The sequence below is a fragment of the Copadichromis virginalis genome, linkage group LG2, assembly GCF_057382275.1.
Source record: "Copadichromis virginalis isolate Kocher_CV1m ecotype Utaka linkage group LG2, C_Virginalis_male_GT1.1, whole genome shotgun sequence".
Lineage (NCBI taxonomy): Eukaryota > Metazoa > Chordata > Actinopteri > Cichliformes > Cichlidae > Copadichromis > Copadichromis virginalis.
In genome coordinates this window covers 12,259,819-12,331,907 of record NC_140619.1, presented here as the reverse complement: position 1 = coordinate 12,331,907, position 72,089 = coordinate 12,259,819, and the positions used below count along the sequence as shown (strand labels likewise).

Here is a 72,089-nt window from a genome sequence, read left to right as displayed (position 1 = left end):
ACAGCCTCGTACTTCCGGCCTTCTCGGTCTTCGAAGGACCCGGCCCACGTAGACCGCGAAGGTCTTCTCCGAAGGTTGCAGCCAACGTTTTGGGACACAGCTATCTTATTTTATTTGATTGCGTCAGGTTGAGTCTCACTACATAATCCCTTAGATTTTTGTTATGGTGATATCACACTGTGGTTGCCAATTGTCCCTTGTTGCCCAATTATCTGTTCGAAATTTGTCTTTAATCGTTTCTGTATTCTTAAACCAGCTGTAGAAAATGTAGATATCAAGGGGATAATGTCCCTCTGGTCCTCAGGTTGGGCACTTGGAATGTTCTCCGACATCTCCTCAAATAGGTGCGGGAGTATCCCCTGCTTTAAAGAGAACTTTGACCGCCTCTGAAAAATCCCTGGTACATATCCTTCGGAATCAAATCATCTGACATTTAATTAACTCTTGGTAGGTATGTTTTGGGTGAGAGCTAGTCTAATAGAGTAGTGCGTGTGTGTCCGTTTTTTTAAAGAAAATCTTTATGTTCAATTTTTTTGTAGATGGGAAGTCCCTACCTTTGTAAATTGTAGTGTCCAAAAAAATCAATGCTGTTTTCCGTATCAATTTGATGGATGGGTCATGTGTGTTCAGAATCTGTACGAAGTCCTCTAAGTGTCTTGTCATCCGGATACCGGAGATAGTGCAAAGACTTGATCGGGCATTTGGCCAATGCCTATTTCTCCCAGTCTGCCATAAATATATTGGCATATGATGGAGCAAATCTTTCCTCCATCGCTGTCCCCTTAATTTGTAAATAGCACTCCCCAAATAAATTCGAAATCTTTACATTTCAAATTTATTTCCAATAGTTTTAATATTTCTTTGTCTGGTCTCTTCCTGTCTGGGAATTTTTGGAAAAATCTCCTCACTGTTGCTAAACCTGCTGGAATGTCAATATTTGTATAAAGACTCTCCACATCTATCGTGAAGAACAATGATTCCAATAGAACAGACAGATCTTTATCCAATTCAATGAAGTGATGCGTGGCCTTGATATACCCTGGATGTTTAATAAACAGAGGGTACAAATAGTGATCAATATATTCCGCTGTGGCATACGTTTCTCTTCCACAATCGGACACAATTGGCCGTCCTGTGGGAATCTCCCACGGAACCATCCAGGTCCCGGGATCTTTATGTATTTTAGGAAGAATGTAGAATCGACGACGTCTCGGTTCAGACTGACCTATAATGTATGTCCTATGTTTGGCATTAATGAATTTTGTCCTATGTAATCGGTCTGCAATTTGTTTCACTGTTGGGATTGATTGCGTCAATATTGGTATGCCTAAGTTTTTGTAATGAATTTGATCATTGAAGTTGTCAAGTCACTTCAAAAATATATTGATCTCTGCTTAATATAACAATTGTGCTCCCTTCGTCTGCTGGCTTAATAACGGTTCAATGGTTTTATAGGGCAGAGGATAGCTCAGTAGGTAGAGTGGTGGCCCCATGATCGGAAGGTCGGGGGTTCGATTCCCCTGAACAGCTACCCTGAGGTACCCCTGAGCAAGGTACCGTCCCTACACACTGCTCCCCGGGCGCCCAATGGCTGCCCACTGCTTCACTGAGTGAATGGGTTAAATGCAGACAGGGATTTTCCCCACGGGGACCAATAAAGTACACTTTCTTTCTTTATTGTGCATTAATTCCAGGAGTGCTTTCACTTCTTCCTGTTTAAAATTGTGTTTTTCTCTACATGGTCTATACATGTTTTTAAAATCAGTTGTGTCTTGTCCCACCAGTCTGTGTATCTGTGGGGGTGAAGAACTGGGTGGTGGTTGCCAAGTTGAGGCTGCTGTAAAAGATTTGGACTCCCATTTTGTTGTGTTTTTAAAATATTACATTTATAAAAAAAATTTGAATATCAAATGTTTTTTATATATATATATATATATATATATATATATATATATATATATATATATATAGTAGGTATGAACATCAAACCTTTTTGTAATAGACTCCTAGGCTGCAGAAAGCTTAAAAATGCTTAAAATGCGTGGCCAAAATCACCACATTTTTTAAAAACCAAGGGCTGTGACCCTTTATTTTAGGCTCAAGCCTAAAAACAAGCTCCAATGTTTCAACATGGCCTTAACAGTTTCACATGTCCAATGGATCATGTCTGCCTTTGTATGGAAAAGATCCCTAGGAAATTCGGGGGATGTACGGCATATTTCATCTGATACGACCCTTAATTAACTGCAGAGTGTTCTGCTCCTCCGTGGGCGAAAGGTTGGAATAATTGATAAGGGGGATCCAAATTTCCAAATGCAGGAACTGTTTCTTTGCTTCCCTCACTGCTGACTGTAGTTGTTTAATAGCAGTTTCTTTTGCTCTTTGTGCCCTACAATTTATCCCAAATGCCAACACCACCTTCTCCACTTGGTTGTCAATGATTGCTTTGGAAAGTATTCCTTGGGCATGGTGAAAGTTAGTACCGGAGTAACTATCAATTTAGAGGTCTTGGTCTGAGTTGGTCGGGAACCTCGCCGCAGTCAAATCACCTAACACTACCATTTTCTGGTCACGGTCACATACCGATCCACTAATTTCCTGAGGGCAGAGATGTGGTTTTTTGGCCTGATGGTTGGCTGAGGTGGGGGCCAGATCTAGGTTCTCCATAGAGTTTTCCTCAAGTTGTGAGAAACCCCAAATTGGGGATGAGTCCTCCCTGTGGAGCACTTGGGCAGTGACAAGTCACATAAGTCACAACTTATTCTGTGAGCTAGGGGAGGGGCTGAACCTTCCTCTAAATAGCTCACAGACCTTTATCATAAAGCCACACAACTATTCAATCCCCCATGCTGCCTCATGCAAGGTTGTGGAATCTCCGTCGCAGGTTCTTCTGGATATTCAGGTCCCTGATCTCTCTCACACTCAACCGCTGACTTGAGGTTTATATCTGTCATGGTGGCTATTGTTGCCGTGTTTGGTTTTTGATGTGCGGCTCTCAAGTCCGTCCGAGCTGTGCCCTTGTTTAGTGGATTGAACGGCATGAGTGCGTTGTACTGTCTGCGTCTGTTGAAATTGTGTGTGTCATGATGATGATTATGTTTCAGGGTGTATATGTGGAGGTCGTGGTGTGGGTTCATTTTAATGCCCGTGCTTATCCTCCTCTGTCACTACCTGGTCCCCAGGTCCCTCTTCACAGGATGCAGTGAGTGCCTCTGTATTCTCTTTTTTTTTTTTTTTTTTTTTTTGGCCTGTCCCGTTTGGCTCTTTTGCCCTCAGAATTGTTGTCTAAAGGCAAAGAAAGATGCCCAACGGATTTACTTTACCAAACTGACCATCCCAGCCTTGCCGTAATGGTCCATTTGATTCACCTTTTATTGTTTATTTTATTTTCACTTACTGAATACGGGACAGACTTGACTGGGGGAAAGAAGGGGAGAAAGAAAGAGGGGAAGAGAAACAGCTGAGAAGAGGGACGGGGGAGAAGGGCAAAAGACAAAAACCAACAGAACGGGCAGAGAAAAAAAAAATGCATATATCAATCACCTGGATCACCTGCTGAGAAAGAAAAAAGAAAGCAAGCAGAAGAGAACAAGAGTAATAGAATAAACAACATCACAATGATATATGGGAATATGACAGTAAATACTAAATGTTAAACATTATTGTGCAGCACATAAGATCAACAGAACACAGTGTGCTTTGAGGTAGGAGCCAAAAAGGGTGTAGTTTGTGGGTGTGATCACCCGTGTGTACACCTGTGAGCATGGACGCGCTTGTTTTTTGTTTTTTTAAAAGGTTCCTTCATGTAATAATCTGCTAGAGGGTGTGGGGGGGCCACAGCCCCGTCCTCCAGGGCTTGAAGCAGGTGTGGAGGAGATCAAAACTCCAGACATCCAGAGGCCCCCAGAACACAAGAGACCAAGGAAGACCAACAGAGGGGCAGCTGCGCCACTGTCCCGGAAAGAGCTGAGGAGAGTCCCAGATGAGGGCTCACTCAGCAGCCGCGGAGCAGAAGCCAGGGGGAGTTGCAGTGACGCGCCCGTGAGCTCCGCCGGCAGCCAGCTGCGCCTGAGTGACCGAGCCCCAGGCCGAGAGGCCGGGGGCACCCCACCTCCGAAGTGGCCCGAGCGAGCCCCAGGCTCCAGGCCCCGATAAGCGGCCGCCAAGGAGTGAGCCGGTGTGTACCTGGACGCCCATCCCCGGACACAAAGAACCACCAACGCACCGATGTCTGAGGGGGTCCGCCACTGGCAGGGGAAGTGGTGGTAGGGGGAGATAGGCCTCCAAACCTTGGAGGGCCTGAGATGTCCCCAGAGAGGTGGCGCCTGACACCCAACCTGACATATAGACACAGACATACAGGCACACACAGATACAAACATCCATTCCCACCCTCATGCTCTCATATGCACTTACTCCACACTCAACCAACGTGGAGACAGACATAAAGAGACGTTGTACACACGATCACACTCCCCAAGCGTACTCTACAAACCGGGTCTAGGTGCCCCCGCCCCTGGAGGGGGGAACTGCACCCAGACCCAGGTGGTGTTTCCCTTTTCCCTGCGGTGGGGGGAGGCAGACCGCCCCGACTCCGTAGCAGCAGGAAGGCTCCACACTCCAGACCGCAGTCGGACGGCCAACTCCTCCTCCTAGCCCCCCTGCTCCAGCAGGTCGCAGAGAACGGGGGTGAGAGAAGACTCCAAACCTCCCTCCACCCGCTCATTGTAATGTTGATGCATGTGTGTTCTAAGGTGCATTTAAAACCCAGGAGGGCATGGAGCTACCTGCCAGAGAGCAGCAGGTAAGCGCATGGTCCCTCCTGCTAGCCCTCAATGTCTACGTGTATTTAAAATTGAGAGGTGGGCAACGATGCCACGGGTGGGGTGTACACCCTGATGGTACTTTGGACTCCGTGTATCGTGCCCACCCCCAAGATCCTATATGTATGTGTAATGAGAGTGTGAGTAATGTGAATGTCTAAGTTGTGGGATAAAATTGAGGCAGAGGCAGCCAGAAGGGGACAGAGGGGGGGGGTACCCTCCTCTGCACCCTGGTGACATACCCCTACTCCAAGGCCCTGCATGTGTGGGTGGTTGTGGTGGAGCGGGAAGAGGGAGGCAGCTGGAGCTGGAGTGCCTCTGTATTCTCAATGACATCCTCTATCATGCATGAGAAGTTTTGGTAAGCCCACCTTGTGGCCACTACAAAAGCTTCCACTCCTGGGGCAGCTCTCTAAACAGTTCGTATAAAATGTTCTGTAGAGTTGTGGTGTAGTGATCTTCTAAGATGAGCAATGTGTTGTATCCCCAAAAATTGGGGATACAACACATTGTATTGTGTACATCTTTCATACCAGCTCTCTTACTTGCGATTGCGGATCTGCTGCTTTTTGTTGCCCCTGGAAAGGTTTCAAATTCAAATTATATTTGTCACGTACACAGTCATACACAGTACGATATGCAGTGAAATGCTTGGACAACTGCTCGTGACCTAAAGAAAACAAAAAAGGAAAAGGCTATGAATAGATAGGAAATAAATATGAAAAATTAAAAGGGTAAATTTTACTAGGAAGGAATAAAATATAAATTAAGGTTAAAAAGGAAATAACTGTACAACACACAGCATTTTTCTGATATTTTTTGGTTAAATATTCAAATAAGGCGTTATCTAGCTATTTTGCATATGCTACTACCAGAACAGGATTTGAATAAATGAATACATTTTTAAAAATGGAAGGTTTATTTTATTGCTTCATAAATCTACAATTTTCTGTAAATCACATTCTAAATGGTATTTTAATAAAAACCTTCAGAATATAGACAGGCATAAAACTGTGAGTGAACGTTAATGCAAAATAGCCTGAAAGGTTAAAACTGACATGTTCACATATGATGTATTTTTTAACTGAATCGACCACATGTAAAGAGATGTGCTTTGTAGCATATTTAACTGCCATCTGCACTTCCTGGGAAAGATACAATATACTAAAGTGTAACTGGACTTTTGTTTATTTGCAGAAAACAGTACATAAGCAGCAGATGGTCATTTCCTCCTGTTAGTCACATATGATTTGTCATGATGGCGAATGTCTTCATCGAGGAGGTTTGTTTATTTGTAACCTTATTAGCAGTTTTCACTTGTTTCCTCCCCTCCTGCTCTTTGTTAGCACTCGGCCGTTTTCATCATCACACGGACACTGTGAGAGGTCTTAAAATAGACGTATATAAAACGTCTTTAAAGGCTACAGAGCTGATTTGCATGATGGCCGTCGTTTGATGAGCAGTGTCGAAAGAACATTTGGCTGTCACGTTTGTAGCTGCTTCAGCCAAAAACAGAGAGCAACATTTCACTCCACCCTGTGGACCAGAAGATAAAAAAAGTTCCTGTTTCTAGAGACGCTTTAACTTCAATCCTGACACGCTTTTGGCTTTTGCACACTTCTGTCATCCTTTTTGTTATCATCGCCAAATCCAAGATGTCGCCCTCAAGTTTAGCAGTGGAGCCTCAGAAGCTGCAGCCGCCACAAGCAAGCCGCCACAACCCCTTCCTTTTTTCCCTCGCTGTGTGATGACGGAGCAGTGCGAGAGAGTGAGGGATGGAGCGAGGAGGAAAGTATGTTCCTAGATGTGGAAGGCAGTTGTGGGAGGGCTGTGATGAAAAAATAATGATGCTAGTTACATTCTATTACACAAAATGTAGAATATGGCAATGAAGTCCCCCCACAACATTTCCTCCTTAATATCGCCATCATCATCAGCCGCTGCTGCCGCTGCCGCGAGGAATTGTGGGACATCACACAGCGAGGAGCTGTGGTGGATGTGCTTTTTCACACATACACGCTTCTCTTTGTGTCTTCATTTATTCAGCTTTTAATGTATTTTTCATATCATACTTCACCTCATTATGGGTTTTATTTCTCAGTTCTTGGGCTGTAACTCATTAACATGGTGTTAATGTGGGGTTTTTCGTGGTTGCCATAGCATCACTGTTATATATGCACACATGCATATTATGCTACACACTAACATACTGTGTATTGTGAAGAGTTTTTTTTACAATGAAATTCACAGTGAACTGTTGTGATCTACAGAGGGTGAATTCTGAGGACGTCCGTGAGATGCCACCTCTGTCTTGCTTTTACACATAAGGTGTCATTGACCTGAGGTCTCTGTCCCCTTTGTGTTTTGTACTGGTTTGCATTTACTCGATCGATGACATGCTGGAGAGGTTATATCTCTCGACTGGCCTGGGATCATCTTGACGTTCTCCCAGAAAAGCTGAAGGAGATGGCTGGAGAGAGGGTGGTCTGGGTTTATGCGGGGCCCCTGCAATGACGCAGGATGCATGGTTAGGTGTCACACAACAACTTTCTGCAAAGTCTAAAAAGAGTTTGTTTTTTTATATATATAATTGCAAAAAACAGAAGGGAAAAATATTTCATATTTAAAACAGTCATACTTTGCAAATAATGTGTAATTTGTGGATACAGGCAGCTCATCCCCACATGTTTTCTTTCTGCGGGCTTCTGCTTTAGTGCTCTGGAATCTAATTTAATCCAGTTCAGACATCTAGTCCCTTTTTTAACAGGATTTATTTTCACAGAAAATGATCGGCTCTGTTTTCTTTTTAAAGGAAGGGGAAATCACAACGTAATTTAATATGCAACACAAAGCTCAACATTTAGCATTGAAAGTGCGAATTGGGTGGAAAGACCTGCTGCACAGGTGCACCAACAACAAATATTTTCTTCAAAAAGGTCAAAGTCAGATCTTTGAAAAAAGTCCATCAGTCTTAATATCAAAGCAGCAGGATCACAGCGCCAAACTCAATTTAAAATCTGCACTAAATAAAGCAACGAGAGCTCCTCACTGAGTGTGACACAATTTCATCAGGTTCAGATTAGATGAAAATTTATTGATCCCCGCAGGGAGATGGTGTCACTGCAGCAGGAAAATAATAAAAGGCTAAAATTGAATATAATTAGAAATATGGTAAATGAGGGGCAATACACAAGACAATACAACCACAAAATCCACTGTGTCCAGGACAAAAGAAGATGAAATGAACAAGAGAAAGAGATGAAAACATACAAAGAAGAGGCAATAAAAAAACCTCCCAGTGCTCATTCCATCAGCAGGACACGGTAACTTTATTTACACAGCACATTTCATACACGCTTTAATTCAAACTGCTTCACAAAAGATATTGAGACTTAAACAAAGAAATGTCAGAGAAAAAAGAAGAAGCAATAAATAATAAAGAGAAAAATATGATGGTACAGAGATGAGAGCGAAAAATGATTGTGGCGATACAAAGAAGGGGGAATTCCTTAATTATAGTATAAAAAAATGTTTTCCACACGTAGAGCCGATGCAGATGAAAATTTTACCAACCTTTTAAAAAAATCCCTTCGAGAGGGAATAATAAATTATAAAAGTATATAAAATACACTTCAAGTCTGAATGAAGATCGATGCCCTGGATCATTGAGCTCAGTTTTGCAAATCAGTAAGCAGGACTGTTGTATGGTAACAATAATGGTTTGCATTATAAAAGGAGCTAAATGAAAAACATTTGATCCGAGCTTCTGAAAACGCACCTATATCGAACATGGCCTGAGTTTCTAATAATAATATCATTGTAAGTTATCCCGTGATCCATTAGGCCAGACTTCAGACTAAAACACTTTCCAGCTACTCTTGGTCATGTCATGGAGATGGGACATCCTTAATGTGATCATGTGATCATCTCAGACATGCCTCCAACCTGCTGTTCAAGCCTTCTGTTTACAAGGGACAAGTAAGGGTCAGTTGAATTAAAACAGCTTGTTTCAGACAGAAGATGATCTAAGGCCCAATGAATTGTGCAAAACTACTCTAAAGAAATTTTATGTGTAGCTAGCATGGTTTAGCATACAAGCTATGTTGTACTTTAAATGAATTCCCCATTGATGCAATTATTAAAAAGATTGCTTTGTGCATAATAAATGATTACTTTTAATATTTCCTTATGCTTTAGAGTTATTAGCCTCACTATACTGGTATGAAACTGACTCACAGCAGAGCAGACAGCTCTGCAGTGTGTTAAATGATATTAATCATATTTTTGTCTTTAAACAGACTTATTAGTTTGCCTATCACTGTTGCTATTGTGCATCAGTGACAGTGTTAAAACTAAATAGCTCCACCCACAAGTCCAGATGAGCCACCTCGCCACCAGAGATGGGCAGTAACGCGTTACTTGTAACGCGTTACTGTAATCTGATTACTTTTTTCAAGTAACGAGTAAAGTAAGGGATTACTATTGCAAAATCGGTAATTAGATTACCGTTACTTTCCCGTAGGAACGCTGCGTTACTGCGTTACTAAAACCGTGATTTTTTTTGCGAGAATGTGTCATGACAGTGACGTAAGCAAGTGCGACGTTGGTGACAGCAGCTGTGTGCAGATCAACAATGGATAATATATCGAGTGCGGGAGAGAGTATGAGCGTGCAGCGTTTAAAGCGTGGAAGTACTGACCTTACTTTGAGTTTGATTCCATAAAAAGTGACAAAAACATTAGTGTCCGTTGTGTGTGGGAAGAAAACTTCTTTTTACAGCGAAAAAAACCCCTAAACTTCCGAGCAAGCACCGAGTAGCTACGACGTGATGGGAAACTCACAGAGACACTCGCGCGGTTTCTTCAACTGACCGCAGCACACCTGCACCAGGGTAACCCTCCGCCTACCCTGCTCCTGCTTTACAGGTGAAAATAGAGCAAAAGGACCGCTGAGTCTTTGACTTTATTTATTTTCTGCTGTGTTTTACTTGCATCTGTTTGAAAGAGTGAGTGAAAACACAAAAAATATTTTATTTTATGAGCTGGAATGTGCAGAAAATAGGTTTAAATGTTAAACTAATTTATTCAACTCAGAGAATGTTGCATATAATTAAATGTTTTGCTTGATGCATAAAGTTAAAAGATTAAAACTGATAAAACAAGTTAAAAAAGAGACTTTTCCATTTGATTACATTTTGTATGATGGATTATGTAGAAAAAGTAGAATTGGGCTGAAAGATCTATCACTTTATCACCTCTTCAGGTTGTAAATCGTGTTTTTAAAAAGTAACTAAGTAACTAAGTAACTAAGTAATTAATTACTTTTGAAAATAAGTAATCAGTAAAGTAACGGGATTACTTTTTGGGGGGAGTAATCAGTAATTAGTTACTGATTACTTTTTTCAAGTAACTTGACCAACACTGCTCGCCACTCCTCCAGGAGCTCATCTTTGAGATGTGGAACATGGCAGGGCTGAAAGGGTTTTCTCCATCTCGCAAACTGTTCTCCCTTTTTCTTCTTTTCGTCTATTTTTTCCTCACTCCCTCCACCTCCCTCTTCAGGCCCACCCTGCATCTTTTGCTGAATAGGCAGATCATGAATCGAGCTCTGTTATAGAGCCTGTTTCCTCAGCGCGCTTTATCAAAGTCAACCCTGTGTATTAAACACAGTGCTGAGGCCATGAGGAGAAGAGAGGATGAAGAAAAAAGCATTCAGGGAGCTCTCATCCTCCTCCACTGTGAAATGAGGACACTGCAGTGGAAGTCCTGCCGGGGGAACGGGGGGCTTCCTGTTCCATGAGGAGAACAGAAGGAGAAGACCAGGCCTCACGCTGAGGGTCAGACATCAGGGGGGTTTTAGTCAAGAGGACCAAACAGAAGGGAGAAAATCTCCTCAATTTCAACCCTTCTATTCCTTCTGAATCCACTAATGCTAATCCCATGCTGTCCTCATCCAGACGCTTGTATCTTAGAGGTGAAGACACAATTGAAGTCAAACCTCCTTCAAGCTTTTCAACCCCCAACTTCTGAGCTCTGATAAGTGACTGAACATGATAAAACTGGCTGAAATCTTAGAGGAGGGGTAAAGTGCTACTTGTTTGCATTTGAAGGATTATAAAATGCATCCTGTGCGACCCAGGTGTCCTTTAAATAACAGTATCTAGTACAATATCTGTACGATATCAATATCTGTAGCACATGAACAAGTAGAGGATTGGCGCCAATGAAAGAAAGTAGTAGTAAAGAGACGCAACATACACTCGAGGGAAACAAATTTTGAACAAAATATTTGTGCTGAACCAGAAGCTTAAGAAGTTTAAGAAAAAGAAAACCTAAGAGGTCAGTTTATTCAAATGGATCGTGTCTGATTCAATTTGGAATCTATGAAAACCTTCACAGCTGCTACCAGAGCTGCTGGTGCCCTGCAGCATTACAGCCATCACTTAGTCTGCTGACATAACCTCTGGGGGTACAATTTTTCTGTTCTTCCAGTGTAGCCAGTGGATATCTGGGCCAAGACTTCCTGTTCTCTTAGCTACTCACTGCTGGAATTAATGCAGAAAAACAAAATCTCCATCTCTGACTCTGCACTTCCTTTTTGGTTCTCTGCACAGCTGTTTATGTTTACTGGAGTAAAAATATGATGGTGACTATTAAAAAAAACAAACAAGCTAAAGCAAACAAACCAAAACAATCAGCGGTTGCATAGATTTTTTTTTATTGTCCCACATGATTGGAAGTAGTTGCAGCAACCAGCTGGTCATAGACTCAACCTCTTTCAATCGTAAGGCGATCAAGCGTGACTGCTATCATTTTCAGACAGATTGGTGAAGGTTTGCAAATAATTGTCATCTAACTGATAAACCCAGACTGTCAATTTATTGTGATCAGTCTGACGGTGCATTCACACCGAACGCGATAGACACGACCAAAAAGCACCAGATGCCCCTAGCTGGTCGCCTGCACATTCGCACCTCGAAGTGCGTCCAAAGCGAACTGATCGCGCTTTAAAACATGCGATTTTCACGTGTGTGAAGCGGAAATGTGGGAGGAAGTAGTGCCAGACGTTTGCAAGACGGCATCTGTCGATCTAGCATTTGAAGAGAGAGTCTCCCTTCTCTATTCACTGTGGAGAGCAGAGCAGCAGCATAAAGGACGGTTTACACATTACTCATTAAAAAAATTTATTTGCAATAATATTAAAATGCTCAAACTGAAAAACATTAAACATAAATATATAAAATATAACTATTTACAGAGAGACAGGAATAAAAAAGGATCCAGCTTAAAGTGGAAGAGCCTCAGGGAGAAGGAGGAGAAAAATAAGAACATTGTTTCTGCCCTGGAGAGCCTGCTGCCTCATCAGAAAACTACTGATTGCTAGAATGAATGGCTTTGGCTGGACCTGCCCCTTTGAACTAGGTCAGAGCATCACGTCACCAGGCTCCTGATTGGTTGTCGCAGCATGACTTGAGGCTGGAGTTCAGATTTTTCCAACTCGAGCGGTAGATGCGATAAGCGCGAATGCACAAAATGCACCACACAAACTGCAGCGTGTATTTTACTTTGCGCTTCAAACGCGTCAGTCGGGCTACTTGGTTGCGCGAATCCGGCAGAAAAGCGTTTTCGTGGCGTATATCGGCTTCTCGCTCCTACATTGACTTTACATGTAAACCTGAACCTCTGGTCGCGTCTATCGCGTTCGGTGTGAACGCACCCTGAGTCAGTCTGAGCCAATGAACACGACTCGTTTGGTACTCTGGCTTCCACAGTCCAACAACATGTAGTTAGTGGGGTTAGGCCAATTTGTGGTTGTAAATTGCCCATACGTGTCAGTGTGAGTGTGAATAGTTGTCTGTCTCTGTGTTACCTCACCTCTCCCCCCACAGCAGCTGGGATTGGATGTAACCCTGAATTCAACAAGGGGACCTCATTCAGTTCTGATGCTCCAAAGTAGCTTTGAAGACAGGAACTGACTTTGACTGCCATTGTTGTAGACCTGGTCCATATCTTTGAAACAACTGTTTCAAGAGCAACAAGAACACAAGTTAATTGCACAATAATTTGGGTGAATCTCCGGTCCTCAACTTCTGATTTTCTTAGTGTGGCTGTAACATTAAGGCCACAAGTCGAAACACGTTGGTCTCCTAATAATCAAATCAAATCACTTTTATTGTCACATCACATGTGCAGGTACAGTGGTACAGCACATGTGAGTGAAATTCTTGTGTGCGAGCTTCACAAGCAACAGAGTTGTGCAAAATACAATAATGTAAACAAGCATATAAAGTAATAATAATAAAGTTGCTCCCTAGTGTTTCAAGTGTTGCACCAGATCTTTGACCCTCTCCACGCACCTTGGAAGTAGGTGAAGTTGTGCCAGAAACTTTTGGATCTCTGCTGTAGCATTACCCACAACCAGAGTTTGTTCAAACATGATGTGTCATTAGAACTCGCACTACAAGTGAACTGCTAAAGGAAACATGATACCCATGAGGTACCTGTGGACTACTGAGACTGTGTCAGTGGCTGAAAGTTTAAGTCCATACATTTTGATCTTCACAGATCAGAAAATTGAGCAGGCTGCTGCCAGCATCCACTGTTATCAAATCAATCTTTTTCCTTTCCTTTCATATTCAGATGCAGACATCTGTTTATAGAGATTAATCAAACCCTTAAACAACCACAGGAGCATCATCTCAGAAGGCATATGACAAATAGACTGCACTAACATAACTCAGTTTGTAGAGTTTGTTGCTACAGTATGAAACCCTTTTCAGAGCTTAACTGTGTTATGCAAGATTTGTATTCCCTGGATGGTGTTTGCTTGTGTAGCTCTTTGGCTACATACAGAGGAGGATTATGGGAATTCAACCTACGCAAAGACAATGGAGAAAGAAAATATGTTATGCATACATCAAATGCTTATTGGTTGAAAAGCTAACCTAAATGGGAATGGTGGCAATAGCAGAGTTGACCACAAGAGGAAGATTATACAAAAGAAAAAAAGTAGTGTACCTGTAGTGGTCAGTTTTTAATTCTGGGTGTATAATAACTTCTGTCTTTTCTACAAGATAGGAAAAACTCCAAGACCAACAACAGCACAACACAAACAAGAATAGGACAAGACTTCCTTGCGTCTTTGACACTGCCCTCTGTACACAGCTACGGGACGCACGCAACATGTAAACATGAGCCTCAACTTAGAGCTGTGAAGCACCTTCGGACCACCAAAGCCATGTTAATGTTTGAAAATGTAAGATCACATGTTAAGCTTCCCATGTGGATGTTCTCAGATCAGCATCCACCTTTATCAAAATCAAAAGGCTCTGACATAAATGCTTTTTCTTCGTTCCTCAAATTCGTTTTCAATCGCGAACTGTCATCCTTAACAGTGACTATCAGCCTTGTAATCAATCAATAATACTAAGCACTGTTTAAATCATTGTCTGTCAAACACACTGGGAATTGATTCCCTTCTTCTCTTCCTGTCTTCTTTGCCTCTCTTGACAGTTTGTGGTGAAGCAGTATTGGTCCCAGTTCCAGTTTCAGCTGCTGTGCTGCAGGTTGATGATGCACCCTAGATCAAGCTGTCAAAACCTAGAATATGAACATTTACTGTTTAACCTGCTGAAAGTTTCTGAGCTTTTTGAAATTAATTAATGATAAAATGTGTTTGACAAAACACAACAAGGAAAGACTCAAACAGTAGGTATGCTGTAATTACAATTATTAAAACATAACGAAAAGTGTCCAATATCAAAGACCATCCTCAGTTCTAATGACATAAAAAAAACAACACTGGCAAATATATAATTAGAGTAAAATAATTAGAGGGAATCACAAGTGAACAAACAATTATCCTGCAGGAGGAAGGTGACCAGAAAAAACCCCAATAAAAAACAAAAAGGAGCCACCTGAGTAACCTCACCTGTCATTTAAAATCCCCTTGCCAGCAGAACAGTTTTGTTTACCTGCAGATTTAATGGAGCGACTTTGCTCACTGCAAAGTTTTTAGTCGCGGTCACACAAACAGAATGAAATCTCAGATGCAGAAGTGATGTTTGGATTATGAGTGCGGCGACATGGAGCCTCATGATAGCTGCAGTAAGAAAAAGAACAAAAAAACCACCAAAGTTACATTTTACAGCTGCAGGTCAAACAGCTGCAGAAGGCACTGAGGTGCAGCATTAAGGTGTACGTGTGTGTTACACGCCGAGCTGCCACGCTGCGAGGAGAGAGCTCAGGTGGTGATGGAAAGACTGCAGAAACAATCCCCACCTCTGCTTCACATTAGTCACTGATTTACTCAGCTGAGGCTCATTTATTTACTTGTTTATTCCCTCTATTGTGCTTAAATGGATTTACTACCTCCGGTTCAGTATTATTAATAGTGATTAACAATAGTGTTATACTGTATAAATTATATCCGTAGCTGGATTATCCTTCTGGGGAGTCTTGAGGCAACAACAACAAAAAAGTAGAGCTGTGGGCTCATAATGACCTTATATTTAAGAATTCAAGAAACCAAAATGGGCAGACAAGACAGATGAAGATGCAGATCCTGCCTCACAGACTTTACAATAAAACTTGTGCATTATTCGTGATTGTTCCAAAACCAATGCAGAATCACAAACAGAAAACCATCAGGAACATTTTGCCATTGTGGCCTACCTGGAAACACACTGCATGTGCTCTCACACAAATCAACTTAGCATGTTAACATTTAAATTACTTATTCTGTTGCATTACCTACCTGACAAGTACAGCACTACATATATACACATCCTAAGGACTCCAACACACAGTTTATTTAAATAAATCACAGATTAAAGTCTGAAGGCACACTGAACCAGCAGAATCTACAATGTAAACAGTCGTGAAAATAAAGAACCATTAAACGAGAAGATGCGTCCAAACTTTTGACTGGTAGTGTATGTGACAAAAATGCAGAATATATTCAACAATCAAACATTTTTTTCCTGTACATCCAACTTTCCTCTGAGCTCGGTCTGGTAGTGTTTGTACGGCTTCTCCACCAATATCACCTTCAAACTGGCTGAGCAGCTTCAGCATCCAGGCCCTGCACCAAGGCAGAGCTGCAGCAGCAATGATGACAGAACCATCAGCTCGCCTTTCTTCAACAGACTATCTATGCTTTCTCCATGTTGACCAGCAGATTGTAAATAACACTTTTACAATAATAATAGTATATTTTCCAAAATTCCCTTACTTCAATATGTTAAAATCAATCACGGACCTTCCCTCAGGCAACATGCCCACTTTGCTCATGTGGTAATCCATCTATGTGAGTATCTGCTGTCTGGGGGTTCTTGCTTTCATACTGGAAACATCATCCTTCATAATATTTAAACACATTTTATGGGACAACACAACAAATGAAACATTTCTTATAGAAACAAATGTTTTGTACACAACATCTTACAGTTAGAGCAAACCAGGTGACCCTGACCCATCATTTTGACCTTTCACAAGGTCACTTCTCTTCCAGGTCCATTTTTCTCTCCTCACAATCATGTGGTTTTTTTTCTGTTTACCCTCACCCCTGATGGCCGTACCCCTGCCTGAGCCTGGTGCTGGTCTTAAAAGGGACTTCTTCCTCCACACTAGCGCCAGGTGCTTGGTATAAAATATAAAGCACCTTCAGAGAACTGTTGTTGTGAACCGGCTCTGTGTAAGTGAAATTGAATTGAATATACCTTCCCAGCCTCAGTCAAAAGAGTCACTCGACAGCGTGTTGAAATAATTTTTCACCTTCTTCATTTTCACAGAATGCTCTGGTAACAGTTGGAGTGACAGAGGCAGGTTCGGTTTGAGCATCCTCAGAAGAACAGGTCATCCACTCCAGCTCTGTTGTTGCCACGACAACCCCTCTGTTTCTTGCCGAGCCCTCTCAAGCTCGGCCGTTCGGTGTGCATCCATACATCAGCCCTTCTCCCCTTTAATATTAAATGTAATTTATGGAGCGCTTGCATGAGGACAGTTGTCAAAGCGATTTAACAATGACATAAATTCAAACATCAAAGTGGAAATAAATTAAAAAGTAAAAAAGGGAGCTGAAGATAAAAGGACAGACACAGAGGGTAAAAATAATATATTTGTAAAAATAATGGGATAAAAGCCATCACATAAAAGCTGGTCTATAAAAATAGGTTTTAAGAAGAGAAATAACAGAAGACTCTTTCACCTCTCTCCCTTTCTCTCTCCCTCTTTCTCTCTCTAATCTCACCGCCAGTATGTCTCGCCCTCGCTCTCATCTGCCTCCCGCTGCAGTGGAGATGAAGTGTTGCTCTTGTTTTAATTATGCAGAGGAGGCTGCAGAGCAGGACATGACATGTTTCGGTGTCGTCGCCAATTAAGCGGCGTCACCCAGTCGTGGAGCTGGGAGGGAGGAAAAAAGAGGGGGAGGACTGAAAAACGAGGGAGAGAGGGGGAGAGAATGAATGAATCGGATGCATGAAAGTCTTTTTTTTTTCTTTTTCATGCAAATGGAGATGCTCCTCACGTAGAAATCTGAAGTCAAAACTTTCACTCCAGTGTACTCACAACTGCAGAATAGTAGAACACCAGCAGAGACAAAAGCAGGAGCAGGAGAAGAACTGTTGTTGCAGTGCTAAACCTAAGCATATTAAGAATTGCATCCAGACTCGGGGTCAGAATTTGCATGATGATTTTTCCCAAATAAATCACATATTTTAAAGCGGTTGCTTTAATCACAGGTTTAGCAGCCTGCAGAGGCCTGCACGACGAGGCACGATCAAAATGCTCATGACATCTTCACCTTATCTGACGTCATTTACCCATCATCAGACAAAGTAGTCACCTGAGAGTGGCATCGACTCAGTAACCTAACCCAGGGTTTCCCAGTTTAAGGACAAGTCTCCTAGCAGCAGACAAATCAGCCATGTGGAAGTGTAAAAGCATTAAAGATACTGTTCTTTAAGCACTTTGAACAGGAAAACTGAAAAAGTGCTACTATATTAATAAAGCTCATTTGAAGACAGGCAAGAAAGAAGGCAAAAACTTCATACCTTTATCTATAGATCTAGATTTCATTCCTTTCTGCTGCAGTGTGTTTGACGGTCGCAATAAAGAACAAATACATGCTTTTAGTAAAAATCTGATATGATGAAAGCTCTGGTTTGAGTTAAAATACACCCTTTCACACTCGTAACTCTTCGAACTAAACATAAGCTACACCTGACACCCTGGCCTTCCTAATGTCATGACCTGGTGTACCTTAAACCCGCCATCCAACACTTTAGGAGTAATGGAGATGCTTCATATTAATAGCTGTTTGGTCCTAATAACGTCTGTTTCTCTGTGTTAGGCATTTTAGCCATGGTATTTGTTGCAATGGCAGCTGGAGTAGTTGTAGCAGAGACATAAGTTAGAAAGGGCACTCAGAGAAAGACCTAAAATCTGTGGATGGTCCAAAACAGCAAAGTGGCAGTTAGACGTACAACTTCCAAGGAAAAAGACATTTTTTAAGAACAAATTTTTTACAAGTTCCCACCCTCACTCATGGTCATGAGTTGTGAGTAGTGATCAAAATAAAAATAGACATATGTGCATATGAGTGTCAGAACTGGGCTTCCTTTAAGGAGTGACTTAACTTTAGGGATGGGGTGAGTAGTTTAGTCATTCTGCAAGAGCTCAAAGCAGAGCCAGTATGTGACCACATCATCTACTAGATGAGGGGTTTTGGGGACATGCAGCTGAAAGAGACTCCAGCAGGACACAGAGATGAGCCCCTTATTGGCTGTTAAAGAGTCCACAAATATAAAACTGTAAAACTGATCACAAGATACCTGAGAGAGAAGGATACACATGGAGAATGAGCATGAATCAGGCCAGGGAAAAGACAATGCTCTACATACACAGAGGACTGCATGGAAGACGAGGCACAGGTGGGAACAAGATGATAATTAAAGCAGATTCAGGTGAAGACGAGACAGGTGAAGACAATCAGAGTATGAGAGGGAAAACAAAAACAGGAAGGGCAAGCACTCATGAAAGTATAAGAAGTGGAAATGAGGAAGAGGAGGGAACTGTGAAACATAGAAAAACAGACGGTGCCTGACATGAACCTGGATATGTGGTTCTAAATGGATGAATATCTGGCTCTAAGCGATACTGGTAGTAAAAGAATCATTCTCAGCAGCCATGAAGGTGAAGCAGAAAAATTAAATGGGAGGAAAATCAGCTTAAGTGACTGCATAAACATATTCTTCTTACCTTCAGGTACTGGAAAGATGCCTCGCTCCATTAGAAACTGCAGTCCAACTACTTGCAGTCCAAAGTCACCATATTGATCAAAAGCACATGGACTCTGTGGGCAGTGATTTGCATTGCATATTCACCAGCTTCCCCCTGATATTCAGCTCCATAGTGGTTTTAAAGTGTCAGGCTGAGACACGGCTGGATAAAGAGCGAGTGGGTATGGTGCAGCAGCAGGTAATTACCACTCCTCCATCGATAACCATTCTAATAGACTTCCAACCAGCTATTTACATTAGGGAGGTGGCCTTCTTATCGTATTGACTTTCATAAAATATATGTGTGGTAGGCTACATTAAAATCAATAAAGCCATTTAAAGAGCATTATCATTAAGAGGCGGCTGTGTATTAAGTTTGACTGTGTGTGTGTGGATGTGTGTGTGTGTGTTGGCTTGAGGAGGTGGCAATCTACCCTGGTATGATGCCTTAAACCAACATCATTTACTGCATGGCTGCACCATCAGTCAGACTGCCACACACATTCCCTTTCTTTCCATACATCACTCTATAGTTCACTTTCAACTCATGTACAGGCTTCACAAAACCTTGTGAGACTGGAAAGGAACCAAGCAGCTGGGAGGAGTGAATATAAGGTTAATCAGACAGTCAGAATATTATGAGCACCCATAAAAGCTACAGCAGCACAGTGATTACTACACAGTTGTGCCATATTTATTTTTACTGATTCAGAGGTCTCCATCCTGTAGGTGAAAGCAATGCAAACCACATCAGGACTTTATAAAGGCTCTCCGGAGAACAGGGTCAGAATTTACAATACCAGCCTGTGGATGAAAATGATGAAAATGAACAAGTACAAAGGGATCTTCTCTAAGATTCAATTAGAATTAGTTCAGTCTGCCAACATCATCGATCCAAAGATGGTTATGTTTGTTTGCCCAATGCTTCACTGTGGCAGGCTGGTTGGTTTTAGTTGGACCTTTCACTGTCGTGTCACCAGTCGGTGTTGTGCAGCTTCCTAGAGAGCTGGAACTGCTAGGATGAGGCAAGCAGCAGCAGGTTGTCTCAGCCGGTGGCGGTCATGTTTCAAATGTTGGTGGAGCATGGCCGTGTAATGTTGGGGTGGTGAGGCAGGCAGAGGTCGGCACTGAAGCAGAAGCGTGAAGTAAAACATCTCCTTTCCTTTCTCCTTTCTCCTTACCAGAAAATACCTAGATGATCACCTGAGGACATCCCAGTAATTCCTGCCCATGAGGAGAGTGGAATCATCCCAAATACCAGTGAAATTTACACCATTTTCAACTCTGTCAGATTACTTCAAGCACAACATGATTTACATGTCATTTACCAAATTCTTATGAACTTCTGCAAAGTTCTACCAGGACACATAAAAAGCTGGGATGAGATCTAGGCTGCCAGAAGAGCGCCCATCTACAAAATATCGGTGGCACTGGGGAGGTGTGTGCAAACACACAAAGGGATTTCTGAAAAGATTATTGCCCATAGGTGTGAATGTGAGTGAGAAGGGTTGACTATTTCTCTGCGACAGAGTGGTGACCAGGGTGCACCCCGCCTCTCGACCTATGACAGCTCTGGGTTAGGCTCCAGCCCCCCGTGACCCTGATAGGATAAGCAGAAGAGGATGGATAGATGGAATTTTTTCTTTTTATTATTTATTCATTATTAGACAAAAGACAATGTTACACAAGTTCACATCCAAAAAGTCTGGATTTGTTTTCACAAAGCGCTCGGTGTAAAGGCCTTAAGTGTACCGTCTGTGTGATGAGAGAGAAAAATGCAGATGTTAAACAGGAAGCATTTGTGTCTCTAAGGCTACGTTCACACTGCAGGTCTTAATGCTCAATTCCGATTTTTTGATCAAATCAGATTTTTTTGTCTGCTTGTTCACACTACAAATAAAATGCGACAGCAAACGCGCTCTAGTGTGAACGCTCAAAGCGGCCCGCATGCGCAAAAGAAGATGTCACACACAACGCGCTCTGTTTAGACCCAGAGCAAACAGTATTGTTTGACTGATGGCCCTTGATATAAAGACTTCGGACTTTACGTTTCCCAATTTTTGCTTTAAGTTATTTTGTTATTTACATAATAAAGTAAATAACCTAATAATGATCCTTATTGCTGTTTTAGAGGAGCGGTGCTTCAAAGGATAGCTGCAGATTTCTGTCAGAATCTGCAGATTATACAGTACAAATAAAATGTTCACGTTTCTCCAACGTTGTCTTCCCAACAGTTTCACTGACATCTACACGGGTGGCCAGGAAGCGTTCGCGATGTCTTCTCGGGCGCTGATAATTGGCGTCTGTCTTGTGTCAGTGACGTAAAAGACGGATTTAATGCAACATGACCGTTCAAACAGCAGTCGCTTTCTAAAACATCGGATATGTATCGGATCCAGTACCACATACGAAAGTGACCCAGATCGGATTTGAAAATATTGGATTTGTGCCGTTCACACTGTCATACCATGATCGGATATGGGTCGCATAGGGTCAAAAAAATTGGATTTGATGCGCTTTCGCCTGCAGTGTGAACGTAGCCAAAGAGTCCCTGACATAAGTGTCAGAGTACAACAAATGAAAACTGGCACTCATACGAACAGAAAACCTGAAAGGCCCTGAAGTGTTCCTTCATCAGAATAAGAAAATCTGTCTTTCTCCTGGTGTGGGGGTCAGGGTGAGACTTGGTCTAAGGGTCTTTCTTATGATGTGGAAGTGAAAGGCCCTCTGATACTGTGGGCTCAGAAAGTGCAGACATAAATCTCACCGTTGTGTTGCTTTCTGTTCCTTCATGAGAAAGACATCTCTCTCTGAAAGCTAAAAAGTGATGTTTTCGGTTACCTTGAAAAGCCGTGTCCTTGAATCAAATTCCTGGCCTGCTGCATGAAAAGGCAACTGTTCACTGTAATAAAGCTGCAAGCTGCTGGGAGGAAAGGCTGCTTCCAAAATATTTTTTTTACCTTTGGATGTTAGGCAGTACAGATAATTTTAAACTAAGTAAATAAAGAGGATGTAACCATGAAATATATTTATGTGATCAGAGTAAAGATTAGTCACTTAAGAAATTGTCCATCTTCTGCACTTCTGCACTGCTCGACTCCTGCTCATGTCCAGAACACCTGCACAGGAGGATTCAGGAGGATCAGATGTTGAACTACTTGAAGTGATTGCTTTCAACTTAAAGGATAGTGTGAGAGCTTCGAGGTGAGCCCAGACAATGTGCAAAGGCGCCTGCTGCTATAGGTTGACTGTGTTCAGATGTTTGAATGCTAAAATATGAGCTTCACCTTGGAGCTCCTTTTCAGTGCTCAGCAGCAAGTTTCAGACAAATTTCTACTTAACTGTTGAGTACTTACCTTTCAACATTAACTTTTTGTATGGTCACAAACTTTTAAGGTTTTTAGAGGTTTTTTAAAGGGATTCTGATGAAATGTGAAAAGTCTTTACAAGTTATTTCTGAACATCAATATCAGAATATATAAGAGTCAAGAACCCTCATGTATGCTACCGCTGTATATAGTATCTTACTTATTTTTTATTTGTTTGTACTTTATTTGTATTTTTTGTATTTTTCCGTCTGATATCTGTACCTCAGCTGAGGTAACGTCGTGGGATCAATAAAGTCTTATCTTATCTTATTTCAAGAATCTTCAGACATTACTTAATGGCTACTCAAACATACAAGAACAGCACTTATTTTTATTGACTGCCCCAGCAGTAGGTGCTCTGCGTAGACTCAAACAGAGGCGAGAAAACTAAATCTTAACAAAAGGCAAGCCAGTTTATTGTGGCTTAGGAGCAGGTACAAAACAAAGGGTGAACATAAACACTAACTAAACTGAAAAGAAAATTATCTGTGTCAGCTGTGGTCCCCGTGTGCTCCCACTTCCCTCGTTAACCCTCTGTGTATCTATGTGCATGTCTCCCTCAGTTCAGTGTCGCGTCGTCAATGTCTCCTCCCCGAACCTGTGTGCCTTTCTGTGTTCCCTCGGTCTTCTGTTAGCATTCCCAGTTTAGTTCTGTTTCGTTGTAAGGCCTGCAATAAAGCAATGATTTTGAGTTCAGTTCCTGTCTCCGTGAGTTTTGCGTTTGGGTCCTCATCTGCCTCCACACAGCTAGTTCATGACAAACTGGAACTAAAACATCTCCAAAAAGCAGCAAAAAGTAATCGTAACTACAAAATAACCTCAGACAATAGGCCGTGTGAATCACGGACAGAAGAACATGGTGAACTTTTGGTTTTGGCCTTTTGAAAATAAATGTTGATGCTTCCGTAGTGGATGGTTTTTATTTTACTTTATGAACCAGATTTATGTAAAATAACCACCCAAAGCTATGATAAATAAAAGAAAATAGCAGAGTGGTCCATTTTTGCTGATGATCCAGAGGGCTCGCTAAGCCCTCATGACCCCTGATTCAACTCTGGGGAATTTCAGAAACCAACAAGAACCTCCACAATCATTTAGCAGCGCTAAAGGCAAACAAATAGAGTGGACCAGCTACACTTTGTATTTTAATCATGACATGAAGCTTAGATACATTTTAATGAGCAACCAGAAACACAAAAACAGACACGAAACCATTAAAGCAATAAAAGAAATCCTTATTCTCTTAATCCTTCAATCACAGTAAAGACTTTGGATAAATCCTGGTATGGAATTGAATTTCGGCATTTGTACATATTGTCCTTTTAAATTACTTATTTTTATTTCCGTTCTTGAATGGACCATACAGTCCTCTGTCAACTTAAAGAAGCCTTGAAGAAATAATGACTAGCTGACAGTTTTCACTCTATAGGACTAAAATTGTCCCTCAGAAGCAGAAGAACACGCAAACGCATGCAGAAATAAATAAAAGGAGTGGATTAGGGATTATGTGAAATGTTGCTTGTTTTTAATGTGCTGTTTGTTTTGCGAGGCGACGTCACTTTGACACAGTTTCAGGAATAGAAACCTTTCAGCTGATGTAACCCCTCCTGCCTCCAGCAGCCTTGTTGGAAGTCATCAGCGAGCAGCTGCTGTCTTTCCTACACGGTGGGGAGAAAAATCCTAAAGTCTTTAGTTAAATACAGTAATGAGCATCATCTTTTGTTACTTTGTGTATCGGTAGTGTGTAGTAAACCTGTGTATTTCTATGCACTACTTCTACACTATTAGTCTTTTCCTCTGTTGTGATGTCTTTGTTTCTCTGGTAGCTGTACAGAGACTCAGTCTGACCTGTCAGTGTGATCTATGTGCAGAGGTATCAGAGGGGCTCAGCTGCAGTACTGATGCAGGACTTTATATCACCCCTCCCCCATCGCTCCGTCTCATTTGACACTGAATTAAGTCCCACCTGAGCTGCCGTCACTCCCATCATGCATCAGCCCACCACCTGAGTCCTCCTTACTCTCACACTCACCTTAGAGCATCATCAGTCGTCTTCCGTGCTGTTTGCCTTTACAGCGACGCACACACACGCACCCCTCCGCTGTGACCCCGATCCACAGTGCCAAGGGTAACAGGGAGCAGGATACCAGATTAAATTTGTTCATCTGTCTCTGCTGAGACTGGATTAGTTTTCAAAAAAGCTGGCACAAGTGAGAGGGAAGCAGTTGGAACAGAGCAGTATACAGTCTGTGTTCACTGCTGTTTCAGCTCTCAGCTCTACATCTTACACATGGTGATCAGCTGGTTTTTAAACTTTGTCGTAAATCTTTTCTTACTCCATACTACTGAATTGCACTAAACAGAATACAACCGTGTGCCAAGTAACAAGGCAGGAATTCCAAGCTCTCTTACATATCAAAATACTGTCACATAAGGTCGGCTGATTCGTCCAAACTCTGGGAGCTGATTTGGTATCAGATTACACATTTATCAGCTGATGCTATAAATATCACCAGGTTTGTGCAGTTAAGTTACAGTTGCTGATTGAATTTATGTTCCTTGCCAACATGTTCAATAGCAAAATCATATCTGAGTGGAAATCCTAGAGGACTAGCATGGCAAGTTACTTCACCTGCCACCATGATCCATGACACTACGTGTAATGTCAAGTTGTATTGATTTTACCCTTCGGTAAATCAAGTTGTGGCACAAAGCAAAGATGCTTAACCGCCATTTTTATCTGACGCTGGCAGCTTTGTCGCATCCAAGTCAGCTTGGTCATTATACTGATACTCGGTTATGCAGTGTGTAGGTGGCTCTCAGGAGCTGTACAACATACAATAGTGCAGCATCATTGTGCAGGAGGCCACCTTTTGCCAGATGCTCAGCTCACACATGGATTTTGAGAATGTGCATGAGCAATAGACACAGGACAGATACCTGTGTCATTACAACAACTCAATGTAGTTCAGTTTTATTAACGTAGTGCTTTATATGTATTTATAAAATATAATGTGTAAGGTAAAGACCAATGATAAGATCTGCAATGATGCAGAGGTAAGCACTTGGTGACAGTGGGGAAGAAAAACTCAATTTTGGCAGGAAGACACTTGTGGCAGAACCAGGCTCAGGGAGGGGCAGCCATCTGAAGGCCTTTACACGTCAGAAACGAAAAATTGCATAAAATCTTTTGTGTATTTCACTGAACAGATTTGTGATTATTTTTCAAACCAAATTTTATTTTTTTATAAGTAAATGGATTTGACCAGTCAAACCACTGCACTTGGTAACAAGTGCGCTCAGAGCTCAAATTGTGCACCCAAACTGAATACACAATGATATGGAAAAATTATATAATAATACTACCTCACACGGCTAGACTCTGCTCTGGAGTGATTCCTCTGCCTCCTCAGATGTGATCCCAACTCTGCCAACCAGAACTGAAACTGCCACACTGACATCCGGAAATATGTAAGAAAGCATTTTGTGGATTTAACCACAAAATGTCATGGTCCCTGTGCCTCACCAGCTGATTCTGTATTAGGCAACATGTTTTCTCTCTCTCTCTCTCTCTCTCTCTCTCTCTCTCTCTCTCTCTCTCTCTCTCTCTCTCTCTCTCTCTCTCTCTCTCTCTCTCTCTCTCTCTCTCTCTTGCTCTCTCTCCTGCCGGGGCGATGCTCATTACGGGCTCCCGCCCCTGGCCCACGCACCTGCTGCCGATCGGGATAATCACAAGGCCGATTTAAGACAGCAGCACTGTGTCACTCGTCGCTGGATCGTTGAGTTATCAGCGTCAGTCGCTCAGTAGATTGCAAATAAGGATCTGTGAGTTCGTTCCGTCTGTTCGCCTCTAACTATTATCTCTGTGTACAGATCTATCCCGGACCTTTCCCTGCCTGCCTGTCATCCCGTGGACGAGTGTGTGGTTGGTGTTTCCCCAGTGTAGGGAGTGAAGAGAGAGAGCCTTTGGAGGACGTCAGATCCCCGTCTTTTCCCTCACATACCCCGGAACCCTGGACCCCCCTCCCCTCCCTCCAGCACTTTGTAAATAGCATCACCTGGTGTCGTTGTGTGAAATAAATCTGTAAATCCTGTAAGGAGTCCCGGTCTGCGCCTGAGTCCGTTAACTGAAACCTGACAGAACGATCCAGCCATCATGGACTCAGCAGGTCGGGACCCAGCCGCTCAGGACCCTGTCGCTCAGGCACTCATCGCTCAGGGAGCTGCTCTGGCTCGACACGAGCAAATGCTCGAGCGGCTCCACCACGAAATGGCGGCGCTTACGCAGGCGGTCGCTCGCTTAACACCTCTGGAGAGTGATCCCCGGCCGGCGGCTCCCGCCCCCCAGGAGCCTGCGCCTGCCGCTGCGAGCACACCTCCGGCACCTCTGCCACCCTCGGACGGACCCCTGCCCACGCCGGAACCTTTTACGGGTGAGTCGGACAAGTGTGCTGGTTTTCTGGCTCAATGTACTCTTGTGTTCCGTGAGCAGCGGCGCTTCCATAACAACGACGGTGCCAAAATAACCTTTTTTGTCCAGTTGCTGCGGGACCGGGCTTTAAAGTGGGCTCAGGTCGTGCTTAGCTCGGATCCTGGGATTGCCTATGCTGATTTCCTGTCTAAATTCCAGACTGTGTTCAATAAGGGCTCAGGCGCTGAAGTCGCCGCGCTTCGTCTGCTGAACTACAAACAAGGGAAGCGGAGCATGTCTGACTATTCTATTGATTTTTGGATTTTGGCTGAAGAGACAGGCTGGGGCCCGGAGGCCTTACGGAGTGCACTGCTCAATAATGTTCGTGAGGAGGTGAAAGATGAACTCATTATGCGAGATCTCCCCGACTCTCTTACCGAGTTAATGGCTTTATGTATTAAGGTGGATGACCGGCTGCGAGCTCGTCGTCTGCCACGGCACTACAATTCCCAGGAGGCCACGGGGCAGTGGAGGGCTGGCTCCACCTCGGAGCCCAGCTCTTCCCGGCAGGCAGAGAGCGCAGACGGAGGAGAGCAACCCATGCAGATTGGAGGCTCGCATCTCTCCGCCGCGGAACGCCAGCGCCGTATCTCTGCCGGTGAGTGCCTCTATTGCGGCCACAAGGGACATGTGGTCGCCTCTTGCCCATCTCGAGCAAAAGGTCGCGCCCACCAGTGACGGTAGGAGTGCTGGTGGGCGGTCTCAGCCAAGACAAATCTCCTCCACGGTTAATGCTGTCTGCCCAGCTCACGGTCAACACCAAAGGTCATGTTCTCTCCGTTTTGATAGATTCAGGGGCGGAACAGAATTTTATCGACTCTGAGCTAGCAGACCGCCTTCAGCTAGGGCAGGAACCTCTTCCCCACACTTTGCGTGTCACTGCTTTGTCCGGCCAGCGCCTACCTGACATTACTCACGTCACTGAGCCCGTTATTCTCACTCTGTCTGGCAACCATACTGAGGAAATATGTTTTTTTGTGTTTAAGGCCACTCGGACGCCGCTCGTTCTCGGGCACCCCTGGCTTCGTCAACACAACCCGTGCATTAATTGGCTTACGGGACGCATTACGGGGTGGGGAGAGGAATGCCATATGACCTGCCTTAAATCCGCCTCACCGCCTCACACACCAGCCTCCCTCGCCAAGTCGACCGCGCCCTCCGATTTGTCCGGAGTACCCCCTGTTTATCATGATCTCGCCGAAGTGTTTCGCAAGGACCGGGCCCAGTCGTTGCCTCCTCACCGACCGTACGATTGCGCTATCGACTTACTCCCTGGCGCGCCATTGCCTACTAGCCGTCTCTACAGCATCTCTCTACCGGAGCGAGAGGTTATGGAGTCGTACATCTCAGAGTCCCTCGCCGCCGGCTTGATCCGCGCATCCTCATCGCCCGTAGCAGCAGGGTTTTTCTTCGTCGAGAAGAAAGACAAGTCTCTCCGCCCGTGCATCGACTACCGTGGATTAAATAACATAACCATCAAAAACAAATATCCACTCCCACTTCTGACCTCCGCTTTTGAGCTGCTCCAGGGGGCGACAGTTTTCAGCAAATTGGACTTGAGGAGCGCATATCACTTAGTTCGGATCCGAGAGGGCGACGAGTGGAAGACCGCCTTCAATACTCACCTTGGACACTTTGAATACTTGGTTATGCCATTCGGCCTCTCTAATGCCCCTGCAGTTTTTCAAGCACTCGTTAATGATGTCTTGAGGGATTTCATTGACAGGTTCGTCTTCGTCTACCTCGACGACATCCTGATCTTCTCCAAATCACTGTCAGAGCATGAGACCCACGTCAGACAGGTCCTGCAACGCCTGCTGGAAAATCGGTTGTTCGTAAAAGGTGAGAAATGTGTCTTCCACGTGTCCACAGTTGCCTTCTTAGGCTACGTCATCGAGCAGGGAGACCTACGTCCTGACCCAGCTAAGGTGGAAGCCGTGGTGGAGTGGCCTGAACCCCCCAACCGACGGCAGTTGCAGCGGTTCCTCGGCTTCGCCAACTTCTATAGGAGGTTCATCCGGGACTATAGCAAGGTAGCTCTGCCTTTAACGCAATTGACCTCTCCCAAGGTTCCTTTTCAGTGGAACGATGCTGCCCAATCAGCCTTCCTGGAGCTGAAAGAGCGATTCGCCTCAGCACCCATTCTGGTCCAGCCCGACCTGACCCTGCAGTTTGTGGTGGAGGTGGACGCATCCGACACGGGAGTAGGAGCGGTCCTCTCACAACAGAGGGATGGTAAGCTCCACCCGTGTGCCTTTTTCTCCCGTCGTCTCACCCCCGCAGAACGCAACTACGACATTGGCGATCGGGAACTTCTTGCCATCAAGCTCGCCTTGGAGGAATGGAGGCACTGGCTGGAGGGCACTGCCCAACCGTTCATCGTTTGGACAGACCATAGGAATCTGGCATATCTGCAAACCGCAAAGAGGCTTAACGCCAGACAAGCAAGGTGGGCTCTGTTTTTTACGCGGTTCCACTTTTCAATCACTTACAGGCCAGGATCCCGCAACGTCAAGCCGGACGCCCTGTCTCGACAGTTCTCCACCTCCGAAGACCCGGCGGACCCTGCTCCCATCCTCCCGGCCACCTGTGTGGTGGGGGCTGTCTCCTGGGAGATCGAGTCGGCCATTCGCGAGGCTCAGAGAGCCGAACCGGATCCAGGAGGCGGTCCTGCGGGGCGCCTGTTCGTTCCCCAACCTGTCAGGTCTCAGGTGTTACAGTGGGCACACACAGCCCGTTTCTCCTGTCACCCAGGAATACACCGCACAATTGCTTTCCTGCAGCGCTACTTTTGGTGGCCCACCCTGAGCCGGGACGCCAAGGAATACGTCTCCGCGTGTGCAACCTGCGCTCGAAACAAGACCCCAAACCAGCCACCCTCGGGTCCGCTTCATCCCTTACCCACGCCTACCAGACCATGGTCCCATATTTCTCTGGATTTTGTGACCGGCCTCCCGCCATCTGCAGGTAATACGGCCATACTCACGATCGTTGACCGCTTTTCTAAGGCGGCTCACTTTGTTGCTCTGCCCAAGCTGCCTACAGCATTGGAGACTGCTCGCCTGCTCACCACCCATGTCTTTCGCCTGCACGGCATTCCAGATGACATCGTGTCTGACCGGGGTCCTCAATTCACGTCCCGTGTGTGGAGGGAGTTCTGCACCTCATTGGGATCTAAGGTCAGTCTCTCCTCTGGTTATCATCCGCAGAGCAATGGCCAGTCCGAACGGGCGAACCAGGAGTTGGAGGCGGCCCTGCGCTGCGTCGTCTCTTCCAACCAGGCCGTCTGGAGCGAGGAACTGCCCTGGATCGAGTACGCCCACAACAGCATGACCTCCTCCGCCACGGGCCGGTCCCCTTTCGAGGCTTCTCTGGGGTTCCAGCCACCTCTTTTTCCCTCCATCGAAGGCGAACACTCTGTGCCATCCGTCCGGGCGCATCTGCGTAGGTGTCGTCGGGTGTGGAAGGCCACCCGGGCTGCGTTGTTACGCACCAAGGACCGCAACAAACGCTTCGCTGACCGCCGCCGGTCCTCCGCTCCCGCCTATACTGTTGGGCAGAAGGTATGGCTTTCCACACGCTTCGTTCCCATCCGGGCGGAATCCAGGAAGCTCTCTCCTGCCTATATCGGCCCGTTCGAGATCTCGGCTTTGGTTAACCCTGTGTCCGTTAAGCTCAAGCTGCCTCGCAACATGAGGATACACGATGTTTTCCATGTGTCTCAGGTTAAACCTCTCCGGTCCAGTCCTCTGTGCCCGCCTTCCAGGCCCCCTCCCCCCCCCCGGCTCGTGGACGGTCTGCCGGCTTACTCGATCACCCGTATCATGGATTCTCGGCGGCGGGGGCGTGGCTTCCAGTACCTGGTGGATTGGGAGGGCTATGGCTTGGAGGAGCGGTCCTGGGTCCCTCGGGCGGCCATCCTGGACCGGCGCATGCTGCGGGCGTTCCATCGTCTGCATCCGGATAAGCCTGGTGGGTCGCCGGGGGGCTCCCGTTGAGGGGGGGGTACTGTCATGGTCCCTGTGCCTCACCAGCTGATTCTGTATTAGGCAACATGTTTTCTCTCTTTCTCTCTCTCTCTCTCTCTCTCTTGCTCTCTCTCCTGCCGGGGCGATGCTCATTACGGGCTCCCGCCCCTGGCCCACGCACCTGCTGCCGATCGGGATAATCACAAGGCCGATTTAAGACAGCAGCACTGTGTCACTCGTCGCTGGATCGTTGAGTTATCAGCGTCAGTCGCTCAGTAGATTGCAAATAAGGATCTGTGAGTTCGTTCCGTCTGTTCGCCTCTAACTATTATCTCTGTGTACAGATCTATCCCGGACCTTTCCCTGCCTGCCTGTCATCCCGTGGACGAGTGTGTGGTTGGTGTTTCCCCAGTGTAGGGAGTGAAGAGAGAGAGCCTTTGGAGGACGTCAGATCCCCGTCTTTTCCCTCACATACCCCGGAACCCTGGACCCCCCTCCCCTCCCTCCAGCACTTTGTAAATAGCATCACCTGGTGTCGTTGTGTGAAATAAATCTGTAAATCCTGTAAGGAGTCCCGGTCTGCGCCTGAGTCCGTTAACTGAAACCTGACACAAAATTTGTTTTTGGAGCAGAGTTTTCTACAACAATATTAGAATATGTTAGAATATTTTTCACAACTCAGTGTGTAAATCTCTTAACAAACAAACAATTGTTCCTTTAAGATCACATTGTGTCTGTGAAGGTTCTCAGTCATCCAGGTCATCGTAGTCAAAGGAGCTTGCAAAGAAAAGCGTCTGGACTTCTTTAAGTTGCTTGAAGTCGTTTCACCTCTCATCCGAGAAGCTTCTTCAGTTCTAAGGTCAAATGGTGGAGAGTCCCAGATATAAACCTAGTGGGAGTGACCCCCACAGAGGGACAAAAGTACTCCCTGACAAAAGGACCCCCTCTCCACCATTTGACCTTAGAACTGAAGAAGCTTCTCGGATGAGAGGTGAAACGTCTTCAAGCAACTTAAAGAAGTCCAGACGCTTTTCTTTGCAAGCTCCTTTGATTAAGATCACATTCATTTTCAAAATGTTTTAATTGGTCAGCAGTTTTCACACCTTTAGTCCTCTGGTCCAAACGAGTTGAGGAGTTTGTAAACTTGCAGCGTTTTCCTGCCGTTTGGTTTCTTTTCACACAGAGAAAAATACAAAGGGAACTCAAAGCGAACCAAAATGCGTCACTACAAATCACATTAGAAAGTTCAGTCCGCTCATTGGTCAGATGTGTCTGGCGTGGGAGCGACAAAAGCAAATACAGCAAGAAGGTTCTGTGTGAGAAAATGGAGAATTTACAATCATTTCATGGATAGCTGCTAACTCGTACAGGCCTTTGTACATCTATAGTACCACCCCGCACTGAGAATACAAATGTATCAATATCAATTTTATTTCTATAGCTCATTTAAAAGCAACAAAGTTGACCAAATTATTTATGAACAAGAAAAAAACAACAGAAAAACAGAAAAATAGGACAAAAATAAGCCAATAATGAGGTAATGACAATATATTCAACATAAAAATAAAACAAAACAAACATAAAACAAACCTGATTGTATTCAAACTGAACTTGAATCAAAAGCCAACATGAAAAATGGCAAATTAGTCCAGAGTCTAGGCACTACAACTGCAAAGGCCCAATCTCCTCTACGCTTCAATCGAGACCTCAACTGTACTAAGAGCATCTGGCTAGACGACCTCAGTGCTCTTTTGGGGTTATACATGTTGAGGAGTTTGCTTGAATGACTGGAAGCCATATCATTTAAAACTCTGAAAGTAAGTAAAACGCTACAAAGTTGCTATAGGACATTTTTGTTTTAATCTCAAACGTGGTTCGTATCGTATCACGTCCACACCATAAATGAATCACTCTAGAGTTCATCTGGAACGGTACCAAGTCCACCTCCTCCAAACGGTTGTTTTGATCCGCACCTAAGTGCCATTACTGCGTTCACACCTGCACAAATGAACCCCAACGAGGAGGACAACAAACCTGTGATATAAATGTACTAAACACTGCACATGTGCAAACACGTTAAATCTCCTTCGCGGCCAAAGAAGACGCCTACTTTGTTCTAATAAGTAACTCAAATGATTACAACATACCTTAATCTGACACAGAGGAGAGTACCCGGAGTGTCATTAGCCCAGTATGCTGTAGCATGCAGGCCTCCCTTCATCTGAGCGAGCTGTCAAAACAGGAAGAAAGTAAAGTACACACACAAGCCTGTGCACAGACCTCTCACTGCTGTGTGACTGTACAGTACAAACATATAATCACTGAGTTAAGAAACAAGTTGCACATATTTCATAATGGAATGTTTCTTTTTTTTCCCACCATGCTGCAAACTTTGTGAATATACTTGACACTACATCAAAAAGTTAAAAACTCAGGTTCGCCCTCCCCGGCCTTGCTGGATCCACCAGGAGTAAAAGTTTTGCAACCTTCTGCTGTGAGGTCAAACTTTGTTTCCATCTTATGCAATTCTTTATTTATATGTTGCAGTGAAGACACAGAGGTTTCAAAAGGTTAAAATATGTGAGGCTGAAGTTTCAGGAAACATTTAACAATCTGTGATATATGCAGTATTTGTGTGAGCATCTGTGTGGTTTGAGCACATTTTTTTTTGAATGAGAAACTATATGTTTGTACTTGATATCCTTGTATGTTTATTATGATGGAGGTATTTAAACGAGAAGTCCGGGTTTAGGAGGTTACACCACAAATCGTATTGTCACAAACACGGCACGCCCTTGTTATCGCCAAGCCCCACGCATTACCCGCCGACCCGTCAGCAGGCTGTCGGAACATGCTCGAGGTCTCGTTAAGCCCAGAGTTCGGAGCTTCATTCATTACCTAATTTGTTGCTGGTAACCTGGATCCCTGCAGCAGGGACCTGATCTCCACAGCCTCGTCTTCGGCGTGGGTTGTCGGCTCATCCGCGCCTCGATGTGTCAAAGTGTCACAAACAATGTCACAAACGCTGTCCTTCTTATTGTGTAACAGGCAATTATCTGTGTAAACCAGAGCTGATTATTTCAGTCTGTTCCAGCAGTTACAGTCTAAATGTTTTTACTATGTGGCCTTTGCTGGAAAAAACCTGCCCGTTAACTGTTAATAGGCTAATTACAACTCTGCATTCAGTCAGGGCTGAGCCGTATTAGAGGCAGAGCTGCTAGGTACACTCACAGTGAGGAAAATCAGTCAGGAAAGTGCCACGGTTAATTTGATGGTAAAAAATAGTTATTGTGTTTAAATGGATTCTTTTAAAGCAGATTATCTGCACAGGGAAGCTTCCGTGTAACAGGATGCGGCATGGCAACAAACTAACAAAGCTGCAAATACCTGATAAATCATTAATAACAGCAACATAAACCAAACAGAAGGAAATTCAAAACATTCAGATCATTCAAATGTGGGCCTTTTGCATTCCATTTAAACATAAACTGAAAATTTAACACAAGATACTGAAGACAGAGTGAAAAAGAATTTAAAAATCAACATTAAAAAGTTACAAAACGACACGTCGCTGTCACTGAGCATCTCTGAGCTTGTGAGCAGAAACATGGAAAGATGCAAAGTTTGTTGCATCACTGCAGTGAATGGAGCTGGAATATTTATTTACAACTGCCTCCAGACAATATGCCAAAAAAGGTACAAATGTAAACAAATTAACAAAGACATTTACTACATGGAAGCCATTTATGTCCATCAGCGAGGATTCTGCTTACACATAATAATTGGTCAGTTAAGGCTTTATACAACAGGACAAACACTCTTGTACCGATTTCCAAATGCAAGTGTTTTTAAACCCCAGCAGAATCTTTCAGGTGTGCAGCAGAAGCTGCTATCAGGCAGCTGCCGCTCGCTGTTCGTAGTGCTGTGATGCAACTACTAACTTTAATACTGCGATCATATCTATCACAGAAGATGAGCTTTTCTTCCTCTGGAGATTATTGAAATATGTTAAGCAGCAAAAGCTGAGAGGAGAATAAACAGCAAACCTTTTACAAAATCATCTTTATTAAAAATAAATGACTTAAAGAAATACAAATATGTGGTTTCTCTGCCAGATGGATGTGTCACCGTTTACAGCAGGGTAATGAAGATGATGGCAAAAAGTAAATTGCTGATTCTATAAAGGTGTCGTTGGGGAAGATTGAAGAGGCTGACTTTGTAGTTTGAGGAATTAAATTCTAATAATTCTAATAATACTACTTATTATTGTAGGGTCTACCTTACAATATAAAGTGCCTTGAGGTGACTGTTGTTGTGATAAATAAAAATGAATTGAATGGAATAAATCAAGAACAAAAATTCAAGACAAAAAATTATGTATATATGTTTCTGTCTTTGACCTCCCCGTCCTCAGTGAGGATTGAGCAGCTGAACTATCCTCTGACTTCACTCTCCGCAACAAGCTGACCACCTCACCTAGCTTCATCTTTCTCACTGACACACACACACCAGCCACACACTGCGAAGCGAGCGTCCATCTTGGCCGGTCGTCTCACCGCAGGCCTGCAGAGAAAGAGAGCCGTCCTTCCGACAGCAAAGGTTAATAATTCTGCACCTGACTCCGCGGGACCTGTCCCTGTACTAATGCCATGATTTAATCAAATGGAAGGAGAGGTGAGGATCGACGCTGCGCTGCCAACCGGCACGCCTGACCAAAGCACACAGACAACAGCAAAAGTCAGAAGGGACAGACGGGAAGGAAGAGAAGTGAATAAAATGAATTAGATGCTGGAACGAACAGTAGAAACCAGTGAGTAATTTGTTTTCCACATTTTTGGAAACTTTCCTTTCCCCCACTCCATTTCAGAGAGGAAATATTGCATTGCAGTGTCTCTTTCCTCCTATGCATTTGAAATAAACAAAAATATATAGTTATTAAAGATGACAACAGTTAAAATCATGAGAATAAACTGATGCCAAATCCTGAGCAAAGATTCTTTGATTTGATTTAGATTTTTCATCTTGGATGTTGGATTTCTGTACAAGGTTATTTAAGACTAAGCTGCTCACAGATTTTGTAAAAGGTGTCCTTTGGCGTGTTTTCATGTACACACTTAGAGATAACGTCTTCTTTAAACAAGCTGCAAATTCTGCATCAGGTAGTTGGAAAAGTGTTTCCCCGCTAAGAGTTTATCCAGAGTTATCAGGCTTTGTCTTCTGAATGTTTGCGTTTGGTTTCCACTCTCTGAGTTATTTCTTTCTTTTGTAGTTTTGCTTTTATTTGCTCAGGTCAGGCTTAAGCACAAAACTACTGTCACCATTTAACCACAGCAGTCACTGATGTTCTTAGTTCTCATCAGAGGAGATTAGGGGTCAACTTAGAAGCTGCTCGAACTAAAGGTGGGAAAATGTGTGCCTTGCAAAAGCAGCTTCCTTTAGGTGTTTTTGCAGTGAGGTGAATTACGTTCCACAGCTTTCCCTCAGCACAGACAGTTGGGAGCGACCAGCATGTCTGCTGCTCAGAGTGCATCACACAGCTCTAATGATGCAAGCAAAGGACGCAGCAGCCGCGGTTTACCTCATCTGCAGCCAGAGCACAAACCAGCGCTTAAGCCATGTTGATATGTGAGGGGGTGCTATGGAAAACGGTCCAACCTTGGCGCTGATCTGAGCAGATTTGGGCGGCGAGCCGAGGCGCAGACAGCGACCGCTGACATCACTCCCTCCCATCCCCAGACAAAGTATTGGCAGTGAGAGTTTGTCCTCCATGCCAAGTTGGGAGAGGAAAGCCTTTGAAGTTCGCAACCTGTCTGATGTGCATTGACCTATGATAATAGCTCTGATATGTTTGATCTTTAGTTCTGAAATTAAAAGAAAAAAATAGTAGTGTGACCTTAAAAAAGTTTTGAACTTATGGCTTCTGTATAGGGCTCCATACTTTGAAATGATCTACTATTGTATCTCGTTCTTTGTACGTTCTGTTCTAAGTGGTCTCTTTGCTTTGATGTGGAAACTTTTACAAGCTGTGACATGAAAAAACCTCTAACCTCTAGTGGGGCTGGTAAGGTTTTAAGAGCACAATCACTGTCTAATTTGTATGCAAGTACGTTCACAAAAGAAAAATATTTTCCACCTTAGATGGTAAAAAAATGTGAATGCAATTGAAAAGTCCAGAAGAAGGCAGAAGGTGACTGGACCTCCCAAGAAGATGACAGTGGAAACTTTGGATAAGACATGCTAAACAAAGTGGATGAGGTGGAGTTGGGGAGGTGGAGGACTGCACAGAGCTAGTTTAACCAGTGATTTAGCCTCTTACACCACGTTACCAGCCGACCACCAAGGGTTGGGGTTAGGTTGCACTTTACGCTTGCTGCTTTACATGCTCTTGTTAGCCCCACATCTCTTTTGTTATAAGACTTCAAGTATGTGAAAATTCCTTTAAAAGCCATTACTGTGATTACTCAGTTCACTCAGTAATCATTTACCATTTATCACCAATGGTTATTAGAAAAGCCAGGGAAGTATAGGGGAGAAGATAGCAAAGAAAAAGTGAGATAGGTAGATGCAGAAAGTATTCATCAGTACTGGGAGGCTAGGCATACGGCAAAGAGAGAGGTGGCAAAGTTCAAGGAAAAGGCCTTATAGCAGGGGTGTCAGATTTTAGGTCTCACCCTGGGTCAACACACCTGAATCAAATGATTAGTTAATTACCAGGCCTCTGGAGAACTTCAAGACATGTTGAGGTCATTTAGCCTTTAAATCAGCTGTGTAGGATCAAGGACACATCTAAGACCTGCAGGACACCGGCCCTCGAGGCCTGGAGTTCGACACCTGTGCCTTATAGCGAGCTGTATGTCAAGTCAAGTGGCTTTATTGTCATTCTGTACAGCAGTACAGTACACAGCGAAACGAGACAATGTTCCTACAAGACCATAGTGCTTACATATGACATAAAACAGACAGTTAACACAGGGCTACATAAAGTGCAATGTGCTAAAAATATCAAAAATTGCAAAAAACAAAAGATTGAGCATTGTGCAAAAAGTGGCGCGGGGGGACTCCGGTACCTCCTGCCAGAAGGAAGCTGGGTGAAAATTGTGTGTGAGGGTGTGTGGGGTCCTCCACAATGCTGGTGTGAGGCTGGACACTAAGTAAGGAGAAAAGGACTGGAGAATGTATGGATGGAGATCAAGGACCTCATCTTGGCCTGGTACGCCGGTAGGCTGATGCATATTTGGTCTGATGGGTCAATTCAAGGGCCACTGTTCACTGTCCCTACAAGCAGCCCACAACAGCAGCACAGTCGTTCGTTTTCATTACGACACTGTATTGCCCAATCAAATCTCTTAACGCAACCAAGATCTTCCATACCTTGGCTGTGCGCTCGCAGAACTTGTAGTTTAATGTGGAAGAAGTGGTGAAAAAGTAAAAGAGGGTGTCGAGAAAATGTCTTCCTGAGCAAGGAGAATGTCACAGATGAAAAGTGGGAAGGTGGTTGGTCCAGATGGCATGACTGTGGACGAAAGTGTTTAACCCACAATCCTGGGTTTCCTTAGGAAACCTTCATGAAAAGGAGAAAAACAATTAGTAACAAAATGAATGGAGACACTACGCCTCACATTCATAACACGCTTTGAGTGAAAAATTATACAGCTGTTGACATGGGGTGTGTTGGACTAATCAACATGATGTGACAGATCTTAATGTGTGAAATGATTTAAGTACTCACGGTTTTTCATGATTTAAGGAATGACAACATGGAGGAAATGTAAAAACTGATAGGATGCCTGTTCTTTTCTAAATCCCCGGTCTGCTCCTTTAATCTGGATGCACACACCTTTTTTGGGTCTGAACAGTCGTCTTCCCTCCTGGTTCCCGGCTGATAAATAGGCTGCGATTTCACACAACAGTCCCTCTTTGTGCACCTTTAAATGAAAATTAATAACTGTCTGACTAATGGAAAGATTAATGAATCCTCAGCATAACCCTGTGAGTTTACATAATGCACATTTACATTAAAAACACACATTTTTCCACAGAGCCGAGCGTCATAAATCGGAGGGGGTGAGCTGTGTTTAGCTACGGTATCTCTGCTAACTCTTATCGCCCAACTGCGAGGCTTTATCAGCTGTGCTCTGGCAGAATGAGCATATCTGCTCACCACAGAGAGCAATATGAAAATTACCCTGCTTTTATAATCATAATTCATGCATTTTTAAATAAATGTAGTTTGTAGGAGGCTGACTCAGTACTTTCTCTGTATTTTCCTCGAAGTACCGCTCGTCTAGTTCATAACAAAACTGCTGGGCTCAACAAGCTTGTTAAAGTTACAGATGATAATAGTATTTTTTAATTAAAAGACAGTCTTCGCTACAGAATTTTTAAAATGTCACGTGTTTTCATGAGACGTAATCAAAATGAGATCAAAGAAGGTCTGATTTTAAGGAAATGCAAGAATAACACCACACTCTGTCTCCTTAGCACCATGTTGTTAAAGCCCAAATGTCATTTTCTCATTACTTGACACAATTGAACAGATTTTTATTGCTGTTATAGTAAAACTGGAGAAAGGCTGCTGGCCTAATCCAGCCATGTCCCCTCCCTAACCCTGACCACAGAGAGGTGTAACATTTAGAGAAAGATTTCGCGTAGTGAAACATAAAGAATTAGCATCAATAGGGCAACCACTATTAGCATATTATTAATATTATTTTTCTGTTATGGTATATTTAGAGAGCCCCCGGTCCCGGGTAAAGCATGCTGTTTCAGTGAGGCTGGTTAATCTGGCAGTTTTCTCATTAATCAATATGTGATTAATATAAAAATAAAAAAAAACTATATATATATATATATATATATATATATATATATATATATATATATATATATATATATATATATATATATTAGGGGTGCAACGATACACAAAATTCACGGTTCGGTTCGGTTCGATACTTTGGTGTCACGGTTCGATATTTTTTCGATACAAAAAAAATGTTCATGCCTTTTTAATTTGTCATTTATTAAAATTATAAATATATATTTTAACTCAAAAGTACAGTTTTTAAATTTAACCCTAACCCTTGTGCGCGTTTTTTATTTTGACAGCGAATGCGCACCTGCGGACCACTTATGTGCAGCCCTGGTTATTTAGCTCGTCATATTGCAGCCACAGAAATTATTTTGTCCATGAAACCATAAAGCTGCACTTTCTTTTTTTTGCCTTATAGTCTGATTTGTCATAACTTCTCCGTTTTGTGGTAAGCTTTTCTTTGGCTGTCACTTCTTCACCCTGACCTGTCTTATTTGGCTCAGCAGAACTAAAATATAAATCCTGCTGCTTTTACACACGCACTCACATAAGCTCAGCGATTCTCTGCGCGATCAACCTCTCACATGTTTAAGCTGCGGGAGATTTCACTTGTCATGTTTGCATAGTAAGCTAACGATTAATAAGACGATGTCAGAGGAATTGGTGCGCAAATTATCATCACTCACAGATCAGTGCTGTCGCTCTCTATACACAGTTCGCACGATTGCAAAGTGAAAGCAAAAAAACAAGCGCAAATTCAAACGCGATTTCAATATGTCACATATTGACAGTGGCTCACCAATGCCAATGACATAATTACCCAGCTACATTTCTGAAAGAATGCAAAAGCATTGACATATATTTTTCTTCCTACAATAGCCCGACGGGCAGGGAAGAGATAGATTTTGGTAGCCCGACTGAAAAAATCGCTAGCCCCAGGACGTCGGGCTAGCGATATTGCAAGCCCTGTATCTGATTGAGGAATCACTCATCTTTGGAAAAGAGAGTTTATTACAGAGAAATGGCTCTTTCCAAAATAAAAGCTATACTATCCGCTTCTTCTGGGCTATATTCTCAGCAGCATAAGGAGAATCATGTGCTAACAGCTGTCTAAATGACTCGGCTAAAGTTAGTAGCATGCTTGTTGTTTTTGTCTTTGCACTAGGATGATGTTGGCGTAAATGTGCAGTCATATTCGTCGTGTTCCCACTAGTGCTTTCAGGTTAATCTCGTTGAAATGACCTTAACGCCACAACACGGCAAATCTCCGTTAACGAGCTACCGCCGATCGCCCTGTGCATGGGGCTAGACGGCCAAACACGTTAACGAGCTAACTGCGCTAACACACTAGTTCCCACCCATGTAATTGAGCATTGCATGGCACATCCAACCTACTGTTTTACTTTAGTCCATGACTCGCTTACCTTCAGGGTCATACGTCACATGAAAACCAAAATAATTCCAAACACCAGATCTGAATGAGGGTGGGGGAGGTCCATGTTGCAAGGAGAGCTTAACTTCTGTCTTGCTAGCTTGCCCTGTGCTCTTCCTTCTGACTATGCTGTCTGTGTTGAGCGCTCAGTGGATCTACGCTCGACAGTGCAGCCTAGGCGGAGTAGTCGAACGCAGATTCACTGAGCGCTCAACACAGACAGCATCGTCAGAAGGAAAGTTGATAAAATAAATTACAAATGTTGTATTGTTCGATACATATGCGTACCGAACTGAAAGCACTGTATCGAACGGTTCAATTTCGATACGAGTATCGTCGCACCCCTAAAAAAAAAAAATAATAATAATAATAATAAATATATATACATACATACATACATACATACATACATATATATATCTCCCTCCTCTCGTGTTAGGGTCGGCACTGACCCATTTTAAATTTCAAATGCATAAAAAAATCACATACATTTGTTTATTGTATCAAGGCTTTTTGACTTTGTCAGGAACCTCTATTTCTACAAAATAAAACAAAAAAAAATTTTTTTTCACTAAATTATAAAATGCCCTAGTTGAAATTATGACCTTTGTGTTGTTAGGGTCGGTTTCGACCCAGGTATAATATTATGAGTATAAAGCAATAATTAAAGCCAAAACTGAAATCATAAGTGCACTGTCAGCTAAAACACTTACAGCAAGCGACTCTCCTAATCATATGAGCTTTAGGGGATTCTTATTTTGCATGTTTTTTGCAGTATACCTGCACAAAAACAAAACAAAATAAACACGGGCATGTGAGGTGAATTCACTATTTGAGTGGCCATTTGACTTCCAGAGTGCACATTTACAATTTGCAGCATACAAAAAATGAGAAGAAGATTCACAGTGAGCTAAGTTCAGGATCATATTTTTGGTGAAAATGAAGGAGAGGACACAGAGCAGCATAGCGATTCAGATGGGCAGGTTTCTACGGAGGAAGGCAATGTGGACTATCATCCAGAAGACACAGACACATCTGATCAGAGGTGGAGGTCGCTGGTGCTGAAGCTACTCCTGCTGAAAGATTCAAGTCCAAAAATGGTAAGATCTTTTGGAGCTCAGTACCTCATGATGTACATGGCAGGGCAGCTGCTGCAAATGTAATCAAAATGACCCCTGGAATCACAAGGTTTGCTCTGACCAAAGTCAGTGACATCAAGAGATGTTTTGAGATATTTATGCCATTGTCACTAGAAAGAATCATCATTACTATGATAAACCTTGAAGGGAAAAAAAAAGTCCATGGCGACATGATGAGGAATGCCTGGATGCTTTCATTGTTCTTGCTGGAGTGTACAGATGCTGCAATGAGGCCACTGATAGTCTATGGGATGCATCGACAGGCAGAAACATTTTCTGGGCAACGATGTCATTTCACACATTTGATATCATTTTGATTCAAGAGTCCTCAGATTTGACAACAGAGAGACCAGACCGAGGTCTGACAAGTTCGCTCCCATCAGGGATGTCTGGGAGAGATGAGTGCAGCTTCTTCCACTGATGTTCATCCCAGGGCCAGTGACAGTGGATGAACGTCTTGTCCACTTTTTGAGGAAAATGCCCCTTCCGGCAATATATACCCAGTAAGCCAGGGAAAAACGGCAGAAAAATCTGGGAAGCCTGTGATGCAAAAACCAACTATGCCTGGAATGTACAGATTATCACAGTCAAAGCTGTGAGTGGCACCCCTGAGAAGAAACAATGAAAATGTGTGGTCCTCCATATGACCACTGGACTGCAGGATCACAATATCAGCTGTGATATTTTATTTTATTTTTTACCAGATATGACCTCGGACAAGAACTTCACAAAGGAAACTGAGGTGAAGCTGTATCATTGGGAAGTGATAAAAAGCCCACAATTACCCACGGCTATAACCAAAACAAAGGAGGAGTGGACTTTTTCTTTTTTTCAGTTTATATTAAAGGTCTACTGCTGAAAAAAACAAACTTTTTTTTGTCTTTTCTTGATGTAAATGTCTATGGGTCGGAATTGACCCGTAACACCATAGATGTCATTTTAGTTATTAATCTTAAAATGAAAAAAATCAATAAAACAGATTTATTTAAGAGATGTGTCCTATACCCCTCAGTAATACTCAGGTAACACAGCAAACTTTTATTTATTAATATGATTCTCTTGAGGTTAATTTTACAATTTTTTTTTATTGAAATCGAGGGGTATAGTGACAAAAAAAGACCCAGAGGCCCACGCCAAAAGTATTAAAACCAACATTTTCATGGATAAGGAAGCCTAACAAGGTAACCAAGAGATGAGAAACAAAGTGGATGATAACTTATTGTTTTTAGTATATTTTATAGCTGATTTAATTCACGGGTCAAAACCGACCCGCTAACATAAGAGATGATAACAGAAAGCTAACACGAGAGGAAGGATATATATATATATATATATATATATATATATATATATATATATATATATATATTATAAAATACATGATGTACAAAAGAATAAAGTAAAATCTCTATCAGTCTTTACCCGAGCCTTACCTATGAATACGACAAATCCATAAAATCCAGTACAGTATGTTTAATGAAATCAAATATCTCTGCCAAGACTGCAGGTTTTGTCCAGCAAAAGTGTGCTGTATTCATTTCAGTGTGTACCTTGCTAATGATTTACTTTTTGCCATAGAAATAGTAAATTCAAATTTATGTTGGAGTTCAAGTTTGTGGGGAGCTTTTGATTTCAAATAAATAGCCTCCAGTTAAAAAATGTCACTATGAGGCATCGCAGATGTACAGGAGTCAAACCATTTAGGAACAAAATCTGAAAATACCCTCCCTTGAAAAGCGTCTTTGGATTCATTCTCACCAGGGACGGCAGCCTGCACTCGGTAAGAGGACCTTCTAGGTCTCACATTACGATAAGGGAACAGCAATTCAGGAATATATTCAAGGCCTCCACCATGTAACACCTGGAAGTGAGCAGCAGGATTTTGAAATGAATTCAGAGGCTCAGCGGCAGCATGAAGAGAGCTGCAGATGAGCTGCTGCAGAGTGAACAAAGTGTTTATCAGACAGTCTGCTTTCCTGGAGGCTGTACGAGTTTCCTGGGATCCTCTGAAGCGTTTTTCAGATGCGGGAAGTCTGGGATCTCCATTGGAACATGTGAGCAGACAGAACCTGAATAGTTAAAAAGGAGGATTAAAGAAAAACACGCTGCTGCTCCTGTAGGAGAGAGCACTTTTCTCTGCTATGGAAAGCAGCTGCAGAAAGAGGCTCTGACTGGACTTTGTCCAGGAGCCGTGCTCCTCCGAGTCGTCTCAGTTCAAGTGTTTGGGTTTCCACGGTTTGGGGTTCGACCTGTGGGAGCGTTCAATTAGAGCGACAGACTGCTTCAATCGATCTCTGATGGGTGTTTGAAAGTTAGCCAAGTCTTGCAGGGCTTGATCGAGCAGGACTGTCTGCTCAGTGTTTTGGCTTCCCAGACATTTTTCTTCTCATCGGGAGGAAACCTGAGGATGTTCGATTCGCTGCCAGAAAATCTTCAATTCATTCAGGTGACCACAAGATATTTTATCACTCCATCATTATGGAAGGGCTCTCTAAGCTGTAAATAAATGATGGATTGTAGACAGATAAAAGGAGACGGAGTAAAGGATAGATGAGATGAGATGAGGAAGAGGAGACAGGGAGGAAGGAGCTGAGGAGGAAGATAAGGAAAGTAGCAGGCAGAGGCAGGAGGAAGAACAAGATGAGGTAGGAAAAAGGTGAGGCAATCAAATTATTTAAAAACTTTTGATCTTTCTTATATATTCAATAATTTACTGACAAGTCGCCATTCATTGTGCATGCATATTGATGATGTTACGTCTAAGAAAATCCCAACAATGTTCCAGTTGTTTTCATTAAAGAGCTCGGGCCCTCAACATTAGTGATATCAATCATTGTTTAGTGCTTCACAGATATTGGTACCAAGGAAACGAGGAGCAAAGGTCTTAGAGAAAGAGCTCAATGAATGAAAGGATTTTATACGTTTCTATTGATTTCCTTCAGTTGTTGTGGGACGATGAGATGAGGCCTTCGGTACGTCTATGCAATTACTCAGAGTTACAGATGCCTGTGGCCTGATGTTGTGAAAGAATAGATGCACCTGTGGGGATGCATACATAATCTTCACTCCTCCAAACACAAATTTTTATCTCCATGCAGCCACAGAAATCCCCTTCCAGCCAACAGATTCCGTCCCTGTCAAAGTGACATTGCTGAGTTACACCACAGCACCGAAGGAAACTGGAGTCATCGTCTTCGCCTTTTGGCGGCTCCCTTTAGGGCTCACCACAGCAGATCACCGGCCTCCATCGCACTCTATCCCAGCATCCTCCCCTAATAAAAAATAAAATAAAATAAAAATAATAATAATAATAAAACAAACTTGGATTTGTATAGCACCTTTCAAGGAACCCAAGGGCGTTTTACACAAGCGTAACAAAAAGATCTTCAGGGTTTTGTTAAAGAGTAGCTTACAAAAGTAGTTTGAAGGGCTCTGGTGAAGGGGCTTGGTGAAACTCATATGGAAGAGAGTTCCAGGGGGTGGAACCTCTGCCCCCAAAGGTAAGAAGGTTGGTGTGAGGGACAGAACACAGACCCTGTCACACCTTCTTCTCTACACCCATGAATCTTCTCTGATGTCTTCCTCTTTTTCTTCTGCCTAGCATCCACCTTCAAACTCTTTCACCAAATATATCTACAGTCTACTATGATTGGCTGTCCTTCATAAAATTAAAAAGAATTAAACAGCAGGTGGGCGGGGCTTCTGTGCTAACAGCTAATGCTGTGGATTTGATATGCCGGCGTCAGGGAGATCCTTTGACTGACACAGAGCTTTTAGAACAGCCTGAAGCCTCGGCTGCAGGCTTCATAATTTGTTACACCAACAGATCTCATCCAAGTTTAGCCTCAACTACACAAATTTTGAGATGAGCAAACACGTGAATGTGGAAATATGAGTTTACATGGATGTAGTAGTTGAAATATCTACTGTTATGGGCATGCAACCTGTCAAAAGTGCACCCTGCCTTTGAAAACAGGGATATGTTCCAGTCCAGCCGAATCCTTGAGTTTGTAGGTGCTTAAAACAAAAAAGTTAAAAATGGATGACTTCCAACTTTTTTCATGCAGTACAGTTTTCTCGGGCGTGTACACAAAGAGTGGGGTCGAAACAGGACTCCAAACGTAGCAGAAAGTGTTCTTTCTGAGCTTTTGTGAAATAATCAGCTATGTCATTGCTAATCAAGACATCTGCTAACATTACACACCAGATCAGAGTCAGACTGAGTGTGGGCGCTGCTGCTCTTCCTCCCATCTCCTTTCACCTCACGTTTAACTCTTATTTTGCTGAAATGTGAATGTGTGTTCCCCGTGAAGCCTGAGTGTGTGTTTATTCTGTGTGACAGCTTTGTGTTCAAATTGATTTTTGTGGTGTTTTTACAATGTTGTGATCCAACCTATAGTAACATCCATCCATTCTCGCATTCACTTATCTAGTTCACAGTCACTGTGTCAGTTACCGGCAACACCAGTCTGTTGCAGAGACAGAACTATTCACTCTCACATTCACACCTCATGGTTCAGAATCACTCATTAACCCAACATGCATGTTACTTTTCTGTGGGAGGAAGCCAGAGTACCTGGAGAGAACCCACAGAGAGAACATGCACACTCCACAGAAAGGGCCCAGTTGGCTAATGAATTAAGGCTTGTCCTTGCTGTTAGGCGACAGTGCTAACCACTGCACCACTGTGGTGCCTCTTTTAACAAACTACCATCACTGAAAAGAGTATGATGTCCTATATATTTGTTTATATTATTTATTTTACCCTCACTAGCTTCTGATCTAAAGTCATTGTGTTCTGTAAGCAGACCTAAAGTACCAGAGAAACCAGTCAATTCAGAAAAGCGCTTCAAACATTATTCCTAGCAAACTTTCAAAGGGGTAAAGAGTTAAATCATGTTCATGTCATACTTCAGAGGAGGAAGGAATTAGTGCTTTGTTTTGCTTATGTAAAAATATTCTGTAGAAATCAGAAGAATTTCCCCTTCGGTTTGGGATCAAGAAGAATTTTGGATTTAATGATTCAAATTGGGAGAAATATTTCACTCTTGCTCTTTCTCAAAGGACAAAAAGACAAAGAACGTGAGCTCTGTGTTTCTCCTTCTTTCTCTTTTAGGTTGCTGCCTGGAGGCCAAAGGTCATATTGCCGCTTAATTAGCGAGACGCTTAAAGAGGCTTCTGGCAACATCGGGACAAACCGACAAAGACAAGATCCCACACGACACATAGCCCGCGGCCTAGATGGTTCATCCCCACAGAGAGATGTGAAGTCGCTCCGTTCACGTTGGATTACTTCTCCGACTTTATCCGACTGTCTGTGAAGTGCGTCGTGGCTTAAAGGCCGATTGTAAGAACTTAATGGAAGTTCGTGAGACTTGGATGTGAGATTGTTGGTGGGGTGGGCAGCTGTTGTTGTTGTGTTTGTTGCTGATGTGGGTCAGCGTTGATGGATGGAATAGATGAATTTCTTTCCTTTTTGTAATTTCCATCTTCCTCTGGGAAATAATGTCAGTGGACAGGAAAGAAGCTCTCAATATTGTTGCAGGCATGTTTGCTTGGCAAAGACTCATTATACTGGATATTACTGTGGCAGGAGGCCTGGAGTTGTTGGGGGGGGGGGGCCTCTGATGAAAATATTGATGACCCTGAAGCCAAATGTGTATAAAGGCAAAAATATATTAGTTGAGGTTTCTGAAGAACTCTCTTTGTGAGCGCAAAACAGAGACGAGGCAACATCCTGTCAGCAGCCATCACCGACAGACACGCCACTTTATCAGGTTCTTTATGTTCAGTGGATATCAAACTAAGTTTTATTCATGTTACTGCTATTTTCACTAAGGAAGCTGCAAATCTGTCTACAGAGAAACACCCGTATTAAACCAAGTTTGAATCGTGGTTCAAAATCAAATCAGCCACTCAGCAATTAGTGGACTGCTGTACTCAGGTTAAAGATTGTGCACAGTGGTCAAATGTGGTAACTTTTTAGATGCAAATTTGCACTGTTTACCAAACGAAGAGTTAGAAATGGAAGAAATTCTCATAGAAAATGTGGAATCGATTCTAGAAAAACTGCACAAACTGTTAAAACTAAGGTGGACACAGCTAAGAGTATTTACTAAGTATTTACTAAGAATAGATAGATAGATAATCAGCAAAAGAAAACAGTACTTCAGAACACCTGAGTCAGTACAACACCTGCATTATTGGACTTGAAATTGGACTCAGCCCAGATGCCTCCTTTACACCGATACTCTTCATAATTTTTATGGATAGAATTTTTACATGCAGTCGTGGGATGAAAGGGAGTCGAGCTCAGTGGTCTCAGGGTGGCATCTCTGCTTTTTTGCTGATTATGTGGTCCTGCTTGCTTCAACAAGTGGTGATCTCCAGCCTAAAGTGGGGCAGTTTGTACATGAGTGGGGAAAGAGGGGAGTGAGAATCTAACAGATGGACTGGTGCAGTGTCTGCAGTAATGTGGATGCTGTACTGGTCTGCTGTAGTGAAGTCAAAGCTCTCCACTTTCCTGGTCGATCTATGTTCCTACCATCACCTATAGCCAGGAGCCATAGGGAGTGGCTGAAAGATTAACCCTCTGGGGTCCAGGGTATAATTGGCTGTTTTTGACTACTTTTGATTTTACCTCTATATTTCACCTTTAAAAACTGTTTATCTTGCCTTGTTTGGTATCATTATTTTCAGCACAACCTCAAATATCTGAAATTTGAGTTATTTTTTCATTTTGACATACTATATTAGCACAGTTGATCTAAATTCTGACAAAATTTTTAAAATCAGAGTAGAAAACAGTTATATTTTTTACTGTAAAACCCACAAACATGTTTAACGAATCATTTTCATAACTTGAAATGCAAATAGAAATTGTACATTTCTAAAAATTATGCACAAGTTCTGCAAACAACAAAGTTATATGGTACTATTTACCTAAAAATGCAGAACAGCGTCGCTCCAACTTAGTGTCACAGTCAGTAGCTTGTTTGGCCATTGTCTTTTTCAACATCACAGTGACGTGCCTGTACAGCGCCGTCCAACACCTGAACTGGAATTATGATTACAGATGTGATAGAGCAGGGACACATTCAGCAGCTTATCACTGATTTTGATGACTTGCCTGACTTACAGTGTACGATATGGTTTGATGAAACTAAGACAGTGTGACCTTCTTTTCTGTTTCTGGCTAAGAATGTAAATAAACGATGGGCTATCTGTTCTGCCACAAAGGCGGGATAGACAGATCCTCTGTAGCACAATCTGTTTTTACTTCAGGACTGGATGCCTTCATGATAGAGGAAATAATAAAACACAAGCTGCTAGTTTCTTTATTAAAATGTAATAAAGAAACTAGCAGGAGAGCCCATGAAGGCTCCAATATCTTTGACCAAATCTGGATGTGAAAAAGCATCCTGAGCTCACTCAGAAACAGCGCTTTAACTCTCGAGCGGAGAAAACGTCTCTGTGGAAAGAGGACGGACATTTGTAATAAAGTGATTCCGTATCAAAGAGGAATCCGCCCAGTCGACCACTTATTGGTTTCAGATTACCGGGCTCAGTATCAGAGGGTTTGTGGATGATTGATGATGTCTTTCTTTAATCAGAGAGGTGATTCATCAGGGCTTCATTTTTCAGGATTTCAGGTGTTTGTGACACAAAACTCCAATTCATTTCTAATCACGGGGAAATTAGTGTTGCTCCTCTCTCTGTTTCTAAGCTTTTGATCACATCTTTGATTAGGTTCAGATGGTAAAAAACACACTTTAATCTTTCAGGACCCCCCCACGTAACAGAAAGTGAAAGAGTCTTTAATCACATCTTTATAGTAAGCTCACATGTTCATTATTCTCCCTAATTACTGCCAAACCCCTTAATCAAAGAAAAAACATGCATTATAAAGTATTTTGAAGAAAACCCCTTTTTTTTCTCAATTTACAGAGAATCAATTATCGGGTTTTGGTCCTCCGTTCATCCTCTGTCAGAAACACGCCGTTAGATCTTCTCCCTTTAAGGTACTTGTTTTAATCAGACTTCCTTCTAAATGGCTGCCCTTTGCATTGTTGGGGAGTAACGGAATACATGTGCCGACCTTCAGTAACAGTAATAAATCACAGCAATAGTACATTCACGTACTTGTAAAAAGCATGATAATATATTAAGTAATCCAAAGTATTCAGAATACATTGAGTAACGTAACGGAATACGTTACAGAATACATTTTGGGACATGTATTCTGTAATGGAATACATTTTAAAAGTAACCTTCCCAACACTGGCCCTTTGCAAACAAAAGGCTTGGACAACAGGGCTGTACACATACTTTTTGTCACATCCTACTGCAGGCATCTAAATTTAAAAGCAGATAAAACTGTTTGAAACTGAGCATTTAGAGCAGCTAATAGAATTTATATAACTTAACATTTAATGTTATTTATTATAAAGTGTGTTTCACAAATAAATAGACCTAGTGTCAAATCTTTATATGAAACACTGAGTTACAGGAAAAACGTTTGCACTGTTGTAAAGGTGCTGAGTGTTTTCGTGAATTGTGTTGCTTGCTGGTCTTTTGTACATTGTGGGCTTTGTGTGTCCTGCTTGTAAGGAACTGGTCCGTGTGCTGGTTCCTTTGTAGTGTGTCTGATGATAACAAAAAACATTTGTCAGACTGTGATTCTGTTTGACAACACAACAACTGCTGGTGACCGCTATCTAAACCAGTCACTGATGACCTGACGGTTGGTAACAAGTTAACAATAAACATAACAAATTCATTCATTTTTTGACTGAAATGTTTCTTTTCTTGTGATTAATATGCAACATTTAATTTGGCATTCAGGACTGAAAATGAACAGCCACAGATGCTCCAAGAGAGACTGATTTCACAGTCAGTCGCGTATTTATATTCTACATATGAACCATTAAACGGATGTAAAAAAGGCATCAGTCTGAGCTCCATTTTTGTTCATATTTAACACTGCAGCTGTGACCCTGACAGTCATTTATTCACACTGATATTCATATTGGAGGAAGGCTTCAGCTGCACAGAAAATTGCATTACAGTCAGCCGATTTATCATAAAAACAACAACGCACTCGAGCACACAGCGTGTGAGAGTACAGATCAGGAATGTGTTAGTACACAGTAAAGCTCTGAACAGTTGGCTAAAAGTAACTTCGTCTGCTCAGCGTTCACATATTCGTTCACCCGTCCACATGACCTGTGAGTTGTACTCATTTCTTACTTTTTTAACTGAGCTGTGTTCTGCATGTGGAACACGTCAAATACACACACACTCTGTGTAAACAGGGACCAGTGCAGAAAAGCAAACACAGAAGTATCGACCCCGGCTTGTGAATTTGCATTAGCGTACACACTTACGGATGCAGCTTCTCTCTAACTGTTCCCTGCAGTCTAATTCAAACTGAGGGCTGCTGTAAATTTACAGAGCGAATCAGTGATATTAACTAAATTAAACACTAAATTTGAGCGAAGCTTTTCCTTCTCTCTGCCCTGCTTTTGGTCTGAAAATAGGTTAGTCTTCAGTCAGGAGGAGGAGAATTTAATGCTAAATGGACTTAGCTGCTGTAAAACTGTCGTCAGAATGGATACCTCAATTCTCTTGGCTTACGGTAGTTTTTGCAGTGTAGGATGGCGAGTGCTGTAAATTCTAAATTGAAACGGACAGACATTAGCTAGGCAGGGTGTGGGGAGGGGATTCCTCGGTCGGTTGAAGGAGGTGTGGTTACCAGGAATTTGCTGGGTTTAGTTAGCGGTCAGCGGCAGAGTTCCAGCTTACGGAAGAGCTCCGTTCTGATGAAGACGTATAGGAAATACAGAGCACTGCTTTAGAGTCCACAGAAGCAGAAATAAAAGTGGTCATTATCCATTTTACTGTTGCTTTTTCACACCTTTCCACAGCAGACTGAATCAGCTCGAGAAAGAGACATTTAAAAGTTGGTCATGCCATCACAGATGATGGAGTCCTCTCCCGCTGTAAAGTGGCATGAATGCGCACGAGACGGCTTTTGTCAAGACGGGAATGTTAAAAAAGTAAATAGAGAGAAAGCACACACACACACACACACACACACACACACACACACACACACACACACACACACACACACACACACAGTGAATAAAGAAAAACTAAACTAGCAGCTATGCACAAATAAATGCAACAATGTATATTAAAAATAAAAAAATTAATTAAAAATACATTCTGTGACAACAAATAGAGAGAGAAAGGGCAACCAACACTGTTGCCCTTATAATGGAGTGCCACCCTCAGGAACAGACCACTTAGGAGAACCCACACATCAAACAACAGCTTTATTGTTTCAAATAAAGACATACCAGTGTATATATAGTATATTGGTTTCTTTTTATTGCCTCCAGAATTTAATTTTAAATCCTTCGCCTTACTTACAAAGTCCTGAATGATCAGGCCCCATCACATCTTAAAGAGATCTTCCTGTTAAAAACAAGTTTTTTCCTGTGGTTCCTAAAGTTTCTAAAACCTTCAGGACCCTCTCCGGTGGAGCCAGCTCCCTGTTTAGGTTTAGCATACAGAAACCCTCTGTGGGTTTAAGATTAGACTCCTTATAGTTAGGGCCTGATCAGGTGACCATGAACCTGATCCATCACTTAGTCATGCTGGTATAGTCTCAGGCTGCTGGTGGACAGGCTATAATGCATTGAACACTTGTGCTCAGTTCCCCTCCTGTCATTGGCTTACTATTTCACGTCATTAGCTTTAATCTTCTCTCTCCTGTAGCATGTATTAGGTGGTCTCTCTCTGTTCTCTCTTCTCCTTCCAAAAAAACAGAGTTTGTGTTTCCACATACGGGACTGTCTGATGAGCGGGGTCTCTCCATATTGTGAGATTTCTGCCTACCTGTAAAGCACCTTGAGGTGTCAAATTCACCTTATAATATCAAGTGTGTTGACATGAATGTGTGAGAGGGGGCCATGATCAATAAAAGAAAACTGAAATATTGGAGATATTCAACATGCTTTTTCAGTTTCATTCTCTGCTGCCATATCTGATTGAAATGTACTATTAATGTATTCTTTACTTTTTGAACTCAAAAGCCACTTAAATAATATCAATATTACCATCACTGGGCTTTGAGCCACACTTTAAGAATCTAGGCTTTAAACTGATAATATGCAGAATGAGTAGCATCTTTCTAATTTTTATTTTTTTCCATTTTTGTCATTTTACTCTCATCTAAATATCGACAGCTGTACTGTGAGTGGTCACTTCTGAAAATGTTTTCCTGTAGGGAATCCAATGTACTCACACATCCTTAAAATATCTAAGCATCATTAAGCTGTGCTGTGGTCACAGTGTACCACACGGACACGAGAGCAAAGGCGACTCCACGCTGTGACGTCTAGAACTGAGAGACAAAGTTGGTTCTCATGATAAAAAACAAGGATGAAATGATTTTTATAGATCTGACCCAGTGGACCATGTCAGAAGCTCATTCAGAAATGACACGACTATAACAAAGGCTTCAACATGACAACCTCTGCTGGATCACTTTGAGAGGACCCGCTCTCATTTACGACATATTCAAATGTCTCGTCCGTATCTCAGTCAGGCCAAGAAGCTTCGTCTTACCCTTTAAATCTCGTCTCATGAATCAGCTTATCTGTTTTGTTCTTTCCCAGATTTCCTATGTATGTCCTTTCATTTCACGCGGGCCTCGCCTTTGCATGAAATCCTTCCTAATTTCACATGTTGCTATCCACACACTCTCACAGGACTGGTCTGACAGAGCAGGCAGAAAAAGGAGTGCTGATAGAAATGTATGAACGACACTTTTAAGTGCATTTGTTCCAAATATCAGCGGTGTGCATGAAGAAATGAACTACTGTAAATGCTGCAACAAACACACAGTTGTGTGTATTTGGACTGATTTTACATACCATCGTGTTGATAAATGTTGGCGATATGGAACATTTGTACGTGAACATTTGTATGTGAACAAGTGAACTTTCAATGTATCGCTACTTGGTGTGTCACTGTGCGCATTAATCTGCTGCTATACCAGCTTCTCTGGTTTCAGGCTTTCCGCAATACTTTTCATCTACACTACAGGGATTTGCTCCGATTTGGCCTCAGGGGCATTAAACCCTATTAACTTCACTGCTTCTGTTGGCCGGTACATATCAAAGCAATGGCTTTGATATGTGTGACAACTGTCTCATATGAGTTGGTCCAATGTCAGCTCAACAAAATTTAAGATTTCCCAAAGCGAAAATATAAAAATAAAGCTGCTGGAGAGTGAAAGCACACAATACTAAACGGTCAAGGGGTGACAACATACTTTTGGGAATTAATTCAAAGCCAAGAACCGCTATGAGACTCAGATTTTGCATTTACTGGAACTGTGTACTGAAATATCTGTGTCATGAGACAAATGATGGGTTACAAAATAGCTGCATGTAAACTTTACCTTGCTTAGAAAGGTCACACACCAGTGCATTAAATCCAGATGATAACTCCAAGAGCTGAAAGTTGGGCCAACTACAGTTCCTGTAGTGGGCGCTTGATTCTTGCTCTCAACGTGAGTCAGTCTCCATAGACTTCGACGTTAAAAGGCCCAACTTTACAGCAGAAATAAACAAGTTCTTCTTTTTGTTTGTTTTAGCTAGTTACAATCTATGTTTTATATTGTTCATTCCTAAAGTTGGGGCATGGTCACGTTGATAGTTGTGGCGAGACTGTGAAGCTGCTGTAGCAATCCTTGCAGCATTTTTCTCATCTCAGAAATCTCATAGGATGCTTGGATGTGCAGACTTTCAAAAAAGTCTCTGTGTCCATTTTGGTAAGTAGAGTTTGAATAGTTTTATAATTTTTTAAAATTATGGTAACTTATGGATCCAAAAATGAATCCCAGATGAGCTCGAGCTGTCTTCTAATAACTTATTGAGATCTGTGAATCAATCCTAAACCTACAGGCTAGTCGAAAGCCCTTAAGTAAAATTACCTCTAAGTCTTACATCAGACGTGAAAAATCAGACACCTAATTTTTTTCAACATGTCTATGCGGCATTTCCAACTAAGCTGTCATCAACAAACTGGATATAACGTTTAGTGATGTTTTACTGTGATCAGCTCATTTAACTTCACTGTACTAATGAGTGAGTACTTTAGTCCAGCAGAGAAAACATTATCAGCCAGGTGCTTTCAGATACGCTGATGGGAAGGAACAAAAAAAGAAAAACAATCTCACTGATCCATTTGAAATCGGTTGACTTGATTTGTAAAGTGATAAAAAAAGACCCACAGTGATAAAATGTGATGACAAACTGAGAGAAGAAAATTACAAATTTGCGCAGAACAGATATGAAAAATTGCCATGCCTCGGACTAAAATGAAAGCAAGGAAACTTCAAAACTCTGATGACAAGCGACAGCCGTGCTCAGCCTGATAAGGAAGCTAAATGACAAGAGAACGCAGCATGGTGGAAGCGTGGAAGAGACGACAACACGCAGGAAATGACAAAGCAAAAGCATAAATGAAAATAGCCTTGATGCAGAAAAACGAAATCAGTGTGGTGAAAGACGCGACTGATCAGCAGGACAATAGACACAGAGAACAGAAGAAAGAAGAGAGTCTCTTACTCTGACCAAAGCATTGTTCTACTGTATGCACCGCAGTCTTTTATCTATATAGCGATGTCTGCTGAATACATTTGTGGAAAGACATAATATGTTTTACGGCCTCGGTAACTGCATATCTGTCAGTTGGTGCTGAAGCTGCAGGTGAGCTTGTTGATTTCTAAGAGAAACTTTTTGATTTTGTTGGCGTCCATTAAAACCTCAAAGTTCTTCTAAACGTACAGCCACAAACCAGCTGAATGCAAAAGTACATGTGTGGAAGAATCAGATTTAAGGAATAAAGGTTTTCTGGCTGTAACTTTTTCTACCCAGGGTAGAAGGTGTTCTCAAGATCACACTTGTTGCTTTTCCTTGACTATCGAGTCCACTTGACTTTATTGAGCAATGACTTCCAGCTTCTACTGGGCCATGGTCTGAGGCCACAGTTCTCACTGTGGAAATGATGTTTGCATTCATGTATCTCTGGGTCTTCATGGATTAGCATGAAGCGTGCAGTGATACAGATGCTGTTCTTATCTATTGAGGTGATTGGAGAGCTAAAATCTAAAACTGAAATGCGAAACATCACCAGACAATGCAGCGTGGAGAACCCATCAGAGGATATATTCTCCTGAGAAGTATGCATTACTAATTCACAAAGAATCACATTGTGTGTACAGAAACCAAATCTTTAATTACAGATTATTTCAGGAGTACTACTGATGGCAGGAAGAGAGACAACAGTGTTTGAATTTATTTATTTAAAAGGGACAGTGCAGTTTAACATAGTTCAAGTGCAAGATAGGAAACTGATGTGCCGCACATAGGTTTATAGCTACTGCAAATTTTTTCAACAATTGTCCCTTGTTGGGCTTACAATCTAAATAGATACATTTTACAATAAAACATACATTTTCATAAAACCAAATTCCATCACAAATACAATTACAGTTACTCGACAATAGTTTTAAATAAAATTAAAATCATTAGTTAAAATGACTACATCTTTGATTTCCCTTTAACCACACTTTAACCTTCAATGTAAAAGATCTAATGTCTGTAATCAATTTGATATCGGTTGGAAGTGTGTTCCACAGATGGCAGGCCTTTATAAAAAAAGCTGACTGACCGAATGTAGATCTGCGATATAATATCTTGCAGTTGCCGTTCACCTTACTCCTAATAATACAAATACTATCTTGTCGCTGGATGTATTGAGACACTCTGGGGATGAGGGGAATGACCTGCCAATTTCCGGGGGCGAGGTCACTGAGGCAGTTAAACAACTCCTTGGTGGCAGAGCCCCTGATGTTGATGAGGTCCACCCCGAGTTCCTGAAGGCTCTGGACGTTGTAGGGCTGTCCTGGTTGACACGCCTCTGCAATGTTGCGTGGAGATCAGGGGCAGTACCCGTGGACTGGCAGACCGGGGTGGTGGTCCCCATCTTTAAGAAGGGGGACCGGAGGGTGTGTTTCAACTACAGGAGAATCACACTCCTCAGCCTCCCTGGGAAAGTCTATGCCAGGGTGCTGGAAAGGAGAGTTCGTCCGCTAGTCGAACCTCGGATACAGGAGGAACAATGCGGTTTTCGTCCTGGTCGCGGAACACTGGACCAGCTCTTTATCCTCTCGAGGATACTTGAGGGTGCATGGGAGTTTGCCCAACCAGTCTACATGTGTTTTGTGGACTTGGAGAAGGCACTCGACCGTGTCCCTCGGGGTGTCCTGTGGGAGGTGTTGCGGGAGTATGGGGTGTCTGGCCCATTGCTACGGGCCATTCGATCCTTATACAACCGTTGCAAGAGCTTGGTTCGCATTGCCGGCAATAAGTCGGACTCATTCCTGGTGGGTGATGGGCTCCGCCAGGGCTGCCCTTTGTCTACGGTTCTGTTCATAATTTTTATGGACAGGATTTGGAGGTGTTCCAGGCATGAGGCCCCGGGGCAGACCCAGGACACGCTGGAGAGATTATATCTCTCGGATGGCCTGGGAACGCCTTGGTGTTCCCCTGGATAAGCTGGAGGAGGTGGCTGGGGAGAGGGAGGTCTGGGCCTCTTTGCTTAGGCTGCTGCCCCCGCGACCCGGCCTCGGATGGATGGATGGATGGACTCTGGGGCCATCCTATTTATACATTTAAAAACTAATTTAAGAAAACACAGATGATTAAAACTCTTAAAACTAAGTAGATTATATTTCTTTAAAACGTGACAGTGATGCCACCGAACAGATTTTTTATCCATTATTTTTAAAGATTGATTATATAAGGATACCACAGGCTGAATTGTAGATGGCGCTGCTTGGGTCCAAACTGTCATACAATATGAAAAATGAGAAAATATCATAGAATGCATAAATAACTGAGCTACTGAAGTGGGTATATAGTGCCGAATTAACTTAAAACAATTCAGATTAGCCTTGACCGTCTTAGAGATCTTCTTTACATGCTTGTCAAATTTAAGATGTGGATCTAAGATTATTCCTAAAAACTTAAAATGTTTGACCTCCTTTATTTCTTCGTTCCCTAGGTTGATTTTAAAATTATCAGATGAACTTCGTTTCCTAATCGAAAAACACATAGAAACAGTTTTTTCTAGGTGATTCAGTTTTCTTTACTTAGAAAACTGAATCTTTACCAGCTGACGCTCTCTCTGGATTGGACCTGTGTTCATGTAGCATTTGGTCTGAGAGACACATTATGTCATCAGCCGTTATCGCCTGCACAGGTGCAATATCTGTATTACATAACCAGTTTTCATCCTTTCATTTGTTAAAATGTTTAGCTTTTATATCTCAAGAGCTGCCAAGAACGGACAGAGTCATTATTTGGTGAAGTATCATACCCTTGTGGGAGTTATCTCACAGTCCAAAAGTATAAATTAACTTTAGGTGTAAATTTCAGAGTTAATAGCACCCTCACTTAACCACAAGTTAAAAGAAAAAGAAAGAAAACATGGAGGGTTACATTTCAGTCTCAGGTCCTGTGGATCAGTATATTAGTAGTTTATTACGTTAATAAACATAATGTTAAGTATAATTTTGGTTGGGATATTTGAACAGACATTTATGGAAATATGTGCAAGCATACATGGAAATACAATATATAAAGCAAAAACAGCTGAAACCTCTTACGCAGCTTCCATGTACTTTCTTCAAGTAGTCTTCAGGAATAGTTCTCAGGCTTCTGTGCTGTGTTTTCAAACTCTGTATTTTACAAATGAAATATAAAATATATTATAGTGAACTTGAGGTGTTTGCATTTGTTTCCTTTTTATCTGTAGTCAGAGGCAGGCTAGCTGCGTTCATTCTGCCTGGTACGCTTAAAGCTTGTCTTACACCTTATCAGCAAATATGAAAATATTATCAATCTTTTTATCCCAGGGAGGAAAGAGAATAAGCATATTTTGCTCAGTGGCATATCTTCCTTAAACGTGACCAGTCTGTTTGTTAATGTAAAGAAGCAAAAAAGAGTAGTACGTAAAGTAATACAAGAGAAACAAACACTGCGAATGCATCTCAGCTAGGCACTAAAGTACGTCTGGTAGTTGTAATGAACACAGAGGTGCTTCTGCATCCGCCCATCATCCATCTTTGAGGCCCCAAAATTACAGAGGATATTGGTGAAATAGTTATTTCCTTTGGATAATGAACATATGTAAGTTTTTCTTTTTATTTCTTTTTCATCGGAGCAAGCCACTGTAGCTGAAGTCAGGCTGACCACAGCTGCTGCTCATATGTGAACATTTTAAACTTTAGGGGGATGTATGTTTGACATTCGGAGTTTCTCTGATGCAGAAACATGTTATATTGGTTGAATGTATGTGAATAAACCTTAATTTCACATGAAAAGAAGAATTTTCTCCTCCGAGTGTCTGATGCCTTTGAAACCGCATCGATGGCACTGCCCTGCTCTCTTTTCTCGCTCTTTCTTACATATGTGCTTTTTGATCCTAATTGACCACTGGCAGCACAACAAATTGCCCTTCAGAGATAATAAAGATTTACTCGATGGCAGCGTTCGGACCAGGCTTCACCTGCTGAATTCAAACCCTCTGTGACTCTCCATGAGCTTCTATAATTACTCTCAGCCAAATATCCTTTTGTGCTCAGCTGTGAGGCGAGACAGGGGTGTCCTCTGACTCCCCTCCTCTTTGTAATCTTTATCGAACCATTATCCTGTCCTGCCTGTCCGACAAGCCGACTCTATTACCAGTATCGCCACACGCACTATGAGCTTTCCTTCATGCTGTCATTGCTCTACAAGTACAGGTTTTCAGAGGCTGATAGGAACCTTTTTACATTAAAGCTGTTAAATATCTTTAATCACCTCATGTAGGCTTTCACCATCACTTATGCGCGTCTCGACAGGGAAGGACGCTTTTGAATTGTCTGCATTACGATTTGACAGGGCTGTAGTAAGGATTTTAAAAAAAGATACTGACAGTCTCCTGCACTGTAGATGATTGCAAAGAGATCTAAAAATTATTAATAATAATGGATGGCATTTATATAGCGCTTTTCTAGGCACCCAAAGTGTTTTACAATTCCACTATTCATTCACTCTCACATTCACACACTGGTGCAGGCAAACCACAGTTGTAGCCACAGCTGCCCTGGGGCAGACTGCCAGAAGCGAGGCTGCCATATCGCGCCATCGGCCCCTCTGGCCAACACTAGTAGGCGGTAGGGTAAAGTGTCTTGCCCAAGGACACAACGACCAGGACAAAGTTGCCTAAACGCACTCAGTTTTCTCCTTCTGCATAAAATGTAAAAAGAAATTAATCCCAGCTCATCAGTACTCCAACTGTGTGCAATTTAGGATTACAAAATATAGCAAGTTTAGAAACTGCTGCATTCTTATCCAGAATCGGAGAGGCTCTGGGTCATCAATACAGCGAGAAACTCTGTGCAAACAGAGACCAACACTGGCTGGTCATCAGTGCTCGTGTTAGCTTTACTCAGAACTGCCTCCCTCTTTATAAAAGACATGAACATAACCACTCTGAGGTTACTGACTGCACCTCATTTTTTGAAGTTTTGACATCATTTTAACAATTAAAAAGAAGAAAAGCATCACCAGCGAAACTAGCTATAAAATATAGTGTTACTAACTTGGCCTTGCCTGAGTCCACAAACAAAAGGGTTCAGTTTCCCATCAACCAAAACTTCAGCAAAGTGTGTATGTGTAGGATATCAATAGTTCATGTATGGTGGCTGACTGAAAATTAAAGAAACAAAACCTGAGAAACAGATCACCTAAAAATATCCATTCATCATCAACATCACTGATGTACAAACTCGAGCATGCTACCCACTAAGTTATGAAACTGAAAATCAGCTAACACTCTGAATTTGACAAGAGAGCTGAGCACAGCCTCTGTATCACACATTTTTCTTCCAGTTATTGTAAATAGTTAGACCCACCTAAATTATCACTACTGAAACTGTAAGTCACCTGTGGAGTTGGGGAGTAACGGAATACATGTACCGCCGTTACGTATTTAAAATACAAAATATGAGTAACTGTATTCCGTTACAGTTACCGTTTAAAAAGGTGGTATTCAGAATACAGTTACTTTGTTGAAATAAATGGATTACATGGCGGTCCTCTGTAATTTTGGTCATTCCACGCCGCGCATTGCGGCTCGAAACCCAAACAAAACACGCGAGAAGAGGCTGTAAAAAAAAAAAAAAAAAGCGTCCTGTTGGTGGCGTTAGTCAAACAATGGAGCCGGAGCCAGCCGGAGCCAGCCAACAGAGTCAGCAGCGCACGTTGGGCAGGAATGTGTTTCAGAGTTGGACGTTTCAACACCATTTCATATTCAAAGAAGAAAGGGGTGGGCGGAATTTCACAGTGCAATGCAAACTCTGCTTGCCAGCAAAGAAGATGCTCTCTGTGTCAAAAGACTCCACCTCCAACCTAACAAAACATCTGAAAGTAAGTTATTTTAAAAAACTAAAGTTAACATACTGCAAATATCTTATTTTAGTTGTGGTAGCTACCTAGGCTATGTGCCACTTCAGTACCTTCGATATAATATTGCTGTGATTTTAGCTAACATTGTTAGTTGGCGTTAACTAACGTTAGTTCATAGACTGGTAAACTTGATAGATAGCATTAACGAGCTGTAAATTATGGTGTGCAGTTGTGAAAGCCATCCCAAAATGATTAACAGTAGGGTGGACATTAAGGTTGGGCGAGATTAAAAAATTTTCCAACCGACAATCGTCAGTCAAACGATAACCAACATAATCGTGCAGGTGACTTGTTAATGGGCGGAGCAATGTAATAATGCACAGACTGATTTGCGCATTTAGAACATAAATAGAAAGTTTAGTTTGGGGGGATATTTTTCTTTTTTTCTTGTTGGAGTTTCTGTATTAACATAGCTACTTTTTGGATTATTCATTTATTTATTCGAGATGCACCAAATTGCACAAAAAACTTAACTTTACCTCTGATATTTTTTATGGTTGCTGGAAGTGACATTTTGGTTTTTAACTTATTTGTTTTTTGGCCGAGTATCTAAGACATAAACACTGGAACACAGTTAAAGTGGAAAAAGAAGTCAGTTTCTTTGTATCCCTCCCCACCATTGTGGTTTGTTTATTTAAATTAAATGTTTTGTTTTTTTCTGAAGATAGACTACTGCTTTTCTTTCATTCTGTTATGAGTTTGAGTAAATGAATCGCTGCATTTGTTCATGCCGTTAAAACACCACTATTATATTTTCCATTGACTGCTTCTCTTACCTTCAACCAACATTATTATTATACTTACTCATGGGCAAAATTTTTTTTAAAAAATTCCTCTTGTAAAAACAATCGGTGAAAGGCTCAACTTATTGTTGATAGTCGAGATATTCGTCCAGTTGCCCAACTTTTTTGCAGTGATCTCGAATACAAAACAATTTCTTCATCAGTAATATTTTATCTTTTGGTTGGTCTCTCTCTTTTTTTTTTTTTTTTCCAGAGGATGCATCCCAGGGTTATACACAGTTTACCCAAAGCAAATACATCGGATCATGGTGATGATGGCAAAGACACAGCCCCTCCTCCTCTCAAACAAGCCATCCTTAGCACTCCAGCCATCACCCAAAGGAGAGTAAATTCCTTGATATTTGACTTCATAGTCAATGAAGTGCAGCCCTTTTCTACCGTTGAGAATGCCTCATTCCGTAAGATGGTTGAAGGACTAAGTGGGGGCAGGAGTCCTGTTTGCAGAAAAACATTGATGACTCACATTGAGAAAACCTTTCCAAAAATGAAGGAAGCAATAACTGAAATTCTTCTACATACTCAAAATGTGTGCACAACAGCAGATATCTGGACTGCGCATCACAGAAGTTTCATTGGCATTACATGTCACTGGATCGAGTCAGACACATTGGATCGCAAGTCTGCTGCACTGGCATGTGAGAGGATAAGAGGCCATCACACTAATGATGTTATTTCCGCCAAAACAAGTCAGGTTCATGCTGAATTCCAAATCCAAGGCAAGGTTAGTGCTACAGTCACAGACAATGGGAGCAATTTTGTAAAAGCTTTCAATGAATATGGAGATTCAGAAACAGAAGATGATCTGGAAGACACAGATGATGTACAATTTGATGATGTCACTACAGTTCTTGAGGAGGAGCAAGAACACGAGGAGCTGAACTTCTTTTTGCCACCACACCATCGATGTGCTGCGCACACACTAAATCTCATTGCCACGACTGACCTTGATAAAGCTGCTTCACAGCAGGGTGTTTCCAGAAAATTATATAGGAGTGCAAAGGCAAAATGTGCAGCCATCTGGAATAAGGCTCATCGCTCATCAGGTGCTTCTGATGTAATTGAAGAAATTGTCCAAATGAGATGTGTTGTACCTTCAGTGACTAGGTGGAGCTCAGAATACCATGCAATCGAGAAGCTAATGAATCTAGCTGAAAGTCAGCTCAATGAAATCTGTGAACAACTGAAGGTGGCAAAACTGCATCCTCAAGAGACAGTGTTTCTCAAAGAGTATGCAGCCATTCTGAAACCACTTGCCTACTCAGTCAACCTGTTCCAGGGGGAAAAGAACTGCTATTTCGGATATGTGATTCCCACCCTTCTCAGTCTGAAAGCCAAGTTATCTGAAAAGTTGACACAAGTGCAATTTTCAACTCACATCCTCTTAGCGATCATCAAAGCAATTGACACTCGATTTGCAGCTGTATTAGCCTCCCATGAAGCAAGGATGGCAGCATCCACCATCTCAAAATTTCGACTCTGGTGGCTTGCTGATGATGAGAGAGAATCCATGAGAAGAACAATGGTCCAAGAGGCCCGTCTCCTCAACACAGAACCTTTTAATGACACCAGCACCACTGGATATGCCTCAGTGGGAAATGAGCCGGAAGATGATGATGATGACAGCTTCTTCAGTTTTCAGAGTACACAGGTGACCTGTTCTACAGCGGAGGATGAGGTACAGAGGTTTCTTCAAGATTCAGATAAGACACTGACCTCATTAACCCTTTAAGACCTACCATAGAAGTCCGCCAGAGCTTATATTATATTTTTACATGCTGTGGAGCCATTTTTTGGAGCATTTCAAGTTGCTATACATCAATACAACCATTATAGCCCAAATTCTAATAATATGTCTGCATTAAGTGCATAGTAATTACATAAATTGCAAAAAAGTGCAATAAACTACAAAAAAATTTAAAATCATTTTTGTTTTTTTAACATATATTTCTAGTTAGAGAAATTTAAGAGGCTTATCCCTCAAAACTGTAAATACAAACTAGTTTCCCACCAAAGGAAATTTATTTTGAGTGTTTTCATAGTTTTATTTTTGAGATACACCAATTTTCATATAGTACAGGAAAAACGAAAAAATATATTATAGTGCAAATTTGCAAAATAACAGCATATGCATCAAAATAAACTATTTCCAGCTGTGCAATATGAGTCCTAAGCATCCCAGAAACGACACAGAAAGTCATGAAGTCAAACATAACTTTTAAAAACACAAGTATAAGCTCATGAGGCCACGATGCCCATACGGTAAAAAAATACATTTTTCCTGGCCAAAATATATTTCAAATATATGGTAAATATATTTTGTATTTGTGATGCTCCAAAAAAATATATTTTTGAAATTTAAAATACATTTCTTTCAAACCAAAATACATTTCAAAAGATATTTGCGTTCAAGAAAATACATTTCCAACCTTTCAGTAGAATATATTTCAAAGTATCCCTTATCTAACCTCTTTGGACCTGGCGTCCACATATGTGGACGTCACATTTTGGGTTATTTAGACCAAAATACTCAATTTTGCTCTACAAGGGCCTGATATCCACTTCCGAGGACATTATACTGCTACTGTTCTATCAAAATTTTAAACAAATATCCTCATTTGTGGCTCTTATTTTTCTTAAAAACAAAAATAAGTTAAAAGAAAATCTGGTAATTCTTTTTTTTTACATTCATCGGGTGAATGTTAAGGGTTCAATATTGAGGAAGGGTACAAGAGGTGATCGAAGAATAACCACACTGATCCGGCCGGGTGAAGTCAAACGATGATTTTAATGAATACACGCGTGGGAAGACCAGTCTGTACGCAGACAAGAATTAATCTTCAACTTAATCAAAGCACAAACAATTATTTTATAGCATCAGGGTTTGATTAATGACGCCCCTTCATACGTCACAGGTACATTTTATACATAGATCAGCTCAAAACCACAATGACTTTTAACATAGTTCGAAAGAACATCATCTTCTATTTTCATAGCCGGTACTTCCGGTCAACCTTTCAGTTTTTGTCTTGAAGTGAATTGTTCCCCTTTTTGCCGAGACAACAAGGAACGGTTCCTCGTTTACAGAGACAGAGTGTGTGTCACGACCTCACTTCAGCCTCCATATATCAAATTCCCTTAATTTATATTACACAGACGTCTTCTATTTACAATTACTGTCAGATCTGGGTTCTCATCAAAATGACCCAATGTGCCCAAATATCAAAGAGAAATTAAAAATGCATGTCGTGGAAGAGTTCGGGTCTTAGGAGGTTAAAATGTATTTAGTGCCATAATAATAATAAAAGTAACAACATCTGCATCTAATCACATCTGCAAACACTGTTGGATTCAAACAAAACACAGTCAAAGGTCTAGCAAGAATTAGGTTATTTATTCATTTGCTTACAGTATTTCACATTAGACAATATTAGCATTCACTTGACTTTGAAATTAATAGTCATTGATACAGTACACAAAATACAACTGCTATGTACACTTTAGTTTTTGACAATATATACAATATAGTACTTAAAGAAACAGTCCACTTTTTTTGAAAATAGGCTCATTCTCCATGTCCCTCAGAGTTAAAAAGTTGAGTTTGACCATTAAGTCTTTGGTCATTTTTATTTTTTTACAGATTATACAAAAATCATAAGCACAATGTTCATTTTGTTGAGCAAAATTAAACAGCACTTCAAATTAAGTGAACAATCACTATGTTACAACAGTTATTATGCTCATGATTGGCTGTGTGCCACTGATGGCAGGGTATTTTCAGATGTCCCGTGGATCATTGATGAGCTCATACAGTATGACTCATAGATGAGCATCAAAACAATAGTTTGCTGATGAAGTGTTCAGAAACTGAGATTCTCTTATAGTTTCACAACAAAAGCCCAAAACCTATAAAAAGAAGTGTGTCCTCTGTCCTCTGCCATTTTGCTTTGTTATTTTGTGTTTTCCCCCTCCAGTGCTGGTAAGTAGGCCATGTTAATTTAAAAATACAATCTCTGAATAATAATGGTTACAGAATCAATGATCCCATCTTCCCCCAAACTCACAGCAAGTATCCTACAGTAATGGCTATACATAGCTCATAATGAGAGCAGATCGGGATCTGATTTGTTCCCTTAAAATGTAAGTCTTTTCCTTTGGAGCTGCAGTTGTGGATTAGATTACTTACACTGTACATGTTAGGCTGTAATCTGGTGTTACTGCTGTGTGTTCTACACAAAGATGTGTTCACCTCTCTGAGCAGAATCTGTTGTCTAGGGGCACAATCATCTTCTCAGGAAATCCTTCTGGTTTCCACTTGAAATCTGCTCAATACTCATATTTGCAAATTAAACAATAAGTTCCCAGAATCAAATACAGTTCAATAGCGAGGCAAACTCATATTTTCATATACCTTCTTTCTTGACGCCATACAAATCAACTGTATGGATTCCAAAATGGTCAGACTCAACGTATTAACTCTGAGGGAGTGTTCCTTTAATGATGCAATATAATATAGCACTTAATGACGTAATGTAATGTATATCTGACGTTTTGCCATTTAATGTTTAATTATGTATGTTTTTTTATGAACTGGTTTAAAATCACTTCAGAAAAATACCACATGGCAGAAAATCATGTTTTCTCGTGTTTAACCTTATTTAAGGAATTCACACTGATTAATGCTTCTAAAAATGTAATTGACTTTTAGTTTTTCAGTGTGAATGATCAGACATTTGCATTTGATCTCTGCAGCAAGAATACCTGTCAGATGCCCAAGACGTTTTGATACTGGTTCAAAATAACTTGGATTTGAGGCACAGAGACTATGCTTTGCTCGTTCATAGAATCTTCCAATGGCATAACACGTCTCTCCACTTTCATTTTGACATATTACAAATCGTTTAATGTTAAAGAAATTTTGATCATCATCATTCAACATAACAGTGAATGAATTATGTTTGACTACACGACTGTAATCTTCTGAGTGAAACACCTCACCATTTGTAATGATTCGTTGAAAGTACTTTACTCTGCTCCTTTGTACCCCATAACGACTCAGTGCCATATAGTCATCCCTCCTAATTAATCGCACTTTAGGATGATTAAGTGCAGTGATACCATGTGTGCGAGTTACATCTTTTAACTGTTTAGGTCTTGTTAGAGATTCAAATATCTCCTTGCATTCATTTGAGGCATCTTTCAGTAAAGTCTGGCCATAAAATGGTAAGGCCTTCTGTAGCCAGAACATTTTTACAATCTGTAGCGCAACCCCTTGAGTGCTTTTGATCATGTCTAGTAGTTTAGCATTGTAAGACTCAAACACAAAGGCGGAATGAGCCCACAAAGGCCCCCAGTTAACTACACTCCTTGGTAAATGGAGGCAAAGATGGACATTATAAGACAGATTAGCTTCCCCATAGAATACCTCCATGTCTTTCACAAAATCTGTTAGAAGTGCCTCAGACTCAGTAATCTGCTCTCTAGTTATATTTTCGCCCAACAGAAGGGATACTCCCTTGACTAGTTTAGACCAGTGATTCAGTAGTGGTTCTGGCAATACACCTTTCAGTACAGGTAAGCTATAATAAAAGAGCCACATATACCACTCATGGGCTTTCCAAAATTTCCTCAATGTGACAGACCTTGGCACACGAGGTACATTACATGGCGGTTTAATCTTTAAAAGCATTTCATCTAACAGTTTTGTAGACCTACCTATATACCAGTGCTTTTCATGGTTTTCACTGTTTAACCACAGCCCTGTTACAGTTCTTGCAACACCCAGAAGTACTGAATGCATATAGTCTGGGACAGACCCTTCGATAATATCAAAACTGGGAAGTCTACACAACATACTTGGCCCTTTAACACCCATAACAGCTTTACCAGACTGTAGCGCAGCTTCTACAAATTCATTAGTTTGTTCCTGATTGCGGAGCTGAATGTCCTTCTGAAAAGGATATACACGAGTGAATCCTCTGCCTTTTTCAACTACCTTTCCTTCATGAAGGCAGTAGGAGCATCCATATTCACCATTAAACTGTTTAAAATTTTGGATCACAGGTCTGGCAACTGAGTCACTCATTAGAATTAGAGGGATTACTTTTGTATTGACAGAAACGCCTTTGTCATCTTCCCATGTGAAACCACTGTCCTGTAGGCCCACACACTCATCAATGAAAGGTTTTAAGAAACTTCTCATGTGAGGCTTCTCATCCCCGAACCATAGTGCACAAAGGAGTACATTATCCTGTCTTGTTTTCAATGGCAATTCATTAATGGTGCAAAAAAGGGGCCAAATACTACAAGGGGACTTTTTAAAAACTGGCACACCATCACAGCTAAATGTTAAGCTGAGGGTTTGAAGGGCCGTTTCTGAACCACTTAAAGCTTTCTGATACAAAAAACCATCACAAATGTCACTGAGAGAAGTAGATGTTTCTGTTTGCCTTCCTATTAATTCATCTGTAATTCCTGGCATTCTCAAGAGATTTTTGAGTTGATCTTCCAAGGAGAGGTATATGAAAAAGTTATTGGTAAACCTACTTGCTTTGTCATAGGTGCTGTTGCATTGAACACAATGAACTTGGTCCAGTTCAGCTGACATTATATTACTGCACTGTTCACACACATAACAGATTTTCATGATGTCTTTTGTATCATCAAAAGCTTTGTAAAATGAATATTTTGTCCTGCATGCTGCATCACTGCCACCAACAACATTAAGGATTTTCATGATATCTTCAAGACAGTCATTGGTCAAACTGTGTTTGAGCTTAAGTGCCAGAAGTAGTAGTTGATTTTGCTCTTTAGTTTGACCTGAATCCACTGGGACCTCTATCTGAACAGGACCTGCAGTGCACTCTTCATCATTAGTCATCAGCAGAGTTCTGTCTTCTGGAAGGGTGTCTGGGATTTCCTTGAAAAGAGAAGCGAGAGAGAGAATTATGGGTCCTGTAAGCAAATCTTCAGTGTAAGAGCATTAACCTAGTGGACTCATAGACGCATTCATGTCTATATCGGTGAGATCTGCCCTGTAACCGTCTTCTCTGTATTTATGCATCTCTTTTTTTAACATTACAGCAGAAATTTGAAATTGGTCTCATTCACTAATTGTGCACTATTTGACATGTCCATTCAGTCTTGCCAAAATCTAAGTGTGCTTAGGCTGTCAAAATGAATGCTTAGTGCTTTCTTTCATGATAAATTCTGTAAGAATATATGATTGCAGTAGAAAGTAGAAATTACCGTAAAAATCATAATTAGAACAATGATTACTTGTTTTATTTTTTCTTGTTCAATGCACTAATTCATGAATATTCTTTAAAAAATAATGTCTAGAAATGTAATGATCTTTTTGATTTCATTTCTTGACTTGAAAATTCAACTAACTATTGTGTACTTATTTTGAGAAATCTATAGTCCAATACTCAGAATAAATTTAATTTAGGTTTATGCATTAAAAGTGTTTTCATTACAGTTAACCCAAAATGTTTGTATTCCAACACTAACCTTAAAAAGAGACCAATAAGATTATTATTAATATTAATATGAATCAAGCATTTATTATTTGTTATAACTGAGGTAATTAAATGCTAAGGGATAAGATAAAATGGATGATAAGATAAAAGGAATAAAATGTTATTTTGGTAATCATCACCCTCAAGTTGTTCTAAACCTATTTCTTTGTTCTGTTGAACACAAAAGAAGATATTTTCAAGAATGTTGGTAACCAGTTTCTTGTCCCTACTGACTTCCATAGTGTTGTTATTTCATACTATGTCCATACTATGTCAATGGGGACCAGCAACTGTTTGGTTATCAACATTATTTTGTTCAAAAGAAATTCATACAGGTTTATAAGAGTGAGCAACTTAAGAGTGAGCAATTGATTAGAGAATTTACATTTTTGGTTGAACTGTTCATTTATGAATTTACAAAAATGCAAATTGAACCACCAATCATATCATAAGGCATACCTTTTGACATTCCTTGATAACATTCTGAAGTTCTTCTTCTGCAGCCTTAATTCTGAAAAAGAAAATATACAATAAAGAAAATAGAAATTGCTTATTGCTATATTTGAACTCTAAGTGAACTGCTATTAACACGATAAAGATGTGATCACTTATAAAGATGTTTATTGATCAGTAATAAGCAGATTAGACATAGCCTAGCTACATTCCCTGTTTAAAAGAGCCAACTCCAACTCCAGATCATTCATTTGGGAGCCAGAGTACCTTATGGTATGGTAATTTATAAAGATCATTTTTTCCTTACAATTTTCATTGTGGCTATTAATTACATTTGATAAAATTTACTTAGAATGATGTTTATACCATTGTTTTAAGCAACTGCATGTCCTATTTTTACAAGAACATAAGCTGAAAACACTAATTGAAAATCCTTCAATGCTATTCTGGAGTATTAAGCCCCAAATGTCTATTACACATTGGCTTTGTTTATTCTTGATAAAAAACAAACAAACATCTTAAGCATGCAGTGGACAATTATTTGCCACTTTGAACGATTACATAATTGTGGCATCCTTAGTGATTGCCACTAGATTTATTGATTGTGCGGCCCTATGGCATTCGTTAATGTTAAAGAGTGAGGGATATTACATTACCAACACACCTTTCTTTTTGTGCCCATCTCCGTTTGGTTCTTGAAGGAATTTCCTCTTCAGGATCAGTTAGATAACGTTTATACGGAATCCTTTCAGGAGGCTCGCTCATTTTGACTCACACGTGACCTGTTGATGACATTAAAATCACATTGAAGAAAACATCGAGGATTGTAAAACAGAAACTGCAACATATAAAATAAATGTAGTGAAATATATGCTTACCGAGCAGTTTTCCAGGGAGTTCGCAAAATTTCAGCGTCTTCTTCCGCGAGCGTCTGCACACGCAATGGAGACCTTAACAAAAACTTTAAAAACTTAAACGTAAAGTCCCAAAAACGTCCGTCTTTGTACGTCACAGGATTAATCGAAAAAAAGGTACTTAAAACAATATAATATGTTTTTTCTATGAAATCTATGCTCGCCAGAGATTATTCAAAAAATGCAGCGTCTTCGTTCTAGATCTGTAGGTTGTGTGAAAGTGTAAAGGTTAATGAGCGGAGCAGAGTATGCGCATGCGCGTTGCCATTGTGCTTTTTATAAATAAAGATAAAATAAAAAGTAAATATTGAAATATTCCCAAACATGTGCAATGAACGCGCAAAAAATATTAATAATAGTAATAAAAAAAATTATTAGTTGTTGTTTCTTCCCCCCCCTCCCCCCCCCCCTTTTTTTTGAAATATAACCGACGTTTGAGGCGCGAAAGGCCGATATACAGACGGGAAGACACAAGCGGATAATGTTCGCGTTAATTAAGTGGTCGGAAGATGGAAA

General features: G+C 41.7%; 1 protein-coding gene and 1 long non-coding RNA gene across 2 annotated transcripts in view; one reads left to right on the top strand and one right to left on the bottom strand.

Annotated features, from left to right (window-relative positions):
* Positions 1–38,132: 38,132 nt before the first annotated feature.
* On the bottom strand, positions 38,133–41,258 carry LOC146717057 (uncharacterized). Its single transcript, XR_014915843.1, has 3 exons — positions 41,145–41,258; positions 38,746–38,833; positions 38,133–38,469 (listed from the first exon to the last, which is right to left on the bottom strand). It is a non-coding gene; the product is annotated as an uncharacterized LOC146717057 (long non-coding RNA).
* Positions 41,259–72,010: 30,752 nt separating this feature from the next.
* LOC146717056 (uncharacterized) overlaps positions 72,011–72,089 on the top strand; it is a 3,751-nt gene continuing 3,672 nt past the window's right edge. Inside the window, exon 1 of the mRNA XM_085435732.1 lies at positions 72,011–72,089. This exon is cut by the window's right edge and continues 161 nt beyond it. Coding sequence (XP_085291858.1) covers positions 72,055–72,089 — 35 coding nt within the window. The 5' untranslated portion in view covers positions 72,011–72,054.